We start from the raw sequence: 60,948 nt of genomic DNA on the forward strand, positions 1-60,948 counted from the left end.
GGGGTCAAAATGCTGTCGCTTATTAAATCCCATAAGAAACGTCGCATCGAATAAATGTGATTGAATTCTCCCCGCCTGGACGAGCGGAATTGAATGGTGCAACTGGTTTTGCTGTGCTGTGTTAAATTCGATGTTTGCATGACTGCTTTTGTTTTATTTTGTGAATAGCAAAAAGCATTCAACCCCATAATACATGTTGTTTTATTGGTCGCTCGTCCATTTCATATCCCATAGCGTAACCACTCATATATGTAGAATTCCTCTCGATGAGGCGAGCAGTACGAGTACCACCTTGATGGGTCTGCGACGTTTCCTTCCAGAGTTATTACCAAAAAACCACAAACATCCCAGAATCCTCTCGGTTTGGGGTCAAAATGTTGTCGCTTATTAAATCCCATAAGAAACGTCGCATCGAATAAATGTGATTGAATTCTCCCCGCCTGGACGAGCGGAATTGAATGGTGCAACTGGTTTTGCTGTGCTGTGTTAAATTCGATGTTTGCATGACTGCTTTTGTTTTATTTTGTGAATAGCAAAAAGCATTCAACCCCATAATACATGTTGTTTTATTGGTCGCTCGTCCATTTCATATCCCATAGCGTAAGCACTCATATAGTTGGATTCCTCTCGATGAGGCGAGCAGTACGAGTACCACCTTGATGGGTCTGCGACGTTTCCTTCCAGAGTTATTACCAAAAAACCACAAACATCCCAGAATCCTCTCGGTTTGGGGTCAAAATGTTGTCGCTTATTAAATCCCATAAGAAACGTCGCATCGAATAAATGTGATTGAATTCTCCCCGCTTGGACGAGCGGAATTGAATGGTGCAACTGGTTTTGCTGTGCTGTGTTAAATTCGATGTTTGCATGACTGCTTTTGTTTTATTTTGTGAATAGCAAAAAGCATTCAACCCCATAATACATGTTGTTTTATTGGTCGCTCGTCCATTTCATATCCCATAGCGTAACCACTCATATATTTGGATTCCTCTCGATGAGGCGAGCAGTACTAGTACCACCTTGATGGGTCTGCGACGTTTCCTTCCAGAGTTATTACCAAAAAACCACAAACATCCCAGAATCCTCTCGGTTTGGGGTCAAAATGCTGTCGCTTATTAAATCCCATAAGAAACGTCGCATCGAATAAATGTGATTGAATTCTCCCCGCCTGGACGAGCGGAATTGAATGGTGCAACTGGTTTTGCTGTGCTGTGTTAAATTCGATGTTTGCATGACTGCTTTTGTTTTATTTTGTGAATAGCAAAAAGCATTCAACCCCATAATACATGTTGTTTTATTGGTCGCTCGTCCATTTCATATCCCATAGCGTAACCACTCATATATTTGGATTCCTCTCGATGAGGCGAGCAGTACGAGTACCACCTTGATGGGTCTGCGACGTTTCCTTCCAGAGTTATTACCAAAAAACCACAAACATCCCAGAATCCTCTCGGTTTGGGGTCAAAATGTTGTCGCTTATTAAATCCCATAAGAAACGTCGCATCGAATAAATGTGATTGAATTCTCCCCGCCTGGACGAGCGGAATTGAATGGTGCAACTGGTTTTGCTGTGCTGTGTTAAATTCGATGTTAGCATTACTGATTTTGTTTTATTTTGTGAATAGCAAAAAGCATTCAACCCCATAATACATGTTGTTTTATTGGTCGCTCGTCCATTTCATATCCCATAGGGTAACTACTCATATATTTGGATTCCTCTCGATGAGGCGAGCAGTACGAGTACCACCTTGATGGGTCTGCGACATTTCCTTCCAGAGTTATTACCAAAAAACCACAAACATCCCAGAATCCTCTCGGTTTGGGGTAAAAATGTTGTCGCTTATTAAATCCCATAAGAAACGTCGCATCGAATAAATGTGATTGAATTCTCCCCGCCTGGACGAGCGGAATTGAATGGTGCAACTGGTTTTGTCTGTGCTGTGTTAAATTCGATGTTTGCATGACTGCTTTTGTTTTATTTTGTGAATAGCAAAAAGCATTCAACCCCATAATACATGTTGTTTTATTGGTCGCTCGTCCATTTCATATCCCATAGCGTAACCACTCATATATTTGGATTCCTCTCGATGAGGCGAGCAGTACGATTACCACCTTGATGGGTCTGCGACGTTTCCTTCCAGAGTTATTACCAAAAAACCACAAACATCCCAGAATCCTCTCGGTTTGGGGTCAAAATGTTGTCGCTTATTAAATCCCATAAGAAACGTCGCATCGAATAAATGTGATTGAATTCTCCCCGCCTGGACGAGCGGAATTGAATGGTGCAACTGGTTTTGTCTGTGCTGTGTTAAATTCGATGTTTGCATGACTGCTTTTGTTTTATTTTGTGAATAGCAAAAAGCATTCAACCCCATAATACATGTTGTTTTATTGGTCGCTCGTCCATTTCATATCCCATAGCGTAACCACTCATATATTTGGATTCCTCTCGATGAGGCGAGCAGTACGATTACCACCTTGATGGGTCTGCGACGTTTCCTTCCAGAGTTATTACCAAAAAACCACAAACATCCCAGAATCCTCTCGGTTTGGGGTCAAAATGTTGTCGCTTATTAAATCCCATAAGAAACGTCGCATCGAATAAATGTGATTGAATTCTCACCGCCTGGACGAGCGGAATTGAATGGTGCAACTGGTTTTGCTGTGCTGTGTTAAATTCGATGTTTGCATGACTGCTTTTGTTTTATTTTGTGAATAGCAAAAAGCATTCAACCCCATAATACATGTTGTTTTATTGGTCGCTCGTCCATTTCATATCCCATAGCGTAACCACTCATATATTTGGATTCCTCTCGATGAGGCGAGCAGTACGAGTACCACCTTGATGGGTCTGCGACGTTTCCTTCCAGAGTTATTACCAAAAAACCACAAACATCCCAGAATCCTCTCGGTTTGGGGTCAAAATGCTGTCGCTTATTAAATCCCATAAGAAACGTCGCATCGAATAAATGTGATTGAATTCTCCCCGCCTGGACGAGCGGAATTGAATGGTGCAACTGGTTTTGCTGTGCTGTGTTAAATTCGATGTTTGCATGACTGCTTTTGTTTTATTTTGTGAATAGCAAAAAGCATTCAACCCCATAATACATGTTGTTTTATTGGTCGCTCGTCCATTTCATATCCCATAGCGTAACCACTCATATATTTGGATTCCTCTCGATGAGGCGAGCAGTACGCGTACCACCTTGATGGGTCTGCGACGTTTCCTTCCAGAGTTATTACCAAAAAACCACAAACATCCCAGAATCCTCTCGGTTTGGGGTCAAAATGTTGTCGCTTATTAAATCCCATAAGAAACGTCGCATCGAATAAATGTGATTGAATTCTCCCCGCCTGGACGAGCGGAATTGAATGGTGCAACTGGTTTTGCTGTGCTGTGTTAAATTCGATGTTAGCATTACTGCTTTTGTTTTATTTTGTGAATAGCAAAAAGCATTCAACCCCATAATACATGTTGTTTTATTGGTCGCTCGTCCATTTCATATCCCATAGGGTAACCACTCATATATTTGGATTCCTCTCGATGAGGCGAGCAGTACGAGTACCACCTTGATGGGTCTGCGACATTTCCTTCCAGAGTTATTACCAAAAAACCACAAACATCCCAGAATCCTCTCGGTTTGGGGTAAAAATGTTGTCGCTTATTCAATCCCATAAGAAACGTCGCATCGAATAAATGTGATTGAATTCTCCCCGCCTGGACGAGCGGAATTGAATGGTGCAACTGGTTTTGTCTGTGCTGTGTTAAATTCGATGTTTGCATGACTGCTTTTGTTTTATTTTGTGAATAGCAAAAAGCATTCAACCCCATAATACATGTTGTTTTATTGGTCGCTCGTCCATTTCATATCCCATAGCGTAACCACTCATATATTTGGATTCCTCTCGATGAGGCGAGCAGTACGATTACCACCTTGATGGGTCTGCGACGTTTCCTTCCAGAGTTATTACCAAAAAAACACAAACATCCCAGAATCCTCTCGGTTTGGGGTCAAAATGTTGTCGCTTATTAAATCCCATAAGAAACGTCGCATCGAATAAATGTGATTGAATTCTCCCCGCCTGGACGAGCGGAATTGAATGGTGCAACTGGTTTTGCTGTGCTGTGTTAAATTCGATGTTTGCATGACTGCTTTTGTTTTATTTTGTGAATAGCAAAAAGCATTCAACCCCATAATACATGTTGTTTTATTGGTCGCTCGTCCATTTCATATCCCATAGCGTAACCACTCATATATTTGGATTCCTCTCGATGAGGCGAGCAGTACGCGTACCACCTTGATGGGTCTGCGACGTTTCCTTCCAGAGTTATTACCAAAAAACCACAAACATCCCAGAATCCTCTCGGTTTGGGGTCAAAATGTTGTCGCTTATTAAATCCCATAAGAAACGTCGCATCGAATAAATGTGATTGAATTCTCCCCGCCTGGACGAGCGGAATTGAATGGTGCAACTGGTTTTGCTGTGCTGTGTTAAATTCGATGTTAGCATGACTGCTTTTGTTTTATTTTGTGAATAGCAAAAAGCATTCAACCCCATAATACATGTTGTTTTATTGGTCGCTCGTCCATTTCATATCCCATAGCGTAACCACTCATATATTTGGATTCCTCTCGATGAGGCGAGCAGTACGAGTACCACCTTGATGGGTCTGCGACGTTTCCTTCCAGAGTTATTACCAAAAAACCACAAACATCCCAGAATCCTCTCGGTTTGGGGTCAAAATGTTGTCGCTTATTAAATCCCATAAGAAACGTCGCATCGAATAAATGTGATTGAATTCTCCCCGCCTGGACGAGCGGAATTGAATGGTGCAACTGGTTTTGCTGTGCTGTGTTAAATTCGATGTTTGCATGACTGCTTTTGTTTTATTTTGTGAATAGCAAAAAGCATTCCACCCCATAATACATGTTGTTTTATTGGTCGCTCGTCCATTTCATATCCCATAGCGTAACCACTCATATATTTGGATTCCTCTCGATGAGGCGAGCAGTAGGAGTACCACCTTGATGGGTCTGCGACGTTTCCTTCCAGAGTTATTACCAAAAAACCACAAACATCCCAGAATCCTCTCGGTTTGGGGTCAAAATGTTGTCGCTTATTAAATCCCATAAGAAACGTCGCATCGAATAAATGTGATTGAATTCTCCCCGCCTGGACGAGCGGAATTGAATGGTGCAACTGGTTTTGCTGTGCTGTGTTAAATTCGATGTTTGCATGACTGCTTTTGTTTTATTTTGTGAATAGCAAAAAGCATTCAACCCCATAATACATGTTGTTTTATTGGTCGCTCGTCCATTTCATATCCCATAGCGTAACCACTCATATATTTGGATTCCTCTCGATGAGTCGAGCAGTACGATTACCACCTTGATGGGTCTGCGACGTTTCCTTCCAGAGTTATTACCAAAAAACCACAAACATCCCAGAATCCTCTCGGTTTGGGGTCAAAATGTTGTCGCTTATTAAATCCCATAAGAAACGTCGCATCGAATAAATGTGATTGAATTCTCCCCGCCTGGACGAGCGGAATTGAATGGTGCAACTGGTTTTGCTGTGCTGTGTTAAATTCGATGTTTGCATGACTGCTTTTGTTTTATTTTGTGAATAGCAAAAAGCATTCAACCCCATAATACATGTTGTTTTATTGGTCGCTCGTCCATTTCATATCCCATAGCGTAAGCACTCATATATTTGGATTCCTCTCGATGAGGCGAGCAGTACGAGTACCACCTTGATGGGTCTACGACGTTTCCTTCCAGAGTTATTACCAAAAAACCACAAACATCCCAGAATCCTCTCGGTTTGGGGTCAAAATGTTGTCGCTTATTAAATCCCATAAGAAACGTCGCATCGAATAAATGTGATTGAATTCTCCCCGCCTGGACGAGCGGAATTGAATGGTGCAACTGGTTTTGTCTGTGCTGTGTTAAATTCGATGTTTGCATGACTGCTTTTGTTTTATTTTGTGAATAGCAAAAAGCATTCAACCCCATAATACATGTTGTTTTATTGGTCGCTCGTCCATTTCATATCCCATAGCGTAACCACTCATATATTTGGATTCCTCTCGATGAGGCGAGCAGTACGATTACCACCTTGATGGGTCTGCGACGTTTCCTTCCAGAGTTATTACCAAAAAACCACAAACATCCCAGAATCCTCTCGGTTTGGGGTCAAAATGTTGTCGCTTATTAAATCCCATAAGAAACGTCGCATCGAATAAATGTGATTGAATTCTCCCCGCCTGGACGAGCGGAATTGAATGGTGCAACTGGTTTTGCTGTGCTGTGTTAAATTCGATGTTAGCATTACTGCTTTTGTTTTATTTTGTGAATAGCAAAAAGCATTCAACCCCATAATACATGTTGTTTTATTGGTCGCTCGTCCATTTCATATCCCATAGGGTAACCACTCATATATTTGGATTCCTCTCGATGAGGCGAGCAGTACGAGTACCACCTTGATGGGTCTGCGACATTTCCTTCCAGAGTTATTACCAAAAAACCACAAACATCCCAGAATCCTCTCGGTTTGGGGTAAAAATGTTGTCGCTTATTAAATCCCATAAGAAACGTCGCATCGAATAAATGTGATTGAATTCTCCCCGCCTGGACGAGCGGAATTGAATGGTGCAACTGGTTTTGCTGTGCTGTGTTAAATTCGATGTTTGCATGTCTGCTTTTGTTTTATTTTGTGAATAGCAAAAAGCATTCAACCCCATAATACATGTTGTTTTATTGGTCGCTCGTCCATTTCATATCCCATAGCGTAACCACTCATATATTTGGATTCCTCTCGATGAGGCGAGCAGTACGCGTACCACCTTGATGGGTCTGCGACGTTTCCTTCCAGAGTTATTACCAAAAAACCACAAACATCCCAGAATCCTCTCGGTTTGGGGTCAAAATGTTGTCGCTTATTAAATCCCATAAGAAACGTCGCATCGAATAAATGTGATTGAATTCTCCCCGCCTGGACGAGCGGAATTGAATGGTGCAACTGGTTTTGCTGTGCTGTGTTAAATTCGATGTTAGCATTACTGCTTTTGTTTTATTTTGTGAATAGCAAAAAGCATTCAACCCCATAATACATGTTGTTTTATTGGTCGCTCGTCCATTTCATATCCCATAGGGTAACCACTCATATATTTGGATTCCTCTCGATGAGGCGAGCAGTACGAGTACCACCTTGATGGGTCTGCGACATTTCCTTCCAGAGTTATTACCAAAAAAACACAAACATCCCAGAATCCTCTCGGTTTGGGGTCAAAATGTTGTCGCTTATTAAATCCCATAAGAAACGTCGCATCGAATAAATGTGATTGAATTCTCCCCGCCTGGACGAGCGGAATTGAATGGTGCAACTGGTTTTGCTGTGCTGTGTTAAATTCGATGTTTGCATGACTGCTTTTGTTTTATTTTGTGAATAGCAAAAAGCATTCAACCCCATAATACATGTTGTTTTATTGGTCGCTCGTCCATTTCATATCCCATAGCGTAACCACTCATATATTTGGATTCCTCTCGATGAGGCGAGCAGTACGATTACCACCTTGATGGGTCTGCGACGTTTCCTTCCAGAGTTATTACCAAAAAACCACAAACATCCCAGAATCCTCTCGGTTTGGGGTCAAAATGCTGTCGCTTATTAAATCCCACAAGAAACGTCGCATCGAATAAATGTGATTGAATTCTCCCCGCCTGGACGAGCGGAATTGAATGGTGCAACTGGTTTTGCTGTGCTGTGTTAAATTCGATGTTTGCATGACTGCTTTTGTTTTATTTTGTGAATAGCAAAAAGCATTCAACCCCATAATACATGTTGTTTTATTGGTCGCTCGTCCATTTCATATCCCATAGCGTAACCACTCATATATTTGGATTCCTCTCGATGAGGCGAGCAGTACGCGTACCACCTTGATGGGTCTGCGACGTTTCCTTCCAGAGTTATTACCAAAAAACCACAAACATCCCAGAATCCTCTCGGTTTGGGGTCAAAATGTTGTCGCTTATTAAATCCCATAAGAAACGTCGCATCGAATAAATGTGATTGAATTCTCCCCGCCTGGAAGAGCGGAATTGAATGGTGCAACTGGTTTTGCTGTGCTGTGTTAAATTCGATGTTAGCATTACTGATTTTGTTTTATTTTGTGAATAGCAAAAAGCATTCAACCCCATAATACATGTTGTTTTATTGGTCGCTCGTCCATTTCATATCCCATAGGGTAACCACTCATATATTTGGATTCCTCTCGATGAGGCGAGCAGTACGAGTACCACCTTGATGGGTCTGCGACATTTCCTTCCAGAGTTATTACCAAAAAACCACAAACATCCCAGAATCCTCTCGGTTTGGGGTAAAAATGTTGTCGCTTATTAAATCCCATAAGAAACGTCGCATCGAATAAATGTGATTGAATTCTCGCCGCCTGGACGAGCGGAATTGAATGGTGCAACTAGTTTTGTCTGTGCTGTGTTAAATTCGATGTTTGCATGACTGCTTTTGTTTTATTTTGTGAATAGCAAAAAGCATTCAACCCCATAATACATGTTGTTTTATTGGTCGCTCGTCCATTTCATATCCCATAGCGTAACCACTCATATATTTGGATTCCTCTCGATGAGGCGAGCAGTACGATTACCACCTTGATGGGTCTGCGACGTTTCCTTCCAGAGTTATTACCAAAAAACCACAAACATCCCAGAATCCTCTCGGTTTGGGGTCAAAATGCTGTCGCTTATTAAATCCCATAAGAAACGTCGCATCGAATAAATGTGATTGAATTCTCCCCGCCTGGACGAGCTGAATTGAATGGTGCAACTGGTTTTGTCTGTGCTGTGTTAAATTCGATGTTTGCATGACTGCTTTTGTTTTATTTTGTGAATAGCAAAAAGCATTCAACCCCATAATACATGTTGTTTTATTGGTTGCTCGTCCATTTCATATCCCATAGCGTAACCACTCATATATTTGGATTCCTCTCGATGAGGCGAGCAGTACGATTACCACCTTGATGGGTCTGCGACGTTTCCTTCCAGAGTTATTACCAAAAAACCACAAACATCCCAGAATCCTCTCGGTTTGGGGTCAAAATGTTGTCGCTTATTAAATCCCATAAGAAACGTCGCATCGAATAAATGTGATTGAATTCTCCCCGCCTGGACGAGCGGAATTGAATGGTGCAACTGGTTTTGCTGTGCTGTGTTAAATTCGATGTTTGCATGACTGCTTTTGTTTTATTTTGTGAATAGCAAAAAGCATTCAACCCCATAATACATGTTGTTTTATTGGTCGCTCGTCTATTTCATATCCCATAGCGTAACCACTCATATATTTGGATTCCTCTCGATGAGGCGAGCAGTACGAGTACCACCTTGATGGGTCTGCGACGTTTCCTTCCAGAGTTATTACCAAAAAACCACAAACATCCCAGAATCCTCTCGGTTTGGGGTCAAAATGTTGTCGCTTATTAAATCCCATAAGAAACGTCGCATCGAATAAATGTGATTGAATTCTCCCCGCCTGGACGAGCGGAATTGAATGGTGCAACTGGTTTTGCTGTGCTGTGTTAAATTCGATGTTAGCATTACTGCTTTTGTTTTATTTTGTGAATGGCAAAAAGCATTCAACCCCATAATACATGTTGTTTTATTGGTCGCTCGTCCATTTCATATCCCATAGGGTAACCACTCATATATTTGGATTCCTCTCGATGAGGCGAGCAGTACGAGTACCACCTTGATGGGTCTGCGACATTTCCTTCCAGAGTTATTACCAAAAAACCACAAACATCCCAGAATCCTCTCGGTTTGGGGTAAAAATGTTGTCGCTTATTAAATCTCATAAGAAACGTCGCATCGAATAAATGTGATTGAATTCTCCCCGCCTGGATGAGCGGAATTGAATGGTGCAACTGGTTTTGTCTGTGCTGTGTTAAATTCGATGTTTGCATGACTGCTTTTGTTTTATTTTGTGAATAGCAAAAAGCATTCAACCCCATAATACATGTTGTTTTATTGGTCGCTCGTCCATTTCATATCCCATAGCGTAACCACTCATATATTTGGATTCCTCTCGATGAGGCGAGCAGTACGATTACCACCTTGATGGGTCTGCGACGTTTCCTTCCAGAGTTATTACCAAAAAACCACAAACATCCCAGAATCCTCTCGGTTTGGGGTCAAAATGTTGTCGCTTATTAAATCCCATAAGAAACGTCGCATCGAATAAATGTGATTGAATTCTCCCCGCCTGGACGAGCGGAATTGAATGGTGCAACTGGTTTTGCTGTGCTGTGTTAAATTCGATGTTAGCATTACTGCTTTTGTTTTATTTTGTGAATAGCAAAAAGCATTCAACCCCATAATACATGTTGTTTTATTGGTCGCTCGTCCATTTCATATCCCATAGGGTAACCACTCATATATTTGGATTCCTCTCGATGAGGCGAGCAGTACGAGTACCACCTTGATGGGTCTGCGACATTTCCTTCCAGAGTTATTACCAAAAAACCACAAACATCCCAGAATCCTCTCGGTTTGGAGTCAAAATGTTGTCGCTTATTAAATCCCATAAGAAACGTCGCATCGAATAAATGTGATTGAATTCTCCCCGCCTGGACGAGCGGAATTGAATGGTGCAACTGGTTTTGCTGTGCTGTGTTAAATTCGATGTTTGCATGACTGCTTTTGTTTTATTTTGTGAATAGCAAAAAGCATTCAACCCCATAATACATGTTGTTTTATTGGTCGCTCGTCCATTTCATATCCCATAGCGTAACCACTCATATATTTGGATTCCTCTCGATGAGGCGAGCAGTACGATTACCACCTTGATGGGTCTGCGACGTTTCCTTCCAGAGTTATTACCAAAAAACCACAAACATCCCAGAATCCTCTCGGTTTGGGGTCAAAATGCTGTCGCTTATTAAATCCCACAAGAAACGTCGCATCGAATAAATGTGATTGAATTCTCCCCGCCTGGACGAGCGGAATTGAATGGTGCAACTGGTTTTGCTGTGCTGTGTTAAATTCGATGTTTGCATGACTGCTTTTGTTTTATTTTGTGAATAGCAAAAAGCATTCAACCCCATAATACATGTTGTTTTATTGGTCGCTCGTCCATTTCATATCCCATAGCGTAACCACTCATATATTTGGATTCCTCTCGATGAGGCGAGCAGTACGCGTACCACCTTGATGGGTCTGCGACGTTTCCTTCCAGAGTTATTACCAAAAAACCACAAACATCCCAGAATCCTCTCGGTTTGGGGTCAAAATGTTGTCGCTTATTAAATCCCATAAGAAACGTCGCATCGAATAAATGTGATTGAATTCTCCCCGCCTGGACGAGCGGAATTGAATGGTGCAACTGGTTTTGCTGTGCTGTGTTAAATTCGATGTTAGCATTACTGATTTTGTTTTATTTTGTGAATAGCAAAAAGCATTCAACCCCATAATACATGTTGTTTTATTGGTCGCTCGTCCATTTCATATCCCATAGGGTAACCACTCATATATTTGGATTCCTCTCGATGAGGCGAGCAGTACGAGTACCACCTTGATGGGTCTGCGACATTTCCTTCCAGAGTTATTACCAAAAAACCACAAACATCCCAGAATCCTCTCGGTTTGGGGTAAAAATGTTGTCGCTTATTAAATCCCATAAGAAACGTCGCATCGAATAAATGTGATTGAATTCTCGCCGCCTGGACGAGCGGAATTGAATGGTGCAACTAGTTTTGTCTGTGCTGTGTTAAATTCGATGTTTGCATGACTGCTTTTGTTTTATTTTGTGAATAGCAAAAAGCATTCAACCCCATAATACATGTTGTTTTATTGGTCGCTCGTCCATTTCATATCCCATAGCGTAACCACTCATATATTTGGATTCCTCTCGATGAGGCGAGCAGTACGATTACCACCTTGATGGGTCTGCGACGTTTCCTTCCAGAGTTATTACCAAAAAACCACAAACATCCCAGAATCCTCTCGGTTTGGGGTCAAAATGCTGTCGCTTATTAAATCCCATAAGAAACGTCGCATCGAATAAATGTGATTGAATTCTCCCCGCCTGGACGAGCTGAATTGAATGGTGCAACTGGTTTTGTCTGTGCTGTGTTAAATTCGATGTTTGCATGACTGCTTTTGTTTTATTTTGTGAATAGCAAAAAGCATTCAACCCCATAATACATGTTGTTTTATTGGTCGCTCGTCCATTTCATATCCCATAGCGTAACCACTCATATATTTGGATTCCTCTCGATGAGGCGAGCAGTACGATTACCACCTTGATGGGTCTGCGACGTTTCCTTCCAGAGTTATTACCAAAAAACCACAAACATCCCAGAATCCTCTCGGTTTGGGGTCAAAATGTTGTCGCTTATTAAATCCCATAAGAAACGTCGCATCGAATAAATGTGATTGAATTCTCCCCGCCTGGACGAGCGGAATTGAATGGTGCAACTGGTTTTGCTGTGCTGTGTTAAATTCGATGTTTGCATGACTGCTTTTGTTTTATTTTGTGAATAGCAAAAAGCATTCAACCCCATAATACATGTTGTTTTATTGGTCGCTCGTCTATTTCATATCCCATAGCGTAACCACTCATATATTTGGATTCCTCTCGATGAGGCGAGCAGTACGAGTACCACCTTGATGGGTCTGCGACGTTTCCTTCCAGAGTTATTACCAAAAAACCACAAACATCCCAGAATCCTCTCGGTTTGGGGTCAAAATGTTGTCGCTTATTAAATCCCATAAGAAACGTCGCATCGAATAAATGTGATTGAATTCTCCCCGCCTGGACGAGCGGAATTGAATGGTGCAACTGGTTTTGCTGTGCTGTGTTAAATTCGATGTTAGCATTACTGCTTTTGTTTTATTTTGTGAATGGCAAAAAGCATTCAACCCCATAATACATGTTGTTTTATTGGTCGCTCGTCCATTTCATATCCCATAGGGTAACCACTCATATATTTGGATTCCTCTCGATGAGGCGAGCAGTACGAGTACCACCTTGATGGGTCTGCGACATTTCCTTCCAGAGTTATTACCAAAAAACCACAAACATCCCAGAATCCTCTCGGTTTGGGGTAAAAATGTTGTCGCTTATTAAATCTCATAAGAAACGTCGCATCGAATAAATGTGATTGAATTCTCCCCGCCTGGACGAGCGGAATTGAATGGTGCAACTGGTTTTGTCTGTGCTGTGTTAAATTCGATGTTTGCATGACTGCTTTTGTTTTATTTTGTGAATAGCAAAAAGCATTCAACCCCATAATACATGTTGTTTTATTGGTCGCTCGTCCATTTCATATCCCATAGCGTAACCACTCATATATTTGGATTCCTCTCGATGAGGCGAGCAGTACGATTACCACCTTGATGGGTCTGCGACGTTTCCTTCCAGAGTTATTACCAAAAAACCACAAACATCCCAGAATCCTCTCGGTTTGGGGTCAAAATGTTGTCGCTTATTAAATCCCATAAGAAACGTCGCATCGAATAAATGTGATTGAATTCTCCCCGCCTGGACGAGCGGAATTGAATGGTGCAACTGGTTTTGTCTGTGCTGTGTTAAATTCGATGTTTGCATGACTGCTTTTGTTTTATTTTGTGAATAGCAAAAAGCATTCAACCCCATAATACATGTTGTTTTATTGGTCGCTCGTCCATTTCATATCCCATAGCGTAATCACTCATATATTTGGATTCCTCTCGATGAGGCGAGCAGTACGAGTACCACCTTGATGGGTCTGCGACGTTTCCTTCCAGAGTTATTACCAAAAAACCACAAACATCCCAGAATCCTCTCGGTTTGGGGTCAAAATGTTGTCGCTTATTAAATCCCATAAGAAACGTCGCATCGAATAAATGTGATTGAATTCTCCCCGCCTGGACGAGCGGAATTGAATGGTGCAACTGGTTTTGCTGTGCTGTGTTAAATTCGATGTTAGCATGACTGCTTTTGTTTTATTTTGTGAATAGCAAAAAGCATTCAACCCCATAATACATGTTGTTTTATTGGTCGCTCGTCCATTTCATATCCCATAGCGTAACCACTCATATATTTGGATTCCTCTCGATGAGGCGAGCAGTACGCGTACCACCTTGATGGGTCTGCGACGTTTCCTTCCAGAGTTATTACCAAAAAACCACAAACATCCCAGAATCCTCTCGGTTTGGGGTCAAAATGTTGTCGCTTATTAAATCCCATAAGAAACGTCGCATCGAATAAATGTGATTGAATTCTCCCCGCCTGGACGAGCGGAATTGAATGGTGCAACTGGTTTTGTCTGTGCTGTGTTAAATTCGATGTTAGCATGACTGCTTTTGTTTTATTTTGTGAATAGCAAAAAGCATTCAACCCCATAATACATGTTGTTTTATTGGTCGCTCGTCCATTTCATATCCCATAGCGTAACCACTCATATATTTGGATTCCTCTCGATGAGGCGAGCAGTACGAGTACCACCTTGATGGGTCTGCGACGTTTCCTTCCAGAGTTATTACCAAAAAACCACAAACATCCCAGAATCCTCTCGGTTTGGGGTCAAAATGTTGTCGCTTATTAAATCCCGTAAGAAACGTCGCATCGAATAAATGTGATTGAATTCTCCCCGCCTGGACGAGCGGAATTGAATGGTGCAACTGGTTTTGCTGTGCTGTGTTAAATTCGATGTTAGCATTACTGCTTTTGTTTTATTTTGTGAATAGCAAAAAGCATTCAACCCCATAATACATGTTGTTTTATTGGTCGCTCGTCCATTTCATATCCCATAGCGTAACCACTCATATATGTAGAATTCCTCTCGATGAGGCGAGCAGTACGAGTACCACCTTGATGGGTCTGCGACGTTTCCTTCCAGAGTTATTACCAAAAAACCACAAACATCCCAGAATCCTCTCGGTTTGGGGTAAAAATGTTGTCGCTTATTAAATCCCATAAGAAACGTCGCATCGAATAAATGTGATTGAATTCTCCCCGCCTGGACGAGCGGAATTGAATGGTGCAACTGGTTTTGCTGTGCTGTGTTAAATTCGATGTTTGCATGACTGCTTTTGTTTTATTTTGTGAATAGCAAAAAGCATTCAACCCCATAATACATTTTGTTTTATTGGTCGCTCGTCCATTTCATATCCCATAGGGTAAACACTCATATATTTGGATTCCTCTCGATGAGGCGAGCAGTACGAGTACCACCTTGATGGGTCTGCGACATTTCCTTCCAGAGTTATTACCAAAAAACCACAAACATCCCATAATCCTCTCGGTTTGGGGTAAAAATGTTGTCGCTTATTAAATCCCATAAGAAACGTCACATCGAATAAATGTGATTGAATTCTCCCCGCCTGGACGAGCGGAATTGAATGGTGCAACTGGTTTTGCTGTGCTGTGTTAAATTCGATGTTAGCATGACTGCTTTTGTTTTATTTTGTGAATAGCAAAAAGCATTCAACCCCATAATACATGTTGTTTTATTGGTCGCTCGTCCATTTCATATCCCATAGCGTAACCACTCATATATTTGGATTCCTCTCGATGAGGCGAGCAGTACGAGTACCACCTTGATGGGTCTGCGACGTTTTCTTCCAGAGTTATTACCAAAAAACCACAAACATCCCAGAATCCTCTCGGTTTGGGGTCAAAATGCTGTCGCTTATTAAATCCCATAAGAAACGTCGCATCGAATAAATGTGATTGAATTCTCCCCGCCTGGACGAGCGGAATTGAATGGTGCAACTGGTTTTGCTGTGCTGTGTTAAATTCGATGTTTGCATAACTGCTTTTGTTTTATTTTGTGAATAGCAAAAAGCATTCAACCCCATAATACATGTTGTTTTATTGGTCGCTCGTCCATTTCATATCCCATAGCGTAACCACTCATATATTTGGATTCCTCTCGATGAGGCGAGCAGTACGAGTACCACCTTGATGGGTCTGCGACGTTTCCTTCCAGAGTTATTACCAAAAAACCACAAACATCCCAGAATCCTCTCGGTTTGGGGTCAAAATGTTGTCGCTTATTAAATCCCATAAGAAACGTCGCATCGAATAAATGTGATTGAATTCTCCCCGCCTGGACGAGCGGAATTGAATGGTGCAACTGGTTTTGCTGTGCTGTGTTAAATTCGATGTTAGCATTACTGCTTTTGTTTTATTTTGTGAATAGCAAAAAGCATTCAACCCCATAATACATGTTGTTTTATTGGTCGCTCGTCCATTTCATATCCCATAGCGTAACCACTCATATATGTAGAATTCCTCTCGATGAGGCGAGCAGTACGAGTACCACCTTGATGGGTCTGCGACGTTTCCTTCCAGAGTTATTACCAAAAAACCACAAACATCCCAGAATCCTCTCGGTTTGGGGTCAAAATGTTGTCGCTTATTAAATCCCATAAGAAACGTCGCATCGAATAAATGTGATTGAATTCTCCCCGCCTGGACGAGCGGAATTGAATGGTGCAACTGGTTTTGCTGTGCTGTGTTAAATTCGATGTTTGCATGACTGCTTTTGTTTTATTTTGTGAATAGCAAAAAGCATTCAACCCCATAATACATGTTGTTTTATTGGTCGCTCGTCCATTTCATATCCCATAGGGTAAGCACTCATATATTTGGATTCCTCTCGATGAGGCGAGCAGTACGAGTACCACCTTGATGGGTCTGCGACATTTCCTTCCAGAGTTATTACCAAAAAACCACAAACATCCCAGAATCCTCTCGGTTTGGGGTAAAAATGTTGTCGCTTATTAAATCCCATAAGAAACGTCACATCGAATAAATGTGATTGAATTCTCCCCGCCTGGACGAGCGGAATTGAATGGTGCAACTGGTTTTGCTGTGCTGTGTTAAATTCGATGTTAGCATGACTGCTTTTGTTTTATTTTGTGAATAGCAAAAAGCATTCAACCCCATAATACATGTTGTTTTATTGGTCGCTCGTCCATTTCATATCCCATAGCGTAACCACTCATATATTTGGATTCCTCTCGATGAGGCGAGCAGTACGAGTACCACCTTGATGGGTCTGCGACGTTTTCTTCCAGAGTTATTACCAAAAAACCACAAACATCCCAGAATCCTCTCGGTTTGGGGTCAAAATGCTGTCGCTTATTAAATCCCATAAGAAACGTCGCATCGAATAAATGTGATTGAATTCTCCCCGCCTGGACGAGCGGAATTGAATGGTGCAACTGGTTTTGCTGTGCTGTGTTAAATTCGATGTTTGCATAACTGCTTTTATTTTATTTTGTGAATAGCAAAAAGCATTCAACCCAATAATACATGTTGTTTTATTGGTCGCTCGTCCATTTCATATCCCATAGCGTAACCACTCATATATGTAGAATTCCTCTCGATGAGGCGAGCAGTACGAGTACCACCTTGATGGGTCTGCGACGTTTCCTTCCAGAGTTATTACCAAAAAACCACAAACATCCCAGAATCCTCTCGGTTTGGGGTCAAAATGTTGTCGCTTATTAAATCCCATAAGAAACGTCGCATCGAATAAATGTGATTGAATTCTCCCCGCCTGGACGAGCGGAATTGAATGGTGCAACTGGTTTTGCTGTGCTGTGTTAAATTCGATGTTTGCATGACTGCTTTTGTTTTATTTTGTGAATAGCAAAAAGCATTCAACCCCATAATACATGTTGTTTTATTGGTCGCTCGTCCATTTCATATCCCATAGGGTAAGCACTCATATATTTGGATTCCTCTCGATGAGGCGAGCAGTACGAGTACCACCTTGATGGGTCTGCGACATTTCCTTCCAGAGTTATTACCAAAAAACCACAAACATCCCAGAATCCTCTCGGTTTGGGGTAAAAATGTTGTCGCTTATTAAATCCCATAAGAAACGTCACATCGAATAAATGTGATTGAATTCTCCCCGCCTGGACGAGCGGAATTGAATGGTGCAACTGGTTTTGCTGTGCTGTGTTAAATTCGATGTTAGCATGACTGCTTTTGTTTTATTTTGTGAATAGCAAAAAGCATTCAACCCCATAATACATGTTGTTTTATTGGTCGCTCGTCCATTTCATATCCCATAGCGTAACCACTCATATATTTGGATTCCTCTCGATGAGGCGAGCAGTACGAGTACCACCTTGATGGGTCTGCGACGTTTTCTTCCAGAGTTATTACCAAAAAACCACAAACATCCCAGAATCCTCTCGGTTTGGGGTCAAAATGCTGTCGCTTATTAAATCCCATAAGAAACGTCGCATCGAATAAATGTGATTGAATTCTCCCCGCCTGGACGAGCGGAATTGAATGGTGCAACTGGTTTTGCTGTGCTGTGTTAAATTCGATGTTTGCATAACTGCTTTTGTTTTATTTTGTGAATAGCAAAAAGCATTCAACCCCATAATACATGTTGTTTTATTGGTCGCTCGTCCATTTCATATCCCATAGCGTAACCACTCATATATTTGGATTCCTCTCGATGAGGCGAGCAGTACGAGTACCACCTTGATGGGTCTGCGACGTTTCCTTCCAGAGTTATTACCAAAAAACCACAAACATCCCAGAATCCTCTCGGTTTGGGGTCAAAATGTTGTCGCTTATTAAATCCCATAAGAAACGTCGCATCGAATAAATGTGATTGAATTCTCCCCGCCTGGACGAGCGGAATTGAATGGTGCAACTGGTTTTGCTGTGCTGTGTTAAATTCGATGTTAGCATTACTGCTTTTGTTTTATTTTGTGAATAGCAAAAAGCATTCAACCCCATAATACATGTTGTTTTATTGGTCGCTCGTCCATTTCATATCCCATAGCGTAACCACTCATATATGTAGAATTCCTCTCGATGAGGCGAGCAGTACGAGTACCACCTTGATGGGTCTGCGACGTTTCCTTCCAGAGTTATTACCAAAAAACCACAAACATCCCAGAATCCTCTCGGTTTGGGGTCAAAATGTTGTCGCTTATTAAATCCCATAAGAAACGTCGCATCGAATAAATGTGATTGAATTCTCCCCGCCTGGACGAGCGGAATTGAATGGTGCAACTGGTTTTGCTGTGCTGTGTTAAATTCGATGTTTGCATGACTGCTTTTGTTTTATTTTGTGAATAGCAAAAAGCATTCAACCCCATAATACATGTTGTTTTATTGGTCGCTCGTCCATTTCATATCCCATAGGGTAAGCACTCATATATTTGGATTCCTCTCGATGAGGCGAGCAGTACGAGTACCACCTTGATGGGTCTGCGACATTTCCTTCCAGAGTTATTACCAAAAAACCACAAACATCCCAGAATCCTCTCGGTTTGGGGTAAAAATGTTGTCGCTTATTAAATCCCATAAGAAACGTCACATCGAATAAATGTGATTGAATTCTCCCCGCCTGGACGAGCGGAATTGAATGGTGCAACTGGTTTTGCTGTGCTGTGTTAAATTCGATGTTAGCATGACTGCTTTTGTTTTATTTTGTGAATAGCAAAAAGCATTCAACCCCATAATACATGTTGTTTTATTGGTCGCTCGTCCATTTCATATCCCATAGCGTAACCACTCATATATTTGGATTCCTCTCGATGAGGCGAGCAGTACGAGTACCACCTTGATGGGTCTGCGACGTTTTCTTCCAGAGTTATTACCAAAAAACCACAAACATCCCAGAATCCTCTCGGTTTGGGGTCAAAATGCTGTCGCTTATTAAATCCCATAAGAAACGTCGCATCGAATAAATGTGATTGAATTCTCCCCGCCTGGACGAGCGGAATTGAATGGTGCAACTGGTTTTGCTGTGCTGTGTTAAATTCGATGTTTGCATAACTGCTTTTATTTTATTTTGTGAATAGCAAAAAGCATTCAACCCCATAATACATGTTGTTTTATTGGTCGCTCGTCCATTTCATATCCCATAGCGTAACCACTCATATATGTAGAATTCCTCTCGATGAGGCGAGCAGTACGAGTACCACCTTGATGGGTCTGCGACGTTTCCTTCCAGAGTTATTACCAAAAAACCACAAACATCCCAGAATCCTCTCGGTTTGGGGTCAAAATGTTGTCGCTTATTAAATCCCATAAGAAACGTCGCATCGAATAAATGTGATTGAATTCTCCCCGCCTGGACGAGCGGAATTGAATGGTGCAACTGGTTTTGCTGTGCTGTGTTAAATTCGATGTTTGCATGACTGCTTTTGTTTTATTTTGTGAATAGCAAAAAGCATTCAACCCCATAATACATGTTGTTTTATTGGTCGCTCGTCCATTTCATATCCCATAGGGTAAGCACTCATATATTTGGATTCCTCTCGATGAGGCGAGCAGTACGAGTACCACCTTGATGGGTCTGCGACATTTCCTTCCAGAGTTATTACCAAAAAACCACAAACATCCCAGAATCCTCTCGGTTTGGGGTAAAAATGTTGTCGCTTATTAAATCCCATAAGAAACGTCACATCGAATAAATGTGATTGAATTCTCCCCGCCTGGACGAGCGGAATTGAATGGTGCAACTGGTTTTGCTGTGCTGTGTTAAATTCGATGTTAGCATGACTGCTTTTGTTTTATTTTGTGAATAGCAAAAAGCATTCAACCCCATAATACATGTTGTTTTATTGGTCGCTCGTCCATTTCATATCCCATAGCGTAACCACTCATATATTTGGATTCCTCTCGATGAGGCGAGCAGTACGAGTACCACCTTGATGGGTCTGCGACGTTTTCTTCCAGAGTTATTACCAAAAAACCACAAACATCCCAGAATCCTCTCGGTTTGGGGTCAAAATGCTGTCGCTTATTAAATCCCATAAGAAACGTCGCATCGAATAAATGTGATTGAATTCTCCCCGCCTGGACGAGCGGAATTGAATGGTGCAACTGGTTTTGCTGTGCTGTGTTAAATTCGATGTTTGCATAACTGCTTTTGTTTTATTTTGTGAATAGCAAAAAGCATTCAACCCCATAATACATGTTGTTTTATTGGTCGCTCGTCCATTTCATATCCCATAGCGTAACCACTCATATATTTGGATTCCTCTCGATGAGGCGAGCAGTACGAGTACCACCTTGATGGGTCTGCGACGTTTCCTTCCAGAGTTATTACCAAAAAACCACAAACATCCCAGAATCCTCTCGGTTTGGGGTCAAAATGTTGTCGCTTATTAAATCCCATAAGAAACGTCGCATCGAATAAATGTGATTGAATTCTCCCCGCCTGGACGAGCGGAATTGAATGGTGCAATTGGTTTTGCTGTGCTGTGTTAAATTCGATGTTTGCATGACTGCTTTTGTTTTATTTTGTGAATAGCAAAAAGCATTCAACCCCATAATACATGTTGTTTTATTGGTCGCTCGTCCATTTCATATCCCATAGCGTAACCACTCATATATTTGGATTCCTCTCGATGAGGCGAGCAGTACGAGTACCACCTTGATGGGTCTGCGACGTTTCCTTCCAGAGTTATTACCAAAAAACCACAAACATCCCAGAATCCTCTCGGTTTGGGGTCAAAATGTTGTCGCTTATTAAATCCCATAAGAAACGTCGCATCGAATAAATGTGATTGAATTCTCCCCGCCTGGACGAGCGGAATTGAATGGTGCAACTGGTTTTGCTGTGCTGTGTTAAATTCGATGTTAGCATGACTGCTTTTGTTTTATTTTGTGAATAGCAAAAAGCATTCAACCCCATAATACATGTTGTTTTATTGGTCGCTCGTCCATTTCATATCCCATAGCGTAACCACTCATATATTTGGATTCCTCTCGATGAGGCGAGCAGTACGAGTACCACCTTGATGGGTCTGCGACGTTTCCTTCCAGAGTTATTACCAAAAAACCACAAACATCCCAGAATCCTCTCGGTTTGGGGTCAAAATGTTGTCGCTTATTAAATCCCATAAGAAACGTCGCATCGAATAAATGTGATTGAATTCTCCCCGCCTGGACGAGCGGAATTGAATGGTGCAACTGGTTTTGCTGTGCTGTGTTAAATTCGATGTTTGCATGACTGCTTTTGTTTTATTTTGTGAATAGCAAAAAGCATTCAACCCCATAATACATGTTGTTTTATTGGTCGCTCGTCCATTTCATATCCCATAGCGTAACCACTCATATATGTAGAATTCCTCTCGATGAGGCGAGCAGTACGAGTACCACCTTGATGGGTCTGCGACGTTTCCTTCCAGAGTTATTACCAAAAAACCACAAACATCCCAGAATCCTCTCGGTTTGGGGTCAAAATGTTGTCGCTTATTAAATCCCATAAGAAACGTCGCATCGAATAAATGTGATTGAATTCTCCCCGCCTGGACGAGCGGAATTGAATGGTGCAACTGGTTTTGCTGTGCTGTGTTAAATTCGATGTTTGCATGACTGCTTTTGTTTTATTTTGTGAATAGCAAAAAGCATTCAACCCCATAATACATGTTGTTTTATTGGTCGCTCGTCCATTTCATATCCCATAGCGTAAGCACTCATATATTTGGATTCCTCTCGATGAGGCGAGCAGTACGAGTACCACCTTGATGGGTCTGCGACGTTTCCTTCCAGAGTTATTACCAAAAAACCACAAACATCCCAGAATCCTCTCGGTTTGGGGTCAAAATGTTGTCGCTTATTAAATCCCATAAGAAACGTCGCATCGAATAAATGTGATTGAATTCTCCCCGCCTGGACGAGCGGAATTGAATGGTGCAACTGGTTTTGCTGTGCTGTGTTAAATTCGATGTTAGCATGACTGCTTTTGTTTTATTTTGTGAATAGCAAAAAGCATTCAACCCCATAATACATGTTGTTTTATTGGTCGCTCGTCCATTTCATATCCCATAGCGTAACCACTCATATATTTGGATTCCTCTCGATGAGGCGAGCAGTACGAGTACCACCTTGATGGGTCTGCGACGTTTCCTTCCAGAGTTATTACCAAAAAACCACAAACATCCCAGAATCCTCTCGGTTTGGGGTCAAAATGTTGTCGCTTATTAAATCCCATAAGAAACGTCGCATCGAATAAATGTGATTGAATTCTCCCCGCCTGGACGAGCGGAATTGAATGGTGCAACTGGTTTTGCTGTGCTGTGTTAAATTCGATGTTTGCATGACTGCTTTTGTTTTATTTTGTGAATAGCAAAAAGCATTCAACCCCATAATACATGTTGTTTTATTGGTCGCTCGTCCATTTCATATCCCATAGCGTAACCACTCATATATGTAGAATTCCTCTCGATGAGGCGAGCAGTACGAGTCTCACCTTGATGGGTCTGCGACATTTCCTTCCAGAGTTATTACCAAAAAACCACAAACATCCCAGAATCCTCTCGGTTTGGGGTCAAAATGTTGTCGCTTATTAAATCCCATAAGAAACGTCGCATCGAATAAATGTGATTGAATTCTCCCCGCCTGGACGAGCGGAATTGAATGGTGCAACTGGTTTTGCTGTGCTGTGTTAAATTCGATGTTTGCATGACTGCTTTTGTTTTATTTTGTGAATAGCAAAAAGCATTCAACCCCATAATACATGTTGTTTTATTGGTCGCTCGTCCATTTCATATCCCATAGCGTAAGCACTCATATATTTGGATTCCTCTCGATGAGGCGAGCAGTACGAGTACCACCTTGATGGGTCTGCGACGTTTCCTTCCAGAGTTATTACCAAAAAACCACAAACATCCCAGAATCCTCTCGGTTTGGGGTCAAAATGTTGTCGCTTATTAAATCCCATAAGAAACGTCGCATCGATTAAATGTGATTGAATTCTCCCCGCCTGGACGAGCGGAATTGAATGGTGCAACTGGTTTTGCTGTGCTGTGTTAAATTCGATGTTAGCATGACTGCTTTTGTTTTATTTTGTGAATAGCAAAAAGCATTCAACCCCATAATACATGTTGTTTTATTGGTCGCTCGTCCATTTCATATCCCATAGCGTAACCACTCATATATTTGGATTCCTCTCGATGAGGCGAGCAGTACGAGTACCACCTTGATGGGTCTGCGACGTTTCCTTCCAGAGTTATTACCAAAAAACCACAAACATCCCAGAATCCTCTCGGTTTGGGGTCAAAATGTTGTCGCTTATTAAATCCCATAAGAAACGTCGCATCGAATAAATGTGATTGAATTCTCCCCGCCTGGACGAGCGGAATTGAATGGTGCAACTGGTTTTGCTGTGCTGTGTTAAATTCGATGTTTGCATGACTGCTTTTGTTTTATTTTGTGAATAGCAAAAAGCATTCAACCCCATAATACATGTTGTTTTATTGGTCGCTCGTCCATTTCATATCCCATAGCGTAACCACTCATATATTTGGATTCCTCTCGATGAGGCGAGCAGTACGATTACCACCTTGATGGGTCTGCGACGTTTCCTTCCAGAGTTATTACCAAAAAACCACAAACATCCCAGAATCCTCTCGGTTTGGGGTCAAAATGTTGTCGCTTATTAAATCCCATAAGAAACGTCGCATCGAATAAATGTGATTGAATTCTCCCCGCCTGGACGAGCGGAATTGAATGGTGCAACTGGTTTTGCTGTGCTGTGTTAAATTCGATGTTTGCATGACTGCTTTTGTTTTATTTTGTGAATAGCAAAAAGCATTCAACCCCATAATACATGTTGTTTTATTGGTCGCTCGTCCATTTCATATCCCATAGCGTAACCACTCATATATTTGGATTCCTCTCGATGAGGCGAGCAGTACGAGTACCACCTTGATGGGTCTGCGACGTTTCCTTCCAGAGTTATTACCAAAAAAAACACAAACATCCCAGAATCCTCTCGGTTTGGGGTAAAAATGTTGTCGCTTATTAAATCCCATAAGAAACGTCGCATCGAATAAATGTGATTGAATTCTCCCCGCCTGGACGAGCGGAATTGAATGGTGCAACTGGTTTTGCTGTGCTGTGTTAAATTCGATGTTTGCATGACTGCTTTTGTTTTATTTTGTGAATAGCAAAAAGCATTCAACCCCATAATACATGTTGTTTTATTGGTCGCTCGTCCATTTCATATCCCATAGCGTAACCACTCATATATTTGGATTCCTCTCGATGAGGCGAGCAGTACGAGTACCACCTTGATGGGTCTGCGACGTTTCCTTCCAGAGTTATTACCAAAAAACCACAAACATCCCAGAATCCTCTCGGTTTGGGGTCAAAATGCTGTCGCTTATTAAATCCCATAAGAAACGTCGCATCGAATAAATGTGATTGAATTCTCCCCGCCTGGACGAGCGGAATTGAATGGTGCAACTGGTTTTGCTGTGCTGTGTTAAATTCGATGTTTGCATGACTGCTTTTGTTTTATTTTGTGAATAGCAAAAAGCATTCAACCCCATAATACATGTTGTTTTATTGGTCGCTCGTCCATTTCATATCCCATAGCGTAACCACTCATATATTTGGATTCCTCTCGATGAGGCGAGCAGTACGAGTACCACCTTGATGGGTCTGCGACGTTTCCTTCCAGAGTTATTACCAAAAAACCACAAACATCCCAGAATCCTCTCGGTTTGGGGTAAAAATGTTGTCGCTTATTAAATCCCATAAGAAACGTCGCATCGAATAAATGTGATTGAATTCTCCCCGCCTGGACGAGCGGAATTGAATGGTGCAACTGGTTTTGTCTGTGCTGTGTTAAATTCGATGTTTGCATGACTGCTTTTGTTTTATTTTGTGAATAGCAAAAAGCATTCAACCCCATAATACATGTTGTTTTATTGGTCGCTCGTCCATTTCATATCCCATAGCGTAACCACTCATATATTTGGATTCCTCTCGATGAGGCGAGCAGTACGATTACCACCTTGATGGGTCTGCGACGTTTCCTTCCAGAGTTATTACCAAAAAACCACAAACATCCCAGAATCCTCTCGGTTTGGAGTCAAAATGTTGTCGCTTATTAAATCCCATAAGAAACGTCGCATCGAATAAATGTGATTGAATTCTCCCCGCCTGGACGAGCGGAATTGAATGGTGCAACTGGTTTTGATGTGCTGTGTTAAATTCGATGTTTGCATGACTGCTTTTGTTTTATTTTGTGAATAGCAAAAAGCATTCAACCCCATAATACATGTTGTTTTATTGGTCGCTCGTCCATTTCATATCCCATAGCGTAACCACTCATATATTTGGATTCCTCTCGATGAGGCGAGCAGTACGCGTACCACCTTGATGGGTCTGCGACGTTTCCTTCCAGAGTTATTACCAAAAAACCACAAACATCCCAGAATCCTCTCGGTTTGGGGTAAAAATGTTGTCGCTTATTAAATCCCATAAGAAACGTCGCATCGAATAAATGTGATTGAATTCTCCCCGCCTGGACGAGCGGAATTGAATGGTGCAACTGGTTTTGTCTGTGCTGTGTTAAATTCGATGTTTGCATGACTGCTTTTGTTTTATTTTGTGAATAGCAAAAAGCATTCAACCCCATAATACATGTTGTTTTATTGGTCGCTCGTCCATTTCATATCCCATAGCGTAACCACTCATATATTTGGATTCCTCTCGATGAGGCGAGCAGTACGATTACCACCTTGATGGGTCTGCGACGTTTCCTTCCAGAGTTATTACCAAAAAACCACAAACATCCCAGAATCCTCTCGGTTTGGGGTCAAAATGTTGTCACTTATTAAATCCCATAAGAAACGTCGCATCGAATAAATGTGATTGAATTCTCCCCGCCTGGACGAGCGGAATTGAATGGTGCAACTGGTTTTGCTGTGCTGTGTTAAATTCGATGTTTGCATGACTGCTTTTTTTTTATTTTGTGAATAGCAAAAAGCATTCAACCCCGTAATACATGTTGTTTTATTGGTCGCTCGTCCATTTCATATCCCATAGCGTAAGCACTCATATATTTGGATTCCTCTCGATGAGGTGAGCAGTACGAGTACCACCTTGATGGGTCTGCGACGTTTCCTTCCAGAGTTATTACCAAAAAACCACAAACATCCCAGAATCCTCTCGGTTTGGGGTCAAAATGTTGTCGCTTATTAAATCCCATAAGAAACGTCGCATCGAATAAATGTGATTGAATTCTCCCCGCCTGGACGAGCGGAATTGAATGGTGCAACTGGTTTTGCTGTGCTGTGTTAAATTCGATGTTAGCATGACTGCTTTTGTTTTATTTTGTGAATAGCAAAAAGCATTCAACCCCATAATACATGTTGTTTTATTGGTCGCTCGTCCATTTCATATCCCATAGCGTAACCACTCATATATTTGGATTCCTCTCGATGAGGCGAGCAGTACGAGTACCACCTTGATGGGTCTGCGACGTTTCCTTCCAGAGTTATTACCAAAAAACCACAAACATCCCAGAATCCTCTCGGTTTGGGGTCAAAATGTTGTCGCTTATTAAATCCCATAAGAAACGTCGCATCGAATAAATGTGATTGAATTCTCCCCGCCTGGACGAGCGGAATTGAATGGTGCAACTGGTTTTGCTGTGCTGTGTTAAATTCGATGTTTGCATGACTGCTTTTGTTTTATTTTGTGAATAGCAAAAAGCATTCAACCCCATAATACATGTTGTTTTATTGGTCGCTCGTCCATTTCATATCCCATAGCGTAATCACTCATATATTTGGATTCCTCTCGATGAGGCGAGCAGTACGAGTACCATCTTGATGGGTCTGCGACGTTTCCTTCCAGAGTTATTACCAAAAAACCACAAACATCCCAGAATCCTCTCGGTTTGGGGTCAAAATGTTGTCGCTTATTAAATCCCATAAGAAACGTCGCATCGAATAAATGTGATTGAATTCTCCCCGCCTGGACGAGCGGAATTGAATGGTGCAACTGGTTTTGCTGTGCTGTGTTAAATTCGATGTTAGCATGACTGCTTTTGTTTTATTTTGTGAATAGCAAAAAGCATTCAACCCCATAATACATGTTATTTTATTGGTCGCTCGTCCATTTCATATCCCATAGCGTAACCACTCATATATTTGGATTCCTCTCGATGAGGCGAGCAGTACGAGTACCACCTTGATGGGTCTGCGACGTTTCCTTCCAGAGTTATTTCCAAAAAACCACAAACATCCCAGAATCCTCTTGGTTTGGGGTCAAAATGTTGTCGCTTATTAAATCCCATAAGAAACGTCGCATCGAATAAATGTGATTGAATTCTCCCCGCCTGGACGAGCGGAATTGAATGGTGCAACTGGTTTTGCTGTGCTGTGTTAAATTCGATGTTAGCATGACTGCTTTTGTTTTATTTTGTGAATAGCAAAAAGCATTCAACCCCATAATACATGTTGTTTTATTGGTCGCTCGTCCATTTCATATCCCATAGCGTAAGCACTCATATATTTGGATTCCTCTCGATGAGGCGAGCAGTACGAGTACCACCTTGATGGGTCTGCGACGTTTCCTTCCAGAGTTGTTACCAAAAAACCACAAACATCCCAGAATCCTCTCGGTTTGGGGTCAAAATGTTGTCGCTTATTAAATCCCATAAGAAACGTCGCATCGAATAAATGTGATTGGATTCTCCCCGCCTGGACGAGCGGAATTGAATGGTGCAACTGGTTTTGCTGTGCTGTGTTAAATTCGATGTTTGCATGACTGCTTTTGTTTTAGTTTGTGAATAGCAAAAAGCATTCAACCCCATAATACATGTTGTTTTATTGGTCGCTCGTCCATTTCATATCCCATAGCGTAACCACTCATATATTTGGATTCCTCTCGATGAGGCGAGCAGTACGAGTACCACCTTGATGGGTCTGCGACGTTTCCTTCCAGAGTTATTTCCAAAAAACCACAAACATCCCAGAATCCTCTCGGTTTGGGGTCAAAATGTTGTCGCTTATTAAATCCCATAAGAAACGTCGCATCGAATAAATGTGATTGAATTCTCCCCGCCTGGACGAGCGGAATTGAATGGTGCAACTGGTTTTGCTGTGCTGTGTTAAATTCGATGTTAGCATGACTGCTTTTGTTTTATTTTGTGAATAGCAAAAAGCATTCAACACCATAATACATGTTGTTTTATTGGTCGCTCGTCCATTTCATATCCCATAGCGTAAGCACTCATATATTTGGATTCCTCTCGATGAGGCGAGCAGTACGAGTACCACCTTGATGGGTCTGCGACGTTTCCTTCCAGAGTTGTTACCAAAAAACCACAAACATCCCAGAATCCTCTCGGTTTGGGGTCAAAATGTTGTCGCTTATTAAATCCCATAAGAAACGTCGCATCGAATAAATGTGATTGGATTCTCCCCGCCTGGACGAGCGGAATTGAATGGTGCAACTGGTTTTGCTGTGCTGTGTTAAATTCGATGTTTGCATGACTGCTTTTGTTTTATTTTGTGAATAGCAAAAAGCATTCAACCCCATAATACATGTTGTTTTATTGGTCGCTCGTCCATTTCATATCCCATAGCGTAAGCACTCATATATTTGGATTCCTCTCGATGAGGCGAGCAGTACGAGTACCACCTTGATGGGTCTGCGACGTTTCCTTCCAGAGTTATTACCAAAAAACCACAAACATCCCAGAATCCTCTCGGTTTGGGGTCAAAATGTTGTCGCTTATTAAATCCCATAAGAAACGTCGCATCGAATAAATGTGATTGAATTCTCCCCGACTGGACGAGCGGAATTGAATGGTGCAACTGGTTTTGCTGTGCTGTGTTAAATTCGATGTTTGCATGACTGCTTTTGTTTTATTTTGTGAATAGCAAAAAGCATTCAACCCCATAATACATGTTGTTTTAATGGTCGCTCGTCCATTTCATATCCCATAGCGTAACCACTCATATATTTGGATTCCTCTCGATGAGGCGAGCAGTACGAGTACCACCTTGATGGGTCTGCGACGTTTCCTTCCAGAGTTATTTCCAAAAAACCACAAACATCCCAGAATCCTCTCGGTTTGGGGTCAAAATGTTGTCGCTTATTAAATCCCATAAGAAACGTCGCATCGAATAAATGTGATTGAATTCTCCCCGCCTGGACGAGCGGAATTGAATGGTGCAACTGGTTTTGCTGTGCTGTGTTAAATTCGATGTTAGCATGACTGCTTTTGTTTTATTTTGTGAATAGCAAAAAGCATTCAACCCCATAATACATGTTGTTTTATTGGTCGCTCGTCCATTTCATATCCCATAGCGTAAGCACTCATATATTTGGATTCCTCTCGATGAGGCGAGCAGTACGAGTACCACCTTGATGGGTCTGCGACGTTTCCTTCCAGAGTTGTTACCAAAAAACCACAAACATCCCAGAATCCTCTCGGTTTGGGGTCAAAATGTTGTCGCTTATTAAATCCCATAAGAAACGTCGCATCGAATAAATGTGATTGGATTCTCCCCGCCTGGACGAGCGGAATTGAATGGTGCAACTGGTTTTGCTGTGCTGTGTTAAATTCGATGTTTGCATGACTGCTTTTGTTTTAGTTTGTGAATAGCAAAAAGCATTCAACCCCATAATACATGTTGTTTTATTGGTCGCTCGTCCATTTCATATCCCATAGCGTAACCACTCATATATTTGGATTCCTCTCGATGAGGCGAGCAGTACGAGTACCACCTTGATGGGTCTGCGACGTTTCCTTCCAGAGTTATTTCCAAAAAACCACAAACATCCCAGAATCCTCTCGGTTTGGGGTCAAAATGTTGTCGCTTATTAAATCCCATAAGAAACGTCGCATCGAATAAATGTGATTGGATTCTCCCCGCCTGGACGAGCGGAATTGAATGGTGCAACTGGTTTTGCTGTGCTGTGTTAAATTCGATGTTTGCATGACTGCTTTTGTTTTATTTTGTGAATAGCAAAAAGCATTCAACCCCATAATACATGTTGTTTTATTGGTCGCTCGTCCATTTCATATCCCATAGCGTAACCACTCATATATTTGGATTCCTCTCGATGAGGCGAGCAGTACGAGTACCACCTTGATGGGTCTGCGACGTTTCCTTCCAGAGTTATTACCAAAAAACCACAAACATCCCAGAATCCTCTCGGTTTGGGGTCAAAATGTTGTCGCTTATTAAATCCCATAAGAAACGTCGCATCGAATAAATGTGATTGAATTCTCCCCGCCTGGACGAGCGGAATTGAATGGTGCAACTGGTTTTGCTGTGCTGTGTTAAATTCGATGTTTGCATGACTGCTTTTGTTTTATTTTGTGAATAGCAAAAAGCATTCAACCCCATAATACATGTTGTTTTATTGGTCGCTCGTCCATTTCATATCCCATAGCGTAACCACTCATATATTTGGATTCCTCTCGATGAGGCGAGCAGTACGAGTACCACCTTGATGGGTCTGCGACGTTTCCTTCCAGAGTTATTACCAAAAAACCACAAACATCCCAGAATCCTCTCGGTTTGGGGTCAAAATGTTGTCGCTTATTAAATCCCATAAGAAACGTCGCATCGAATAAATGTGATTGAATTCTCCCCGCCTGGACGAGCGGAATTGAATGGTGCAACTGGTTTTGCTGTGCTGTGTTAAATTCGATGTTTGCATGACTGCTTTTGTTTTATTTTGTGAATAGCAAAAAGCATTCAACCCCATAATACATGTTGTTTTATTGGTCGCTCGTCCATTTCATATCCCATAGCGTAAGCACTCATATATTTGGATTCCACTCGATGAGGCGAGCAGTACGAGTACCACCTTGATGGGTCTGCGACGTTTCCTTCCAGAGTTGTTACCAAAAAACCACAAACATCCCAGAATCCTCTCGGTTTGGGGTCAAAATGTTGTCGCTTATTAAATCCCATAAGAAACGTCGCATCGAATAAATGTGATTGGATTCTCCCCGCCTGGACGAGCGGAATTGAATGGTGCAACTGGTTTTGCTGTGCTGTGTTAAATTCGATGTTTGCATGACTGCTTTTGTTTTATTTTGTGAATAGCAAAAAGCATTCAACCCCATAATACATGTTGTTTTATTGGTCGCTCGTCCATTTCATATCCCATAGCGTAACCACTCATATATTTGGATTCCTCTCGATGAGGCGAGCAGTACGAGTACCACCTTGATGGGTCTGCGACGTTTCCTTCCAGAGTTATTACCAAAAACCACAAACATCCCAGAATCCTCTCGGTTTGGGGTCAAAATGTTGTCGCTTATTAAATCCCATAAGAAACGTCGCATCGAATAAATGTGATTGAATTCTCTCCGCCTGGACGAGCGGAATTGAATGGTGCAACTGATTTTGCTGTGCTGTGTTAAATTCGATGTTTGCATGACTGCTTTTGTTTTATTTTGTGAATAGCAAAAAGCATTCAACCCCAAAATACATGTTGTTTTATTGGTCGCTCGTCCATTTCATATCCCATAGCGTAACCACTCATATATTTGGATTCCTCTCGATGAGGCGAGCAGTACGAGTACCACCTTGATGGGTCTGCAACGTTTCCTTCCAGAGTTATTACCAAAAAACCACAAACATCCCAGAATCCTCTCGGTTTGGGGTCAAAATGTTGTCGCTTATTAAATCCCATAAAAAACGTCGCATCGAATAAATGTGATTGAATTCTCCCCGCCTGGACGAGCGGAATTGAATGGTGCAACTGGTTTTGCTGTGCTGTGTTAAATTCGATGTTTGCATGACTGCTTTTGTTTGATTTTGTGAATAGCAAAAAGCATTCAACCCCATAATACATGTTGTTTTATTGGTCGCTCGTCCATTTCATATCCCATAGCGTAACCACTCATATATTTGGATTCCTCTCGATGAGGCGAGCAGCACGAGTACCACCTTGATGGGTTTGCGACGTTTCCTTCCAGAGTTATTACCAAAACACCACAAACATCCCTGAATCCTCTCGGTTTGGGGTCAAAATGTTGTCGCTTATTAAATCCCATAAGAAACGTCGCATCGAATAAATGTGATTGAATTCTCCCCGCCTGGACGAGCGGAATTGAATGGTGCAACTGGTTTTGCTGTGCTGTGTTAAATTCGATGTTAGCATGACTGCTTTTGTTTTATTTTGTGAATAGCAAAAAGCATTCAACACCATAATACATGTTGTTTTATTGGTCGCTCGTCCATTTCATATCCCATAGCGTAAGCACTCATATATTTGGATTCCTCTCGATGAGGCGAGCAGTACGAGTACCACCTTGATGGGTCTGCGACGTTTCCTTCCAGAGTTGTTACCAAAAAACCACAAACATCCCAGAATCCTCTCGGTTTGGGGTCAAAATGTTGTCGCTTATTAAATCCCATAAGAAACGTCGCATCGAATAAATGTGATTGGATTCTCCCCGCCTGGACGAGCGGAATTGAATGGTGCAACTGGTTTTGCTGTGCTGTGTTAAATTCGATGTTTGCATGACTGCTTTTGTTTTATTTTGTGAATAGCAAAAAGCATTCAACCCCATAATACATGTTGTTTTATTGGTCGCTCGTCCATTTCATATCCCATAGCGTAACCACTCATATATTTGGATTCCTCTCGATGAGGCGAGCAGTACGAGTACCACCTTGATGGGTCTGCGACGTTTCCTTCCAGAGTTATTACCAAAAAACCACAAACATCCCAGAATCCTCTCGGTTTGGGGTCAAAATGTTGTCGCTTATTAAATCCCATAAGAAACGTCGCATCGAATAAATGTGATTGAATTCTCCCCGCCTGGACGAGCGGAATTGAATGGTGCAACTGGTTTTGCTGTGCTGTGTTAAATTCGATGTTTGCATGACTGCTTTTGTTTTATTTTGTGAATAGCAAAAAGCATTCAACCCCATAATACATGTTGTTTTATTGGTCGCTCGTCCATTTCATATCCCATAGCGTAACCACTCATATATTTGGATTCCTCTCGATGAGGCGAGCAGTACGAGTACCACCTTGATGGGTCTGCGACGTTTCGTTCCAGAGTTATTTCCAAAAAACCACAAACATCCCAGAATCCTCTCGGTTTGGGGTCAAAATGTTGTCGCTTATTAAATCCCATAAGAAACGTCGCATCGAATAAATGTGATTGAATTCTCCCCGCCTGGACGAGCGGAATTGAATGGTGCAACTGGTTTTGCTGTGCTGTGTTAAATTCGATGTTAGCATGACTGCTTTTGTTTTATTTTGTGAATAGCAAAAAGCATTCAACCCCATAATACATGTTGTTTTATTGGTCGCTCGTCCATTTCATATCCCATAGCGTAAGCACTCATATATTTGGATTCCTCTCGATGAGGCGAGCAGTACGAGTACCACCTTGATGGGTCTGCGACGTTTCCTTCCAGAGTTGTTACCAAAAAACCACAAACATCCCAGAATCCTCTCGGTTTGGGGTCAAAATGTTGTCGCTTATTAAATCCCATAAGAAACGTCGCATCGAATAAATGTGATTGGATTCTCCCCGCCTGGACGAGCGGAATTGAATGGTGCAACTGGTTTTGCTGTGCTGTGTTAAATTCGATGTTTGCATGACTGCTTTTGTTTTATTTTGTGAATAGCAAAAAGCATTCAACCCCATAATACATGTTGTTTTATTGGTCGCTCGTCCATTTCATATCCCATAGCGTAACCACTCATATATTTGGATTCCTCTCGATGAGGCGAGCAGTACGAGTACCACCTTGATGGGTCTGCGACGTTTCCTTCCAGAGTTATTACCAAAAAACCACAAACATCCCAGAATCCTCTCGGTTTGGGGTCAAAATGTTGTCGCTTATTAAATCCCATAAGAAACGTCGCATCGAATAAATGTGATTGAATTCTCCCCGCCTGGACGAGCGGAATTGAATGGTGCAACTGGTTTTGCTGTGCTGTGTTAAATTCGATGTTTGCATGACTGCTTTTGTTTTATTTTGTGAATAGCAAAAAGCATTCAACCCCATAATACATGTTGTTTTATTGGTCGCTCGTCCATTTCATATCCCATAGCGTAACCACTCATATATTTGGATTCCTCTCGATGAGGCGAGCAGTACGAGTACCACCTTGATGGGTCTGCGACGTTTCCTTCCAGAGTTATTTCCAAAAAACCACAAACATCCCAGAATCCTCTCGGTTTGGGGTCAAAATGTTGTCGCTTATTAAATCCCATAAGAAACGTCGCATCGAATAAATGTGATTGAATTCTCCCCGCCTGGACGAGCGGAATTGAATGGTGCAACTGGTTTTGCTGTGCTGTGTTAAATTCGATGTTTGCATGACTGCTTTTGTTTTATTTTGTGAATAGCAAAAAGCATTCAACCCCATAATACATGTTGTTTTATTGGTCGCTCGTCCATTTCATATCCCATAGCGTAAGCACTCATATATTTGGATTCCTCTCGATGAGGCGAGCAGTACGAGTACCACCTTGATGGGTCTGCGACGTTTCCTTCCAGAGTTGTTACCAAAAAACCACAAACATCCCAGAATCCTCTCGGTTTGGGGTCAAAATGTTGTCGCTTATTAAATCCCATAAGAAACGTCGCATCGAATAAATGTGATTGGATTCTCCCCGCCTGGACGAGCGGAATTGAATGGTGCAACTGGTTTTGCTGTGCTGTGTTAAATTCGATGTTTGCATGACTGCTTTTGTTTTAGTTTGTGAATAGCAAAAAGCATTCAACCCCATAATACATGTTGTTTTATTGGTCGCTCGTCCATTTCATATCCCATAGCGTAACCACTCATATATTTGGATTCCTCTCGATGAGGCGAGCAGTACGAGTACCACCTTGATGGGTCTGCGACGTTTCCTTCCAGAGTTATTTCCAAAAAACCACAAACATCCCAGAATCCTCTCGGTTTGGGGTCAAAATGTTGTCGCTTATTAAATCCCATAAGAAACGTCGCATCGAATAAATGTGATTGAATTCTCCCCGCCTGGACGAGCGGAATTGAATGGTGCAACTGGTTTTGCTGTGCTGTGTTAAATTCGATGTTAGCATGACTGCTTTTGTTTTATTTTGTGAATAGCAAAAAGCATTCAACACCATAATACATGTTGTTTTATTGGCCGCTCGTCCATTTCATATCCCATAGCGTAAGCACTCATATATTTGGATTCCTCTCGATGAGGCGAGCAGTACGAGTACCACCTTGATGGGTCTGCGACGTTTCCTTCCAGAGTTGTTACCAAAAAACCACAAACATCCCAGAATCCTCTCGGTTTGGGGTCAAAATGTTGTCGCTTATTAAATCCCATAAGAAACGTCGCATCGAATAAATGTGATTGGATTCTCCCCGCCTGGACGAGCGGAATTGAATGGTGCAACTGGTTTTGCTGTGCTGTGTTAAATTCGATGTTTGCATGACTGCTTTTGTTTTATTTTGTGAATAGCAAAAAGCATTCAACCCCATAATACATGTTGTTTTATTGGTCGCTCGTCCATTTCATATCCCATAGCGTAACCACTCATATATTTGGATTCCTCTCGATGAGGCGAGCAGTACGAGTACCACCTTGATGGGTCTGCGACGTTTCCTTCCAGAGTTATTACCAAAAAACCACAAACATCCCAGAATCCTCTCGGTTTGGGGTCAAAATGTTGTCGCTTATTAAATCCCATAAGAAACGTCGCATCGAATAAATGTGATTGAATTCTCCCCGCCTGGACGAGCGGAATTGAATGGTGCAACTGGTTTTGCTGTGCTGTGTTAAATTCGATGTTTGCATGACTGCTTTTGTTTTATTTTGTGAATAGCAAAAAGCATTCAACCCCATAATACATGTTGTTTTATTGGTCGCTCGTCCATTTCATATCCCATAGCGTAACCACTCATATATTTGGATTCCTCTCGATGAGGCGAGCAGTACGAGTACCACCTTGATGGGTCTGCGACGTTTCCTTCCAGAGTTATTACCAAAAAACCACAAACATCCCAGAATCCTCTCGGTTTGGGGTCAAAATGTTGTCGCTTATTAAATCCCATAAGAAACGTCGCATCGAATAAATGTGATTGAATTCTCCCCGCCTGGAGGAGCGGAATTGAATGGTGCAACTGGTTTTGCTGTGCTGTGTTAAATTCGATGTTAGCATGACTGCTTTTGTTTTATTTTGTGAATAGCAAAAAGCATTCAACCCCATAATACATGTTGTTTTATTGGTCGCTCGTCCATTTCATATCCCATAGCGTAAGCACTCATATATTTGGATTCCACTCGATGAGGCGAGCAGTACGAGTACCACCTTGATGGGTCTGCGACGTTTCCTTCCAGAGTTGTTACCAAAAAACCACAAACATCCCAGAATCCTCTCGGTTTGGGGTCAAAATGTTGTCGCTTATTAAATCCCATAAGAAACGTCGCATCGAATAAATGTGATTGGATTCTCCCCGCCTGGACGAGCGGAATTGAATGGTGCAACTGGTTTTGCTGTGCTTTGTTAAATTCGATGTTTGCATGACTGCTTTTGTTTTATTTTGTGAATAGCAAAAAGCATTCAACCCCATAATACATGTTGTTTTATTGGTCGCTCGTCCATTTCATATCCCATAGCGTAACCACTCATATATTTGGATTCCTCTCGATGAGGCGAGCAGTACGAGTACCACCTTGATGGGTCTGCGACGTTTCCTTCCAGAGTTATTACCAAAAACCACAAACATCCCAGAATCCTCTCGGTTTGGGGTCAAAATGTTGTCGCTTATTAAATCCCATAAGAAACGTCGCATCGAATAAATGTGATTGAATTCTCTCCGCCTGGACGAGCGGAATTGAATGGTGCAACTGATTTTGCTGTGCTGTGTTAAATTCGATGTTTGCATGACTGCTTTTGTTTTATTTTGTGAATAGCAAAAAGCATTCAACCCCAAAATACATGTTGTTTTATTGGTCGCTCGTCCATTTCATATCCCATAGCGTAACCACTCATATATTTGGATTCCTCTCGATGAGGCGAGCAGTACGAGTACCACCTTGATGGGTCTGCGACGTTTCCTTCCAGAGTTATTACCAAAACACCACAAACATCCCTGAATCCTCTCGGTTTGGGGTCAAAATGTTGTCGCTTATTAAATCCCATAAGAAACGTCGCATCGAATAAATGTGATTGAATTCTCCCCGCCTGGACGAGCGGAATTGAATGGTGCAACTGGTTTCGCTGTGCTGTGTTAAATTCGATGTTAGCATGACTGCTTTTGTTTTATTTTGTGAATAGCAAAAAGCATTCAACCCCATAATAAATGTTATTTTATTGGTCGCTCGTCCATTTCATATCCCATAGCGTAATCACTCATATATTTGGATTCCTCTCGATGAGGCGAGCAGTACGAGTACCACCTTGATGGGTCTGCGACGTTTCCTTCCAGAGTTATTACCAAAAACCACAAACATCCCACAATCCTCTCGGTTTGGGGTCAAAATGTTGTCGCTTATTAAATCCCATGAGAAACGTCGCATCGATTAAATGTGATTGAATTCTCCCCGCCTGGACGAGCGGAATTGAATGGTGCAACTGATTTTGCTGTGCTGTGTTAAATTCGATGTTTGCATGACTGCTTTTGTTTTATTTTGTGAATAGCAAAAAGCATTCAACCCCAAAATACATGTTGTTTTATTGGTCGCTCGTCCATTTCATATCCCATAGCGTAACCACTCATATATTTGGATTCCTCTCGATGAGGCGAGCAGTACGAGTACCACCTTGATGGGTCTGCAACGTTTCCTTCCAGAGTTATTACCAAAAAACAACAAACATCCCAGAATCCTCTCGGTTTGGGGTCAAAATGTTGTCGCTTATTAAATCCCATAAGAAACGTCGCATCGAATAAATGTGATTGAATTCTCCCCGCCTGGACGAGCGGAATTGAATGGTGCAACTGGTTTTGCTGTGCTGTGTTAAATTCGATGTTTTCATGACTGCTTTTGTTTTATTTTGTGAATAGCAAAAAGCATTCAACCCCATAATACATGTTGTTTTATTGGTCGCTCGTCCATTTCATATCCCATAGCTTAACCACTCATATATTTGGATTCCTCTCGATAAGGCGAGCAGTACGAGTACCAGCTTGATGGGTCTGCGACGTTTTCTTCCAGAGCTATTAGCAAAAAAACACAAACATCCCACAATCCTCTCGGTTTGGGGTCAAAATGTTGTCGCTTATTAAATCCCATAAGAAACGTCGCATCGAATAAATGTGATTGAATTCTCCCCGCCTGGACGAGCGGAATTGAATGGTGCAACTGGTTTGCTGTGCTGTGTTAAATTCGATGTTTGCATGACTGCTTTTGTTTTATTTTGTGAATAGCAAAAAGCATTCAACCCCATAATACATGTTGTTTTATTGGTCGCTCGTCCATTTCATATCCCATAGCGTAACCACTCATATATTTGGATTCCTCTCGATGAGGCGAGCAGTACGAGTACCACCTTGATGGGTCTGCAACGTTTCCTTCCAGAGTTATTACCAAAAAACAACAAACATCCCAGAATCCTCTCGGTTTGGGGTCAAAATGTTGTCGCTTATTAAATCCCATAAGAAACGTCGCATCGAATAAATGTGATTGAATTCTCCCCGCCTGGACGAGCGGAATTGAATGGTGCAACTGGTTTTGCTGTGCTGTGTTAAATTCGATGTTTTCATGACTGCTTTTGTTTTATTTTGTGAATAGCAAAAAGCATTCAACCCCATAATACATGTTGTTTTATTGGTCGCTCGTCCATTTCATATCCCATAGCTTAACCACTCATATATTTGGATTCCTCTCGATAAGGCGAGCAGTACGAGTACAAGCTTGATGGGTCTGCGACGTTTTCTTCCAGAGCTATTACCAAAAAAACACAAACATCCCACAATCCTCTCGGTTTGGGGTCAAAATGTTGTCGCTTATTAAATCCCATAAGAAACGTCGCATCGAATAAATGTGATTGAATTCTCCCCGCCTGGACGAGCGGAATTGAATGGTGCAACTGGTTTGCTGTGCTGTGTTAAATTCGATGTTTGCATGACTGCTTTTGTTTTATTTTGTGAATAGCAAAAAGCATTCAACCCCATAATACATGTTGTTTTATTGGTCGCTCGTCCATTTCATATCCCATAGCGTAACCACTCATATATTTGGATTCCTCTCGATGAGGCGAGCAGTACGAGTACCACCTTGCAGGGTCTGCAACGTTTCCTTCCAGAGTTATTACCAAAAAACAACAAACATCCCAGAATCCTCTCGGTTTGGGGTCAAAATGTTGTCGCTTATTAAATCCCATAAGAAACGTCGCATCGAATAAATGTGATTGAATTCTCCCCGCCTGGACGAGCGGAATTGAATGGTGCAACTGGTTTTGCTGTGCTGTGTTAAATTCGATGTTTTCATGACTGCTTTTGTTTTATTTTGTGAATAGCAAAAAGCATTCAACCCCATAATACATGTTGTTTTATTGGTCGCTCGTCCATTTCATATCCCATAGCTTAACCACTCATATATTTGGATTCCTCTCGATAAGGCGAGCAGTACGAGTACCAGCTTGATGGGTCTGCGACGTTTTCTTCCAGAGCTATTACCAAAAAAACACAAACATCCCACAATCCTCTCGGTTTGGGGTCAAAATGTTGTCGCTTATTAAATCCCATAAGAAACGTCGCATCGAATAAATGTGATTGAATTCTCCCCGCCTGGACGAGCGGAATTGAATGGTGCAACTGGTTTGCTGTGCTGTGTTAAATTCGATGTTTGCATGACTGCTTTTGTTTTATTTTGTGAATAGCAAAAAGCATTCAACCCCATAATACATGTTGTTTTATTGGTCGCTCGTCCATTTCATATCCCATAGCTTAACCACTCATATATTTGGATTCCTCTCGATAAGGCGAGCAGTACGAGTACCACCTTGATGGGTCTGCGACGTTTCCTTCCAGAGCTATTAACAAAAAAACACAAACATCCCACAATCCTCTCGGTTTGGGGTCAAAATGTTGTCGCTTATTAAATCCCATAAGAAACGTCGCATCGAATAAATGTGATTGAATTCTCCCCGCCTGGACGAGCGGAATTGAATGGTGCAACTGGTTTTGCTGTGCTGTGTTAAATTCGATGTTTGCATGACTGCTTTTGTTTTATTTTGTGAATAGCAAAAAGCATTCAACCCCATAATACATGTTGTTTTATTGGTCGCTCGTCCATTTCATATTCCATAGCTTAACCATTCATATATTTGGATTCCTCTCGATAAGGCGAGCAGTACGAGTACCACCTTGATGGGTCTGCGACGTTTCCTTCCAGAGCTATTACCAAAAAAACACAAACATCCCACAATCCTCTCGGTTTGGGGTCAAAATGTCGCATCGAATAAATGTGATTGAATTCTCCCCGCCTGGACGAGCGGAATTTAATGGTGCAACTGGTTTTGCTGTGCTGTGTTAAATTCGATGTTTGCATGACTGCTTTTGTTTTATTTTGTGAATAGCAAAAAGCATTCAACCCCTAAAGCTTACACACAGCATTAAACAGGCGATGAATAGATAATGCCGCCTAACTGATTCAGAGTGAGACCTCTGCTGTCAAACCGGAGCTGGTCATAAGCACACTGCTCAGATATGAAAAACTCTCCACTTTACACTCTCTACAAATGCTTCATTGTAGATAACACAACAACAACCACTCTTCGCCACTAAGTGGCGGTGACATCACCACGGCGCTTGTGCCAGGCTATGTGCACCTTGAGGCCATACCCACACGTGCACACTTGTACATTTACACACTTGTACACAATTGCACACTCGCACACGTACACACGTAAAGACAAAGGTCTTGTAGCCTACACAGAATATTAGGTCAAGTGCCCACCTATCAAGGACGGCACTAAACACAAGGGAGGTGGTGTGACCAGCGCCATGGCCGGCTGCCTTCGTCTCCCCCGTGCTGACGTTCACTCCAAGCCACACCAGGTTCTCGTATTCATCTGAACCTAAGTAAGTTGGTAAATTTGTAAATGTGCAACTATTATAAGCCAGGTGATCACGAGGAGCGCACAGGGGATGAGAGATCGGTTCTGATGTTTGCTGTCGCCATTCTTAACCGCGCACTTGACTCGAACTCGGCTCGCCGGGTCCGTAGCGCGGTGCGCTATCCGCTACGTGAGCGCCGATGCCGCGTCAGTTGTTTCTGTCACAGTTGTTGCCGCCACTGCTCGCACCCGTAGCCCTCATCGTCCTCCCCGTCGTCGTCGTTGTAGCGCAGCGACCCGGCGTCCCGTCTGGCGGCTGCCCGCAGCGGACGTCCCCGTACTTCCAGACCCTCGCCGTGGCCGAATCGCAGCGCCAGCGCCCCGAGCCGGCCTCCCTGAGCTCGCGGGAGGATCTCGACCGCTGGTAAAACGGTCGTGGCCGGCCCAAGTTCGAGTGCGCGCCCTCCCTTCTTACAGGTGGCCCAACTCGGATTGGGAGCTTGGGCAAACGTCCCCAATTCCCAATTCGGCAGCCTCTCACCACCGTTGTGACGGTTCAGAACTGGTTTCTAGTGCATTGCACACAATACCCGCTTGACCACTCGATGTCCGATCACGGCCACGATGCACCACTCCGCTACTCCTTCCGCAATCATCTGGCTCGACCACCTCTATCCATTCAGAGCGGTCTACATCGGCCGCTTCTACTGCCACCCATGCGCCCACCACTCGCTCTGCCTGCCTGTCAATTGCCTTCAACCCAATGGCTTTGAATACACCACACAGTCTCATTGGCTCTGGGAGAATAAGCAGGCCTGGGCTTAGTGCTTAGATAGGAGACTCCCTGGGAATACCTGGTGTTGTGGGCTTAGGCCACAAGGTGACTAGTCGAAGGCGTGCATCGATGGATTCTTGATTCCATCTATCCTTATCATTGAGGTGCATCCTCGTCGTATTCATGACGTTCTACTTGGTACCATTTCCTCCCACACGCACCACTCAATCCAATTGGCCAAACATTCCAATGTAGCGGGAGCCTCCTGATAATGTCTTGAGACTCAGTAAGGCTCTCCTGGGTAAACAGAAGGCAGCTTTAACATTTTGTCATTAGTCACCCTTTAACCCTTGTCTCTACACACCAACCTGCAGCATGTTCATAACTCATCCAGCTGACTGTTCATCAGCCCACCTTGGCCACCTGCTCCCCGTCAGCTGTTCCCTAACTTGGCCATTCGTCCGAATCGGCTGGCAGTGATTCAGCACTTTGGAGGCAAGAGTTGGCCACTCCGTGCTGGCCACATCACCCCCTCATGTGCCGTTCCGGCCTTAACAGATGTTTGCTCGCAGCATTTGCCCCGGCGGCCTCTTGGGGCGATAGGAGGGATCTCTGTCCTCTTGAGTTGGTGACCGAGCGATCGTTTGAGTGACGCGGCTCCCTGCCCACACATCGCCACCGCAGAGCGCGGGTCGCATGGCCCAGGATTAGGGCGAGCTCAGACTCGCGGTCGCACACGGGGAGCCAGAAGGAAACCCCACTCAGAAAGTGGAACGTATCGGCGACGTCCTCTTTGGTAACAAATGCCCTCCCTCTCTACTCCACTCCCATCACTTCTCACTTTCCTCATTCCGAGTGTGGCAATGTCTGACAACCCCTGTGTTTTCCCTGTCCCCAATTAGACTGTCAAGAAAGGCTCGGCATCCTCTTGAGCGAGTGGAAGCAGCCCATGAGGTGCGGTCTTGGTCGTGAAGCCCGTTGCGCTGACGCTACCGACGGCAGTGTCGCGCTTTTATTCTGCCCTCGGCTTCTTGTGGTGCTCACAAGGGGCCGGCATTCCACCGCACTCCCTCCCCAGCAACTCAACTACTCCCATTGCAAGGCCCACTATTCGATTCCGGATCAGATCATTTGTATGGTCTTGTTATCATTCGTATTGTTTCTCAATTATTCTCCGTTTAACGATTAAATGTAATAACTTGTTCAGTTTTGTGTGCTCTGTTAGCCACGGTCTCGCGTGGTAGGGGTGGCTCGCAAACCAACCTGCCGCACCGGTGTCACATTGACCATCACCACCATGGGCTTAAATGTCAAATATATTGAACGATTGGAAATAATAACTTCTCACGCATGCAACTCGGCGCTTTCATCAGGTGCGTATCGCGTGGCGTGATTAACAATCGTGCGGTTAGGGTCGAAGCTAGTTTTGTGTTGTTTATTAAAGTCGGGGCCATGGTCCGGTCGGCCCAAGTGCATGTAGAGTCCGGGCTCCGCTCGGTTCGGGGTACTGCCGGTGCACCCACGCTCGTGACGCCGGCACTGGTGTCTCTCCACAGCCCGAGCGAGCGCTACGAGGAGGAGATGGTGGTGCGAGCCGAGGCTCTGGTCAACTCCGGCAGGCGGCTGGTACAGAGGTACGAGCAGGAGAAGAGCCGTCTCGCCGACGGGCTGCTCCACCCACGCTCGCACGGATGGCCGGATGACGTCGCGTCCGCCGAACCACCGACCGAACGGACGACCCCCGCCCAGCCGCCAGCCCACGGGTACCCCCAACAAGTAAATCACCCGACAAGCATCATCCTGACCCACCGACCAAAAAAATTACAGACTGATAACTTGCCACCCCATCCAATGACCCCAAAAACACTTTCGCAACAATATATATGAACCCGACACCCGACTTGCCCACCCTCTGACTCTATAAGACACCGAGGCCAATACAATACAAAGGCAACGCAAAACTAGTTTAGCACCAATGGATTTGACTAAACCCACTCGTGCACAAGACCAGTTGAAAAACTATCCTGACATTTTTACAAATTAATACACACCTTGAGGAGGGGAATTCCTTAATCGGCATGCTCGAAGTGGTCGAGTGACACGGACGTATGTTCTCCTGTACGTGCATTACACGTAGTTATGTTCTCCTGTAAACGAGGGCTACTCCGAGGAAAATGTGCACAGCGCACGCTGCGCTCCCACGGTTTTGTCTTTATGATGAGCCGCGCTTTCCATGTCACAGCGATCTGCAGGTTCTGCGCTTGTTTAGCTTGAGGCTGTAGTCATCGCCGCGATGCCGCCAGGGAGTCTGCTGAGTGAGCTCCTGCGCCCCGTTATCAATCGAAGGCTCGCATCGACGAGCCGCGTGCCGTCAGGCTCGTTCGGAACAGGACTGTGGCTGGGAGGGCTCGGCGGGTTGTTTACAAGTTCTTGGGAGACGCCGCCGTGTTTACACAACCAATGGGGGAGCAACGTCGGCTCGGAATGAACTCGGCAAAATTATATCACTTGAGAGAGAAGGCTGCAGATTTGTGCGTGTCGTTGTCTCGTTACCAGCTTTTGGTGAACACTTGGGTGTCACGTGGTGCATTTTATCATTCTCGTGACAGACTGCAAAGGCTGAAGAAGAATTTCCTCACATCCGACATGACACAATATACGCACAGACACACGTAAAATGTACCCCCTGTACTTTCCAATATTCCTATAACCGTGCTTGATTCAAGACACTTATTACCTCTTTATCAGTGACACATTTAATAGTCATGATTTTTGCTGGCTGTTTTGTGTGTTTGGGTCTTTGGGACTGTCCGTGATGAACACAAATAAAATTAGTTCCTTGAGTGTAATCCCCTCCATATACGTAGGCTTTGTTCGGGCACTCCAGTTTGCTGCTACACACGATGACCAATTCAGCTCCTGCCCTCGCCCTCAGGACCCTCTTGGAAATGCAGCTTGAGACCACCAATCACTGCACCGCCACTCCCTGAATGCATGATATTGCAACATTGGTCAAAAATAAAATCCATTGCAGTCATTCTCAGCACAACAACGGATGAAGGCCCCTCCCGTACATCGCCTTCATAATGGGGGGTCATTTAACCATATTTCACCACGCTGGTGAGTGCGAGTTAGGAAAGCGTGGGTGCCGGTCAGTCCAGATGTCGCTCGCCACTGATGCGTGCCGTGGGTGGGAATCGAACTCGGGTCGACGGGTTTGTAGCGTGATGCGCGTAGCACTGCATCACCGCTTCCCAAACGCACGTATTGCACCATGTACCTGTACTGTGCGAAACAAGTGTTGGCACACTCGCATGTCCTCCTTTCTTACAATTGCTATGACGCTTCTCTGGATCCCCTTGCTGGCAGGTGCTCAAGTCATCCACTCGCTCACCATAGCACTCTCATGGGACAGCTGCAGGGAAGAGGTTTCTGATGGGGGCGGGGTGGTATCTTTTAAACAGCGCCAGGCACACCCCCAAATCTCCATTTCACAGCCTCGAGACGTTTTGCACATTTGTAGATGCAGGGCTTTACATTCCTCGCTCTACATTCCCCCCAGGATGCTACTGTAGGCTGGCTCGGAGTGGGAAATATCGGCGTAAGGCACTACCACTAGAGTGTAAGGTATGCCTTTCCATAATAATGTTTCATTATCGTCCTCATAATCTTATAAGTCTATAAACAGGTTTATACAAAATTATGAGGACCAAATTAAGAGAGATTGATGTGGCGTGGCAAAATAATTCCCGGTGCAGCGATCCGGAGCCGTTCCGGCTGAAAGTAAACATTGAGCGGCGCGATGGAGAGAAAGAGCAGTCTAATCACGAGAGAAGAAGGAGCGATGAAGGGGACCGCTCCTACCCCTTGTAGCAAGCCTCCCTTCTCACGCCTCTGGATACTTCACTGTCTATCAATGCTCACAACATGCTCGATTCTTTCCTTGTTTTTTTTTATTCTCGTCGATTCTTTTGTATGGAAGCCCCCGTTTCAGTGAGCCCGGTGCTCTCCTCCATCCCGTAGGCATTAGGACGAGACTCGCCTCCTCCCGTGGAACGTCTGACCTCCATGCCCCTCCCTGCTCTCCGCTCCCACAATGCTCCGTCTCCTCACCAGTTCCCAAGTTCTCCATTCGGTGGCCACACTTCCCCTACAAGGTGAGCCTGCAAGCGGACCCGGGAAGCTGCGATCCTTCGTGAACTCGCCAGCGCTTTCCTTCAGCATCTTTCTCTGGAGGCTTCCTGAAGTCCGGAGCTCCGGACTGATTAAGAAGCTGAGTCTGTCTAAACTTCTTTATTACCTAAGGATGATTCCTTCCCGCATTATTTTTTTGTACGGTGTGGCCCAAAAGTCAGGACACATTGGGTTATTATTGTAGAGTGTGGCCCAAAAGTCAGGACACATAAGGTAATTTTTTTACAAGGTGGCCCAAAAGTCAGGACACTGAGTGATTGTCCAGGGTGGCCAAAACGTCATGGCACATCGGGGTTATTGTTGTACAGTGTGGCCCAAAAGCCAAGACACATAGGGTTATTGTACAGGGTGGCCTAAAAGTCAGGACACATTGATTTATTGTTCAGGGTGGCCCAAAAGTCAAAAGACAATTGGTTATTATACAGGGTCGCCCAAAAGTCTTGACAAGTCTCACACAGAGAGACATAGACTCACACTCAAACTCACTCACGCTAAGACCCAGAGGCATTGGGACCATGGAGACCCCTATATTTACATATAGCCTCACACCGAGACCCATCGAAACACAGAGACAATATACTTACACAAAGACACATAGACTCACAAACAGACTCAGACAATGGACTCTCACAGAGAAAAGACTCACACAGAGACCCATAGACATACACATCGACTCACACTGATACCCATCATCTCATACAGAGACCCAAAGACTCACACAGAGACCCAAAGACTCACACAGAGACGCATCCACTCGCTCACCCACTTATTCACTGCTTGTGCACCCACCCACTTACTTACCGACTCCCTCACAAGCTTACTCGCTCACTCGATTCCTCACCGACTCACACATCCACTCAGCCACTCACTCACCCACTCACTCACTCATAGACTATCTCAGAAAATCACCCACTCACACACTCAAATGCTCGCTCACCCAAACATTTACCCACTCATCCACTTGCTCAACGACACGTGCCCAGACTCACTCGCACCCAGTCTCATTCGCTCCCAGACTCACTCGCTCCCAGACTCACTCGCTTTCAGACACTCACTCACACTTCTTGCTCAGAAGCTCACTCACCCACTAATTCAGAAACTAACTCAACCACCAAACCACCGACTCAAATAATTCCCTCACTCATCCGCACCCACTCACTGACCTATTTCTTTATACATTCACTCTGCCACTCACTGGCCAACTCACTCACTCATCCACTCACTCAGAAACTCCTACAAACCCCGACCCAATCACTCAAAAACTCACCTTCTCACTCACCCACCCATTCACCCACTCACTCATCCAATAACTCACTCACTCATTAAAGTACTCACTTACTCACCCATTTTCTCAGCCACTCAATCGGAAACTCACTTACCAACTCGCTCAGGCACTCACTTACTCATAAAAGGACCGTTTTACTCGCCCACTCACTCAATAACCTGCTCCTTCACTCAGAAAATAATTCAACCTCTCAGTCACAAACTCGCTCATCCACTTGCTCAAGCAGTCACTCGCTCACTCAATATTTTTTTCCATTTATTCCCTCCGTCAATCATTCAGCAACTCAGCCAATCATTAAAGAATGATTTACTCACAAATGCACTCACAAACTCAGTTAACCACCCACCCTCTTACTCAAAAACTCAATTATTCAATCATTCACCTACCCACTCATTCACTCTACTCCCTCACCCACTCACTCATATACAAACTCGGTCACCCACTCACTTATAAACTTACTCACTACTCACTCACCCACTCACTCACGGACTCACTCACAAATTCACTCTGTCACTCACTAAGAAACTCACTCATCCATGTGTAATGACCCCAGGAGACTGTTCATCGCGCGGTTTCCACCACGCGATCGACTGCGGCTGTCAATCGCCCAGCTCCCGCCACGACGATCCCCTCCACGGTTTACAGTGTTTCCCCCTCGTAACCGTGGAGTTTCTCTGGGTGCTCCGGTTTCCCCCCACTTGTGTAAGCGCTCGTCATTCATTGGTCGAAATATCTTAAAAAGAAAACTCAATTCAGGACCTTACTATGACTCAGTGTGGCTTTCCTGGAGTAAATATATTATTATAAAACATTACAGGAAGTTAATATTCAATTCTGATTCCGCACCCCTCAATGCCCTTTTTAAGTTCAATTTGTGCATGTCCAATGACATGATGACACCTGCTGGTTACAAAAAGGGAAGCACGGGTACGGGCACCGCTGAAACAACATCCAATCCGAAAGGGAGAGGCATCTGGGCCAAAGGTAATGGGTGGGGCTGGCCGGGATGCTCCGGGAACCCACTCGAAGGTTTCACGATAGGGCGTGGCCAGTGGCGGAGCCCAGCCGCGCTTGCGGTGATATAAGCGGGGGCGGAGAAGGACTCTTGGGTCCGGACTGTGTCGCTGCTCGCCGTCATCTCTCTTTGTCGTCCGACCACGTGGAACATCTCCTGCGTCTTCCATCACCCTCCCCGGCACGCCACCAGCCAGCGGCCTGGCCGAGCGCGGATGGTGGAACCACGCCGAGTGATCGGCCATGTGTGTGTGTAGCCCGTAGAGATGCTAACATCCAGTGTTGTATTCAGAGTAAGAGATACGGTGTTGTGAACGTATATGAATAAAAGAAATACCCTCTACACGACATGTCGCGGAAATCGCTCATTACACATGTAAGACTCACAAAAGCATCCATACTCAGAGACCCATAGATTCCAACAGACATCCACACACTGCAATACACACACACATAGACTCACACAGCGACCTTATAGACTCACAGCGACCTTATAGACTCACACAGCGACCTTATAGACTCACACACAGACCCATAGCCTCACAGAGATCTATCCATTCAAAGAGACCCAAAAACTTATACCGAAATCCATAGACTCGAGGCCAATAAGAATAAAAAATATGTATTTGTACTGCAGGAATCTAACGAGCGATAAAGATATTTTTCACAGATGTCCAGTCAGGGGGGTCAAAATGTGACAACAAAAATAGAATACAAAACACGACAGGAGAGGTATACAAATTATCTACAAATATACAAATGAAACTAAACAATTTTTTTTATCTTATCACAGACCCCTTAGACTCAAAGAAACCTAAACTCCTTAATTACTAACCCTCTAAACCTCTAAGAATCGAAACCCATAAACCCGCTAAACCTCTAAACACCTAACCCTCTAAACCTATAACCCTCGAAACCTGTAACCTTCTAAACCCTAAAACTCTACCCTTAACCTTCTCATCCTCAAAACCGTAACTTTCTAAAACCCTCAATCCCTAACCTTCTAAATCCCAAACCATCTAAACCCCAATCCTCTTAAACACCTAACCTTCTAAACCCCTAACTCTCTAAACCTCTATAACCCTAAATACTAACCCTCTCAACATGTAACTCTCTAATCCCATAATAAAGGGTTTTTGGGGTAAGTTCATATAAATGTGTCGTTACACCCGCCACCACACGACAGCCAATTCATAAATTTTATCACGTAACTAAAAAATGCCGATTTGTTTCTACTTTAGGACACCGGTGTGTTGGGAGACTAACCCAAAAAAAACCTTTATTACAGATAATATTGTTGAGTGTAGGTGTTAAACCCTCTCATCCCTGGCCCTCTAATCCTTTAGACCCTGGAAAATTCTCAAACCCATAACCTTCTAATCCCTAGTTCCCTAAACACCCCGAAATCTCTAAACTCCTAAACCCATAACCTTATAAACGACTAAAGTCCTAACCCTCTAAACCACTAAAAATCTAAATCCATAAACCCTCTACACCTCTAAACACCTAACTTACTAAAACCCTAACCATATAAACTGCTCACCATCTAAAACACTAACCCTCTAAACCCCTTTACCCTTGAAACTCTAACCCACTAAACCCCGAACGCTTTAAACCTCTAACTCTTTCAACCCCTAACCTTTTAAACCTTTAAAAACCAACCCTCTAAACCCTCAAAACCCCTGGCATTTTAGGAACCGGGCCGCACAGCAGGAGGTGAGCGGTGGGCGAGCCGCTCCTCATCGCTCGCATTACTGTCTGAGCTCCGCCTCCTGTCAGATCAGCGGTGGCATTACATTATCATAGGAGCGCGAACCCTACTGTAAACTGCGCATGCGAGGGATCTAGGTTGCGCACTCCTTATGAAAAGTCAGAATCCGACACTTATTTTAATCCGCGCGTGGCCTGCCCATTTTATTTACCACTTCCGTCCGCGCCTCTTTCCCGCACTGCGCAGTTTTGGTAAGCCCACAAGCTAACCCTAGCCGAAAATAAGTAAAAAACAAACATCGCTGGAGAGTTTCTTTGAAACAGGGGAAAGACCCAATGATGAACCCCCCCACCTCTGGTCCATGAAAAAATTGTCTTCCACGAAACCAGTCCCTGGTGCCAAAAAGGTTGGGGACCGCTGCTCTAAACCACTCACCCTCTAAACCCCTAAACCAATAAAACCATAACACTTTACAGCCCTAACCCTCTCATACCATAATAATGGTTTGTTGGGTTAGATTGTGTAAATATAAATGTGTCGTTAAACCCGCCACCATGCGACAGCCAATTAGTAAATCTTGATTTGAAGCTTTCGTGACTGCAGGAATCCATACTCTTTGGTTTTTTTCGGTAAAGTCAAGTAGTTAGAAATAAAATAAATTATGACGTTTCGATCACAACACAAGCTGTCATCATCAGGCAAAGGAGTCAGCCTCTAAAGGCAAACTGTTTATCAGGGTTTGGGATGGGCATATCCCAAGTGTATCAACAGCACCAGGAGCATGGGCGGTGCACGAGTGCCAATGCAGCAACAATGCCAATGCAGCAACAATGCCAATGCAGAAACAATGCCAATGTAGCAACAATGCGAATGCAGTAACAATGCCAATGCAGTGGGTGAGAGAGCTGCCGTGGCAAGAGGTTAGATAGGTAAGAAGCAAGGAGGTCAGAGAGAGGGAGGGGGGGAGTGGGGTAGGGGGATGGGGGGGGGCTGCGTGAGCGCTAAGGGGAGAGAGGACGTGAAGCTGGGGGGGAAGTGGGCGGGGCTGCAAGTGGAAGGCTGTGAACGCTGGGGATGCGGAGGGAAATTAACTCTGATAAATAGACTAGTACCCGGCAGATGTGATGGAACAACCATCAACAGTTAAGGTTTTACTTGGTTAATAGCATCCTTCCAATGATTGCTCAATTTGTATCCATCTTCTCGGTTGAAGTTATGTCTATGTTTATAAATCTGGATGGCTTCATGAACAAACCTTTGATGGTAGCCCAAAGGTTTGCAGAGTACCTTGGTATCGGAAAAAAACAATATCATGCCAGCCCACAGCATTATAATAATGGTCAGCCACGGCAGAGGTACTGCTTCTGCCGTGTTTCAGATGTCCCTTGTGTTCGCGAACACGGTCCGAGACATGTCGTTTTGTTTCCTCAATGTAGCTGCTACCGCAGGCACAAATCAGTTTGTAGACTCCAGATGAGATTAGATCACGGATTAAGAAGGTACTCCACTTCGGCCAATTGTTTCCACTATCAACTCACCTACCTACAAACTGGCCCGTTTTCTGTCTGATAACTTGCTTCCATTCACGGGCAAGACTACCTCAGCAGTACGTAACTCAGCTCACTTGGCCTCTCTAATCAAGAGAATTTCACTGTCCCCAGATGATTTGCTAGTCAGCTTTGATGTAGTTTCTCTGTTCACCACGGTTCCTGTACCTGAAACCTTAGCAATAATTGAAGATTTAGTCCAACATGGACTGAATCTTGATGTACCTACTCTGGTTAGGCACTGCCTTACCAACACTTACTTAACCTGGAATGGTACTTTCTACAAACAAAATGAAGGTACCCCCATTGGTTCCCCCTCATCACCAGTGATAGCGAATGTTTTCATGGAGAAATGTGAAACAGATGGCATCCAGACATCCACCCTAGATCCTTCCTTGTGGAAGAGATATGTAGATGACACTTTCGCCATTTGGGCACATGGCTTGCCAGCATTGACCCAATTTCTCAACCACATAAATTACATACACCCATCCATCAAATTCACCATGGAAGTGGAGAAGGATGGTAAGCTACCATTCCAGGATGTTTTGTTTGAGAAGAGACCTGACCGGCTCGTTGGGATACTCTGTCTACAGGAAAGCCACCCATACAGATTCCTATCTGAAACCTAATTCCCACCACCATCCGCCACAGAAGAATTCCCTCATCAAAACACTACACCATAGGACCCACTGCATTTCCGACCAACACCATCGAGCAAGTGAACTGGAACACGTACACCAGGCCCTCAAGATGAATGGTTTCCCGGACCGCATTATTCGCAAAGCTGTTTCTCCAACCATTGGAGAAACAACCCCCTGAGAAGCCAATCAAAACCATTACATTACCATACATAGAAGGTGTTACCAAAAAGATGTCCAAAATCGTAAACAAACACAAGATCCAGGTCCGATTCAATACAGTACACAAAATCCGTGATCTAATCCCTTCTGGAGTCTACAAACTGAGTTGTACCTGCGGTAGCAATTACATTGGGGAAATGAAACGACACGTCTCGGACCGTGTTCGCGAACACAAGGCAGATCTGAAACACGGCAGAACCAATTCCTCTGCCGTGGCTATAACGCTGTGAGCTCGCATGATATTGTTTTTTCCGAGACCAAGGTACTCTGCAAACCTTCGGGCTATCATAGGTTTGTTCATGAAGCCATCCAGATATATAAACATAGACATAACTTCAACCAAGAAGATGGATACAACTTGAGCAATCATTGGAAGGATGTTATTAACCAAGTAAAACCTTAACTGTTTATGGTTGTTCCATCATATCTGCCGGGTACTAGTCTATTTTTCCGAGTTAATTTCAGCCTGCATCCCCAACGTTCCCAGCCTCCCACTTGCAGCCCCGCCCACTTCCCCCCCAGCTTCACGTCCTCTCTCCCCTTAGCGCTCACGCAGCCCCCCCATCCCCCTACCCCACTCCCCCCCTCCCTCTCTCCCCCCTTGCTCCTCTCCTCTTTCTTACCTATCTAACCTCTTGCCACGGAAGCTCTCTCACCCACTACATTGGCATTGGTGCTACATTGGCATTGTTGCTGCATTGGCATTGTTGCTACATTGGCATTGTTGCTGCATTGGCATTGTTGCTGCATTGGCATTGTTGCTGCATTGGCGCTCGTGCACCGTCCATGCTCCTAGTGCTGTTGATACACTTGGGCTACGTCTATCCCCAAACCCTTATAAACAGTTTGCCTTTAGAGGCTGACTCCTCTGCCTGATGACAACCGCTTGTGTTGCGATCGAAACGTTGTGATTTGTTTTATTTTATTTCTAAACAGACAAAGTTTATCACATTAACAAAACCTGCCAATTAGTTTCTCCTTTAGCACACTGGTGTGTTGGAGACTAACCCAAACAACCTTTATTATGAATAATATTAGTTGTGAAAGTCTAGGTCTTAAATCCTCTACACCCCTAACCCTTTCAACCCCTAAACCTCATCACCCTATAAAACTCTAATTCTCAAAACCCCTAAACTTTGAAAACCCAAATCTTCTAATCCCCCAAACATCTAAACCCCTAAACTTATAACCTTCTAAATGTCAAACCCTCCAAACCAATAAATATCTAACAATCGAAACCCATAAACTCTCTAAACTTCTTAAACACCTAACTCTCTAAACTCATAAACTTCTAAACCCTAACCCAATGAACCCCTAACCCTCTAAAACCCTCACTAAGCACCTATACCATAAAACCTTAAACCTCTAACCCCCTAACCGTCTAAACCCCTAAAAACCCCCAAAACTCTAAAACCTATAACCTTATAAACTACTAAACTTCTAACCCCCTAAACCTCTACATATCAAAACCCATAAAGCCTCTAAACCTCTAAACACCTAACTATCTAAATCCCTAACTCTCTTAACCCATAATATTCTAAACCCTAACCTTCTAAAACCCTATCCCTCTGAACCCCAAACCCTTTAAATCCCGAAACCCAGAAAACAATAACCATCTAAACACCTAACCCTCTAAACCCCTTACGCTTGAAAACGCTCACCCTCTAAATCCCTAAAACCTCTTTACCCTTAAAACCCTAACCCTCTAAACCCCTTACCCTTTAAACCCCTCCCTCTAAACCCTTAAACCCATCATCCTTTAAACCTGTAAACCCCTAAACTCTTAGTCCAATAAATGTCTAACCATCTAAACTTCCAACCCTCTAAACCCATAACCCTCTAAACCCCTATACCCCTAAACCGCTAACCCTCTTAAACCCCTAACCCTCTTAAACCACTAACCCTCTTAAACCACTAACCCTCTGTGTGGAGTATGTTGAGTAGTCGATATCACGCTGTGGGTGGGTGCAGGGTGTGTGTGGTGGGTGCAGGGTGTGTGTGGTGGGTGCAGAGTGTGTGTGGAGGATGCAGGGTGTGTGTGGTGGGTGCAGGGTGTGTGTGGTGGGTGCAGGGTGTGTGTGGTGGGTGCAGGGTGTGTGTGACATGTGGTGGATGCGGGGTATCAAAGACTGGGTGGGTGCAGGGTGTGTGTGGTGGGTGCAGGGTGTGGGTGGTGGGTGGAGGGTATCACAGGGTGGGTGAGTGCAGGGTGTGTGTGGTGAGTGTGGTGAACGTGGTCATGGTTCACACCACGCATACTGTGAAGTGGACCGGCCACCACAAAGCAGCACGCGTCGGAGGAGTGAGCGGATGGCTCTCCCTATGCGGGCCAGGCTCCCTTGCTTCCTCTTCTCCTCTTGTACCACCAACTCCTCCACCAGGATCTCCTCCTGTACTACCAACTCCTCCACAAGGGTCTCCTCAAGTACCACCAACTCCTCCACTAGGGTCTCCTCCTGTACCACCAACTCCTCCACCAGAGTCTCCTCCAGTACCTCCAGGTCCTCCACTAGGGTCTCCTCCTGTACCACCAACTCCTCCACCAGGGTCTCCTCAAGTACTACCAACTCCTCCACAAGGGTCTCCTCCTGTACCACCAACTCCTCCACCAGAGTCTCCTCAAGTACCACCAACTCCTCCACCAGGATCTCCTCCTGTACCACCAACTCCTCCACCAGTGTCTCCTCCTGTACCACCAACTCCTCCACCAGGGTCTCCTCCTGTACCACCAGTTCCTCCACCAGTGTCTCCTCTTCCTCTTGCACCACCAGCTCCTCCACCAGGGTCCATTCTTCCTCCACAACCTTCAACTTCGCTTTAGAGGTCTGGGCGAGCCAGCAGGATGGGCGCTGTGCCGGCTCCACTCTGTGAAGAGATGCGCACGACACCGTTCCAACTTCCTGCTCCAGCAGAGATCAGTCCCCCCCCCCCTTCTCCCCCCCATCGTCCATGGGTGGACTAACTCTGTGCCACAGAAGATTAACCCAGATAATTAACAGTGCCGCAATAATGCAGCACAGCTTTGCCCACCGTGAGTCTGGTTACGAAATGGGCATTAGTCTGGCGGTGTCTCAGTGGATGCAGGGCAACATGGCAAAGAAATTGCCGCTTCATTATCTGTCCTCACCCAGAAACCAATTATGGAATCTACACGTTCTTTATGGCTGGAACTCACAGCCAGAGAGGACCTGGGTTTGATTCCCATACATGGGCCACTTTCTCCATGTGGAATGTGGAGTGTGTTCTACCAACACCTCTACCCTGCACCCCCCCCCCCCCCCCCCCGCATGGGTTTCCAGAATCAGAATATTTATTTAGACTGGATGAAGAGGAGTCTGATGAGCTATGAAGCTCTTCTTTCACAGATGTCCCATCAAGGCACAGAGTCAGCAAGTTACAACAACAAACAAAACAAAAGGAGTACAAAGTCTATAAGAGTCACTAAAAATAATAATAAAGTGTATAAATACAAATGGCATAAGTCAATAAAATCCTGTCGTTTTTCAACAGCAACAAAAACAGCCTCACACCACACCAAGACAATCCTTCAATAAAATTGCACATTAAAATTTCACTTCCATTCCTCTGGGTTTGGCAACTGAACCCTCAGAAACACGCCGTGCAACCAGTGTTGGATGGACATCTCCGCCAGTGTTGTAAATTGCACCTCCAAATCACTCAATTGGGATCGTACAGCAGCAGTAGCAGTAGATTTGTTCTGTACAGCAAACAACTTGGCAGGACCCTCCTGAAAAAGAGTCTTGAGACTGAGTGAGGCTATTGCTGGCTAAATAAGCGTAGAAGTAGAATGAAGAGAAATCGATATTAAACACACACAGGACCAGAGTCGTCCCCCGGGTACGGTGTATGGGGGTGAGGACCCCGGGCCCTGAGCTTTGGGGGGCCCTGCGCTACGATGTCACGGTGTCAGACATGATATTTCCGTTTAACACATAGGCTCTCGCTCCGGATTGGCTCACAAGTGATGACATTACATTCATCCTTCTATTTAAGACCGAAAGAGGAGGATTTCTCCGCGATTCGAAAGTCCACACGGTGTAACTTGCCTCAGGCCCCGCACCCTCCTATAGACTGCCTTGACCACTGGACAAGCAGATAGTGGCTTACCGTCGCTTAGCAGCTCCAGAGCGCTTCACACTGCCAGGAGCAGCAGCGGTGGTGGTGGCTTTGCTGGCCGTGGTGGTGCTGGTGGCTGCGGTCCGGAGCCAGCTATGAGCCAACGCCTGCGCTGGCGTCATGCGACAATTCGGATCCCATCTGTTGAGAGATGCACGGGGGACACACGCGGCCATGTGGTGAGAGAGGCATGCTGAGAGCTTTGATGTTCCTTTCTTTTCCCACGAGGTCCAGGAACGCACAGCAGCAGCGGAAGCCGCAGTAGCAGTGGGTGCCCTCTGATACCCAGCAGTGGCTTGCACAGACCTCCCACTCCTCCACAGAGGGCTAACTTCAACAGAGGGCCAGTGGCACCGCTTATTGGCAGGTCCACTCAGCTCCACATCTTCCTGGTGATCGGTGCAGAGCGGTCGCCGATCAATTGGAGGAGGGAATCCTCGTGGGGAGCGGGGGGGGGGGAGTGGTGGGTGGTTCTTACCGCAGACAGCAGCTGATGAATTTGACAAACTCCGGGTCGTCGCTTTTGAGCACCTTGCGCAGTGGGAAGCTCCCCGGCACCCTTTTAATGCCTGGGCAGAACATCTTCCCCCGATGGTCTGCAGGAGCCATGCACAGCGAGAGAGACGAAGTCACCAACCACCACGTCGCCCACCTACTCACTTACTGACCGATCCATCAACCCACTCATCCACCTACCCACGCATACTCTTCCACCTACCCAATTGCTCACCCACTCATCTACCCACCCACTCACCCACCCTCTCACTGACCCGCTGACCCACTCACTCACACACTCACCCATCCATTCGCGCAATTACCCGCCAACCTACTCGCCTACTTACCCACATACCCACCCACTTGCCCACACACCCATTTACCCACCCACACACCCAAGGAATTAAAAATACAAAAATGCCCCCTCCAAAACAAAATAACAACAGCCTGAGGCTACTCCCTAAAACTGAATCCGGTCTGTCACTCACCCCACGCTTCAACTCACCAAAGAACTGCATTCTGTCGGGTGCTGCATTCACCAAGTACCTTGGAGGCATCCCCAGAATCTGCACATGGTTGACATGAAGACAAAGGTCACCCGTAAACTGTAGGGGCAAGTGCTGTTAGATCGAGTAGCAAAAGCAGCAGCGTTTGTTGAGGGCCAGCACTGTGGCGCACAGAGACAGGAGTGGCGGGCCACATTGACCCAGGTACTTCACACACTCCACGAGGTACTCAGTTGAGGCTGACTCAAACTAGAGGAGGCCCAGGACAGTTCAGACAATCGTCACTGGTGTTGGCCATGAGCTGGAATCGAACTCTGTTTCTAGCACAGCAGGCTGACCGCTACACTACCGCTCCCCTACACATACAAGACACACACGTGTACACACAACATATGACGGCCGTTATTCACAGATCACCAAGTGACCACCCCCCCTCCTGCCACCCCCATAGCCCACGACTCCACGGAAAGAGAGGGGGATCACGAGCGGACAGACGCCGTGTGGGAAATACCTCTATGCAGCGCGGGAGGTGATCTCCGTGGCTGTTGGACCGAAATAATTTCCTGCCCGTCGCCAACTCTGCCACCGTGCAGCCCAGCGCCCACATATCCACTCCACATGTCAAGCTATAACCCAGCAACAGCTCCGGAGCCAAGTATTCTAGGGTCCCACCAACATTCATAGCTGTACAATAATCACAAGAACAACAAACATTGGTGCGTGTGTACACACTGTCTTAAACAGCATCATCATTATACACATAAACAGTCACATGTACAGACACTCAGATACCCACACACAGACACACTCAGACAAACACTAACATATAGACACTCACCCAGACGCAGAGACACCCATGCATAAAGACAGCCATACAGACACACACACGCAGACACTCACACACCCAGGTGAGGTCACTCACGTTGATTTTCCACGAAAAAGCTCATGCCAAAGTCCGTGATCCTCACGGTGCCAGTCACGGTGTCTTTGACGAGAACATTTTGCTGCAGGAGGGGTAGAATGAATACAAACTCAGAGGTTACGCCAATATCATTCAGCCAGCAGTGGATCAATCACATACCACGACACGCACTAAACAGGGGAACTAGATGAGGCATAGCGCTGTCGACTAGCGTCAGTCAAGTGCAATATTCGCTGTTTTCTGACAGCTGTCACTGGGCGGTGCCCCTTTCAAGTGCGTCAAAATTGGAGATGTGAGTAGAGGCGTGTCACGTTCAAAGCACTCTCAGGCACCATCAAAGTAAAGGGGGTGGCTCTATTGACAACCGATTGCCGTTGCTCCAACAGGAGAGCTGCATGGAGCTCACAGCCGGATGAGTGCCCGTTAACGAGTTACAGACAAAAAGCCACTCACAAGAGAGTGCAAGGATTCCGTGATGCTTTCCACTGCACCTTTGTCTTTGGACGTTTTCAATTTGCAGATTGGAATTCGATAACGAGCAGTTGTCAGGCCAAAATGTAAGTTTCGCAAGTCTTGAAAATTATTCTTTTTGACTCCGTTTTGTGTCTCCCAGGGTTTGGGGCAACGCTGATCAACGTTGCCGGTTTTGTCTTTGGTGAGTCCCCAAGAGCGACACGACTCTACACTATAGTTTAATTCATACCAGATCATCTTCACCAGAGGTAGCATGACCCTGCCTCCTTCCAGTGAGAAGGGCAGAGCTAACGTATCAACCTTGTGACCAACATGGCCGGATTTCTCTGTGGAACGAGTCCCCAATAAAGATACACCTCTGCACCAAAGTGAAAGCTGAACGCTGTGTCCACTCACTGGCTTGATGTCCGCGTGGACGATTTTCCTGGAATTGATGTGGCACAAGAACTTGAGGATGCCCCTGGTGTAGGTTTTCACCATCGCCATGTCCAACCGCCGGAGCCCCGCTTTTCTAATCACTTCATGAAGGCTCTCCCTGCGAGAGAGGCAGAAGCAGCAACAAAAACACAGCATCAGTGCCATCCCCTACAATGCTGCACTGATTCTGATAACGAAAATCATGTTAATATTGTACGTTCATGTGCACGTTCATGACCAATATTAAGAGTTATAGTTCCGTGTGGGTTGAGGTCGTCAGTTTGCCAATAGACCAATTAAATTGGCATATATGCCAACTTGACAACTTTATATCATTGGCTTTGTTGCCGGGTGGTGGAGGGCTATCTATTGGGAGAAGATAAAAAACTCCACACAGAAAAGAAGCTCGGATTCTCGCCGAGAGACACAAGCATCACCACTGCCATCCAGCCACCCTGCTGATTGAGTGGAGGCGTGGCTTGGTAAAAGTGGCAGGGCTAATGGAGAAAAGAGAAGTGGCCTCCAATGCACCCATGACACATGGCAGCTCCACAGTATTGCAATGCATGGGTGGCGTGGCAATCTCAAAATTAACAGCTTGCCGCGGTGGCGAGATGACATCTCCCCCGCCTGGTATAGAGGAGGTTGTAGGTTTGATCCCCACCGTGACGCCTGTACATTTGGAGTTTGCATGTTCTCCCCGTGGGCACGTGGGTTTTTCTGTGGGTTCACTGGTTTTCCCCTCCACATTTAGAAACTACATACTACTTTTTAAATTTTGATTTAAAGCTTTCGTGACTGCAGGGATTCATATTCTTTTTCTTCTTTCGGTAAAGTCAC

General features: G+C 44.3%; 1 long non-coding RNA gene across 1 annotated transcript; it reads left to right on the plus strand.

Moving 5' to 3' along the window:
- Window positions 1–40,921: 40,921 nt before the first annotated feature.
- On the plus strand, window positions 40,922–45,392 carry LOC142923089 (uncharacterized). Its single transcript, XR_012940510.1, has 2 exons — window positions 40,922–43,497; window positions 44,100–45,392. It is a non-coding gene; the product is annotated as an uncharacterized LOC142923089 (long non-coding RNA).
- The last annotated feature ends 15,556 nt before the right edge of the window (window positions 45,393–60,948 follow it).

The sequence above is a fragment of the Petromyzon marinus genome, unplaced genomic scaffold (genome assembly GCF_048934315.1).
Source record: "Petromyzon marinus isolate PM22_M1 ecotype Great Lakes invasive population unplaced genomic scaffold, UKy_Petmar_22M1.pri1.0 PM_Scaffold_28, whole genome shotgun sequence".
Taxonomy (NCBI): Eukaryota; Metazoa; Chordata; class Hyperoartia; order Petromyzontiformes; family Petromyzontidae; genus Petromyzon; species Petromyzon marinus.